The 66,802-nt window shown below is 55.0% G+C and overlaps 2 protein-coding genes across 5 annotated transcripts; one reads left to right on the top strand and one right to left on the bottom strand.

The window, feature by feature from the left end:
* Nucleotides 1-8,868: 8,868 nt before the first annotated feature.
* Nucleotides 8,869-57,518, bottom strand: LOC119111818 (pre-piRNA 3'-exonuclease trimmer). Of its 3 annotated transcripts, none has more exons than XM_037235641.1 (14): nt 57,447-57,518; nt 56,086-56,237; nt 55,594-55,828; nt 54,203-54,325; nt 53,686-53,844; nt 52,721-52,919; nt 52,001-52,102; nt 51,148-51,270; nt 50,295-50,391; nt 49,487-49,586; nt 48,947-49,033; nt 42,618-42,706; nt 9,536-9,634; nt 8,869-9,056 (listed from the first exon to the last, which is right to left on the bottom strand). In XM_037235641.1, exons 2-14 carry the CDS (start codon nt 56,214-56,216, stop codon nt 8,984-8,986), a joined length of 1,617 nt encoding a protein of 538 aa, XP_037091536.1. In that variant the 5' UTR covers nt 56,217-56,237; nt 57,447-57,518; the 3' UTR covers nt 8,869-8,983. The 3 variants fall into 3 exon arrangements, with proteins under 3 accessions (XP_037091536.1, XP_037091537.1, XP_037091538.1); XM_037235642.1 differs by having other exon boundaries at nt 49,487-49,583; XM_037235643.1 differs by lacking the exons at nt 8,869-9,056; nt 9,536-9,634 and adding an exon at nt 32,696-32,985.
* A 352-nt stretch (nt 57,519-57,870) lies between these two features.
* Nucleotides 57,871-62,227, top strand: LOC119112663 (ribosomal protein 63, mitochondrial). 2 transcript variants are annotated; one of them, XM_037236898.1, is made up of 4 exons: nt 57,871-57,958; nt 60,809-60,915; nt 61,190-61,301; nt 61,788-62,227. In XM_037236898.1, exons 2-4 carry the CDS (start codon nt 60,857-60,859, stop codon nt 61,950-61,952), a joined length of 336 nt encoding a protein of 111 aa, XP_037092793.1. In that variant the 5' UTR covers nt 57,871-57,958; nt 60,809-60,856; the 3' UTR covers nt 61,953-62,227. The 2 variants fall into 2 exon arrangements, with proteins under 2 accessions (XP_037092793.1, XP_037092794.1); XM_037236899.1 differs by having other exon boundaries at nt 57,881-57,921.
* The last annotated feature ends 4,575 nt before the right edge of the window (nt 62,228-66,802 follow it).

Below are 66,802 nucleotides of genomic sequence, written 5' to 3'. Positions count from 1 at the left end.
AAGTGATCGTTTATTAGGCATCATACGGGCGTCTCCCCACCGTATTTCACTAGCTAGCTGACTCCTGCCGCGGCCGTCAGATGACGTCGCTGGTGCGCTCAACAGCCACAAGCGAAGGGCGTCGTTAGAGGCGGCGTCAGCGAGCGCCAGTGGTGCGCTCGGGAGCCACAAGCGAAGGGCGTCGTTAGAGGCGGCGTCAGCGAGCGCCAGTGGTGCGCTCGGGAGCCACAAGCGAGGGCATCGTTAGAGGCGGCGTCAGGGTGGGACAGTTAAGGAAAAACGGCAAATACGGCGGTTGGCCTGAGGTGGACATGTTTTCTTTTGTTTGTCTCCGATCCCTGTCATTCCAAGTTTACTCTGCACCACTTGCATTGATTCGGGTTAATTTTCTGACCGCCAAAAAAATTAGCTTCATGTCCCGAAGAGCTAAACTAGTCCTAATATTTCACCCGCCTTGCGTAATTACCGCTGCCCACCACCGTCCTCCATGCCCCTGCCGTCCCCGGTTGCCGCTATCCACCACCGTCCTCCATGCCCCGGCCGTCCCCGGAGGAGAGGATGTGGTGACCTCACGATGACATTTCATCCCAAGCTCAGCAGTGGTGGAGATCTACGTTCAAACTTATCTTGCACATCTGCACATGATCTTTTACGTTTATACTTCCGTGAAGCAGACTTATCCTTGACGAATAATTCCAAGCAAACTTTGCTTACGTTCACCATACATGAACATGCAAGCTTTGCGTACATGCACAAAACATCGACATGTAAACTTTTGCGTATATACTTTTGTCAAAGAAACTCTATGTCTCCGAACTTTATCCTATGCCAACATTTAACGCTATGGACTTTTGATGAAATGCATACCCCACCTATGCTCTACACCGCCTACACTGACCGACATCATTCATGCGAGCTTTATCGTACAGAAAATGATCATACAAAAAATATCATACAAAATTCATCAAAAAATCTCACAAAGCTGTCTGTTTATACATACTTTTGTCCACACCCGTGCGGACAACCACCAGTCTTGACTTCGGACTTCAGTGTCGATGTATAGCTGACGGTAGACCGGAAATTAAGCGCGACATTTTGCTCCGATGAATGTGAAAGATTTTGCATTGTAGGATCTTTTATGTCGTTGTAACCAACATATGGCGAATTGTTCAAATACTTTGGGTTGATACTGGTCACCATGAACTAGGGTTTACATTTGTGTCAATATATCAGCCACATCTTGTTCGGTTTAAGCTCATATTGAACGTGTCGTATTCAAACCATCGCACTACCGTGCTCTTCTGCGATTGTTTTCGACAAACGCGATGCTGGTCACTTGCCGGTGGATTGCAGGCGTCGATATGGGTCTGCCATCGTTGGGCTGGCTGGGTTATCTGCAGATGGTACTGTGTGCGTCGAGATGGATTTGACATCGTTGGGCTGGCTGGGTTATCTGCAGATGGTACTGCGCGCGTCGATATGGGCCTGCCATCGTTGGGCTGGCTGGGCTGTCTGCAGATGGTACTGTGTGCGTCGAGATGGGCCTGCCATCGTTGGGCTGGCTGGGCTGTCTGCAGATGGTACTGTGTGCGTCGATTTGGGTCTGACATCGTTGGGCTGGCTGGGCTGTCTGCAGATGGTACTGTGTGCGTCGATATGGGCCTGCCATCGTTGGGCTGGCTGGGCTGTCTGCAGATGGTACTGTGTGCGTCGATATGGGTCTGACATCGTTGGGCTGGCTCGGTTATCTGCAGATGGTGCGAGCACCGGCGCGCTGCAGTCGACTGCTCGTTTTATACTCGGTTTGCCGAGCTTTTACGTTTTTTTCCGCACTCCTGACTGCCCCTCGCTTGGCCTACCTTGACTACGTCATCTGTCGGCGGATTTATCTGAAGCATGATTTAGTAAAGATACCTTAAATGTCGAGTACGTGTGATCGAACGATTATATGTAAAACCAGTAATGTTATGGTGTTCATCGCAATGTGTGGGAATGTGTATGTTACATCGGGGAGACAGGAGAGCTTTAAACATCCGGTTGGTAAGTCATTCGTCAACTAACGGGACGGAAAGAATAGTGTGGGACTACCCAGTGTTCATCCACTTTACATAGACAAGACAGTAGTATTAGCCTTATCCCTCGGGAAAACCAGGAGAATGGAGATATAGTTGGGTTGATATTTCGGCAACATGCCTTTATCGAAACAACAGCAGAAGTGCAGCACTTCTTCAACGTGCCTTTATCGAAATAATAGCAGAAATGAAGCACTGCTATTGTTTCGATAAAGACGCGTTGCCGAAACATCAAGCTAACTATACCTCCATTCTCCTGTTTTTTTTCCGAGGAATAAGGCTAATACTGCTGTCTTATCTATGTGAATAATGTTCCTCGCTAATGCACTGAACAACTTACGTAATTCATCCACTTTACTTGTGGGACTACCCGGGTTCATCCACTCACTGGACCACTCCATAAAAAACAAACAATTTGTTGGCTTGGAGATGGTGTGCAGCAAAAATGTGATGTATAGGAGTCTTAGGGAGGGAAAGTGGATTGATATGCTGGAACCATCACACCTTGAAGGTAAACACCTCAGCGTAACACACCTCAACGTAAAAACCAAAATCTAAGGCACACAATGCGTAAAAGAAGTGTCCTTAGAGGGGTTATACCACAGCCGCTGCACGTGCGTTGATGATACTCTTACCATAGGATGTGGAAAGAACGGGTTGTTCACACTGAATCAGGTTAGAAAACTGAAACGTATTATGGCAAATGTTGGTATATATATATATATATATATATATATATATATATATATATATATACTCCGCAAAGCTCCAAATTCCATTGAAAAGACGACTGCGATATTTGGCAAATCACCAAACATGTTTCTCTATCGCTACAGAAAGAGCCCAGGTACATATAATTGGTTCCCAAGACTTCTTACCAGGGTCTGGTCCCTGGCTGCCAAATCAGGAAGAATCTAGGAACCAGTTTGGAATTGAGACGGAGATTTAGCACCAATCAAGATACAGCAATAAATTGTGTTGAGGTGGCTAGCAGAAATGAGGATGCAGTGTGACAGTGGGCTGGAAGATCGAAAAGAGCCAATACTTGCTTCTGAAGATTTTGTCCGATTATTTCTCATTCAGCCTAGAATATGCAAAATTGCACAGACAAAATCCTAGATACAATCCGGCATAAGGTCAACGGATCCACAAGACTCAATATTTAGCCTGAGATAAGACCCGAGCTCCGACAAAAACCAAAAGACAGCTTGGCGTTATGATGAGAGCACAGAAGTGACCAAGCCACAGCGCAGAGTCAAAGGAATCAGTAAAAACGAGGATCTTACATGGAACACCTGTCATTGATCGGTACACATTTATATGTTGTACTTACAAGTATGCGTATTACTAAAGTAATGCATATATAATACTGCATTATATAGCATATATATATATATATATATATATATATATATATATATATATATATGTATATATATATATATGTTATAATACTGTATTACTGCAGGGTATCTCTTCCTTGAGACGAATTACCTGTTCTGTCTGGTAACAAGTCACTGCCAAATGATAAATCAAACTGATGCTTACAAATTAATGAAATAGAACCAGTCAGAGTTATTAATCGTATTCTTTTGTGAGAACCCTGGCCATATCAATGTCGAACTGTCGCCCCTTCCTCCGACATTGGTTTACGCTTAGTTAAAAAATTAAAGACAAGGTTAAATATGACACAAAAGCTACGTTGTTTTGGCATTATCTGCCGGTCAAAATCACTACGCTGCTCAAATATGGGACTTTTCAATAAATATTACGCAAGTTGTAAAATAAAAATCGGCGTTTGTCAAAATAAAATAACTACATCTGTTGAAATGTAGGTGTTTGAGGAGCTCACGTTGTCGCACCCTTGTCTACTCGCCAAATCATTAACAAATCGACGTCCTTGGGACCAGGAATCAGGATCTCAGAGTGCCTTGGAAGTGAACCGATGGGATCCAAAACTGGGGTCTAGTATGTGTAAGACACCAGCGAAAGCCAGAAGCCAGGGTCTAGTGTTTGTGAAAAATCACTGGGAACCAGTAACCAGCCTGATATTCACAAAAACAGCATGATGCGGGGAACAGGATCTAGTGTTGGTGAACAAACTAGTCGGAACAAGGTCCGTCATGGCAGCCATGGAGCGTGCCGTCGGCTACAGGGTTTCTTAAAGATTGAGCTGTCGAATGACAGCCATGGAACGTGCATTCGGCTAGAGGGTTTCTTAAAGCTCGAGCTGTCGACGTTGCGAAAATCATGAATAAGTGCGCAAATCGTGTCAACAAGTGGTCGGGGTCTCTACAGTTTCACCGGCCTGTCAAGTTCTTCCTCCATGCCACAGGATTCACGCAAGGGCATCCATGGGCACCATCTTGAGAGGGCCCTATCTCTTCCCATACCTAGTGTTAATTTGGCCTTCCAATGTTGGTTTGGACCTAATGTTTTTGTTCTGGAATATCACAAAAAACTGCTCCTTTTCAAAAAGCGGACTTAGCCTGCTCTGCAACACCCCTTTGGGGCTTATGCTGTCGGGCCCTTGATTCGATCGTGCCCCCACAACAATGACGTAAATTAACGTCGCTGACTTCACGTGTAGCACCGTCAGCTCTTACTCACATTGCGTGCCATTTTAGTGAGTGCGCCAGAGCGCTCCCGTTTTGAGCTGCCATAGAGGACGACACCTACTGACGCCCCAGTAGTGATTCAACATCATCTGAAAATTTGTTGGTTAAGTATGTTGTCGCACATTGCTTGTGGGAAGTCTGCTTTGAAGACGACTAGAAAGCAAAAAACAAGTCAGCAAGTAAAAGACAGTCAGCAGTGAAACGCAACGAACCAAAGCGCTAAAGGTGGTTTACTTGACGAAATTCGTCGGTTTCAGAGTCAGGTACATATTCAGCTTGTTGTGGCAACACCCTTTCATTCGTAAAGTCACATCATGAAACAAATCCAAGGTAAACGGATGCCACTTCGCACATGCTCACATTTATTCTCGCTCCCAACATCGAGGCATATTGACAAGCAGCAAAGTCAATATGATAACTGGTGCACGGCACCCCATTCGGGATGCTGAAGAAATCTCCCGCAATATGGGACGGTTCGTAACATCACATTCATCACAGAGCTTCGACCCTCCCCTCGTTTAAAATAGGAATGTTGATAAACCATCACGAGAACGAGTCACCAAGGCAGGGTCTGGGACATAGCGTCACCTACCTTGCCTTGGCTCCTGCTCGCCCGACCACCACTCGTCAACCAACGCTGCACAGGCGGACTTGGCTGTACTGCGGTACAGCCTACAGCTGAGGGGTACGCCACTCGGCATCTGTCGCACCGCATCACGCAGATTTCGGGGCCTACTGGAAGTCGCTTTCGAGTTCAGTACGCGAAAAATTGCGTTTTACTTACTTGATTTCTCTTGAGTCTATTTTTCGCTAATTGCATTGTCTTTCCCCTTGAACAAATTGGCAAAGTTTCGGCATTCACACAGATCCAATGGGAGGCGCGTGCCACACACGTGTACTTTTTCGACGGTTTTTAACCATGTCATGTTATGGCCGAAGACCAAACAGAGAAGTAACCTACTCCCCCCCCCCCCCCCCTCAAACGCTTGGCCATGGGCGCAGGAGCATGAATACGTACGGGCTTCAGAGGGGAGGGTACCATCGTATGAGAGACGGGGACGCGTCCCCCGCTGTAACTTTCAGAAGCTTGTCGATGTCGATTAATGTAAATAATGGCCCTGAAACCACCCAATGGCGATATACCCTGAAGTTACCGTCAAAAACTAGAAATGAGTCACACGGTGCGTATTTGTGCTGTGGCTGTCGTACCAACAAGCCATTAAAACAAATTATTTGGAGCCAAAGGCCAAAAGTCAAGAGTCTTGGGAACTGGCACGCAAATTCTAGAAACGTTCCGTTCTCATGCACCACTACATCATAAGAGACAACTATTAACCCTAACTCAAAACAACTATAACAGACGTTAATGGCGAATTCCATGTAAATGATGCCTCGCGCGCCGGGCAAGCCATAAATCCCAGCCGTTAGACGGGGCTCCCGATGAAGAGCGCACTTCTACGAACACCGGAGGGCTCCGCTTTGTAGCTGTTCCAGACGATTTAAATTAAGTGGAGTTGTTGGCATCAGGCGGCGACTGGAAGAGAGCACGAGACAGATGACGGCCGGCCATGATAATTGATCCAAAATAAACTTCGCCGTTATTTATAGTCTAGAACAGCATGCGACAGGGTTTCCAAGCAAAACAAGTCGTTGCCATCAAAGTGTTTGTTACTGTCGCAGCGGGACGCCCATCATAGCGCTGGCGCGTCGCATCGCGCGTGTCACCGCGTGGATCAGGTTCGGAGGATCAACATGGACACCGATGCCGGGCTCGCTCGCCGGAACGGGCGCCGCCGGAGGTGACCTGTCGTCATCAGCTGGATGCGACGGGGGCCAGGTGGGCGGCGCAGTACATACCAGAAGGTTCAGCGGGCAGGCTAGCCCGCTACAAATTGGTGTTTAGCTCTGGACACCAATTTGGAGTAAGAGCAGCTGGCACATCTTCGGCAACGGCATTAAAAGGATAAGTTGCAATGACAAGTATTCTACAGCGGTGTGTGTTTTACCTTATGATGCTCCAATCAAACGCGTCTGTCGTCTACGTTAACTTTGCACGAGCGCTTAAACTTAGTCACGAAACCAGACTAGTAATGAACTGCCCGATGAAAAGTGCACATAGACATCCATCTCACCAGTGATAATCTACAGAGCCGCTCAGTCCTGCACGGTAGCTACATACTTTTACTGCTGTTTTTGCTATTACATTTAGCAACGATTTATGTTCCAGGCTATATACGGCCCAATTATCTTCCGTTAATCATAGAGTGACACTTTTCATCAAACTCAAACAGTAAAAGAAACTCAACAGTAGAAGCGCGTAAGTTCATCGTCATGTCGGACAACCAGGCCGCCACACGGTAACGCAAAGGTGGCACCCACGCTCAGGTTCACGGACTCGGACATGCCCACCCGCCCTTCCAGCTTGTGATTATCCGTTCCTTTCCGGCTGCAGAAATGAAGACGAATCCTCAAAAAGACAGCAAACGTTACACAAAAATGGAGGCATCTAACCAGAAAACACGCGTGGCTGCCGACAAAATTGATTAATTTCAGCAAAAATCATTCTCTTTAATCAACACATTGCTAAGATCGACAACACATTGGTAGAAGTATTGTACTACCTTGGCTAGGATTTAAACAAACAACGCGTGAGCTGCACCATGTACTCCTCAATAATGGGTGTTCTAGTTGCACAGCATGACGACAAACACAATGAAAACATTCTCCACCGGGGATTTCTGGCTGTCCCCAAGCCCGCACGGCCATCTTACAATCAACGTATGTCATGGATGAAACACGCACGTACCACATGCACCGCGTAAGACAGCACCAGGCATTTCGATTAAAGCCAGTCGGTCCAGATCGGTCCACCGTGCTATACGGAGCAGCGCGCGGCTCGCCTGGTGGTCGGCGGAGCGTTTTTGCCCGCTCGTGCCACCGAGACGCCGCCACACGACTTGGCACGATCGGGCGCGCGGAGTTTTTGCCGCACGTGCGATTGACGGCGCGCCACCGCACCGCGCTGGAGTGATTACGGGCGCCGGCGCCGGTACCACACGGCCAGCCCGGCGACCCGCGCCCCGCCTCAGGGAGGTGCTCTGTAGAGTCACGGCTGCCACCATGGGCTGAAGGCAAGCTCCGGTGGGCCGTGCTGCGAAACGCGCCCAGCTGCTGCGTTGTTATGACGACCGGCATATTTTGTGTGCGGTCGCACGCGTGCTTACTGACGGGTGATTTGTGTAAGGAATGTTTTTGCGGCATTTCGTTCGCCGTGTTGCTTTTGCGCACACACAATTCCACGCACGGCGTCAATGCAGCCAGAGGAGTTCCAAAGATTTTCCCCCCACCCGAGTGCCGCCTGAAATCGTCTCTGACGCACCGTGCGATGCAGCTGATGCAGATGGCCTAAGGCTGGCCCAAAGGCCGGCGCTGGCTGACGCTGCTGGAGAGACGGCCGGGGTCGCAACTGGCAGGCCACGCGAGTCCTGTCACATATTAATGCCACAAGTCATAGCGAATGAGGACACAATCCCTTGAGCCGACATGTGCTCCTGGCGTCCGTGCTGCCTCCGCGACTCAGATTGGTTAAGGATAAGAACAGGGCAGCACTTTTGTTTCACTCGCTTTTCTTTTGTTTGGGTATGCCCGGATGCCCACAATAATTTCATATTTTAGCATTGGGCCTAAGGGATACACGGAGAAAAGCGAAAAAAACAAAAGATCCGTTACAGCCCGCCCCTTCCTCCACTTACCCGCAATCATTTCAAGAAGCGTCGCACGTACAGGTCAAGATCATTACAATTCCCAAATCCGTCACACAGATACTCGCGGCCGACGTCGGGTACGTTGACACTGGATTGACATCGGGTGGAAACTGACCAGAATTCGGCGCCATTGGGTGTGTGATGTTCGGGGCGTGCGTAATTCAACAAATGTGATGCAACATTTTTCACCTTGCATCCTAATGTTGCACAAAATAAGAAAGTGAGGGAAAACAATTTGCATCTACGCAGACAACTTTCATTCAACGAAACGAAAAAACGCCAACGCCGTTGACTTCCAAAAGAACACGTCTTTTGCGCTTAATTTCGACATGAGCTCAACATTTCCGCCCACTGACTTCGCTTTTCCCACTGAGAGACATCTGTTGCGGTGGTGTATATTGCGAGCATCTATCACAGCCTGAGTACACAGCGCCAGCCCGAGTTCAACTGTGCACGCTTTCAACATGAGCCAGCCCTCACACTGGCGGCGGGGCGCGTCGGCTCCCAAATCAGGTCAGGTCACGCCAGGTCACGAGGACGTCCTCCGCAGCTGGGAGAGCAGGAGCACCGCGCCCAGACCCGTGGAGACGGCGACACCAGACCTGCGGCAGGCAGGACGGGACGAGACTCCGTCACGGACAACAGGACGGGACGAGAATCCGTCACGGACAACAGGACGGGACGAGACTCCATCACGGACAACCGGCGAAATGATGAGCGTTTGCTGATTTTCAGGGGGAGGAACAGAACTATCTCGCTCTCGCACCAGCCGGACCGGGAGTGAGAATGGTACCAGAAACCATCGATGAAACACGGCTCAATTCGGAAAGCCATGCTTCGTACAAAATGCGATAAACAAAAACCGAGTCACTGCAACTTACACCAATGCGTCTGCCCACCTTAGCCACCATTATTCCGAAATAAAAAGAGAGCAATAGCGACACGGGAAATACGTGGTGCATGGGGGCGTGGGCCTTCGTCAATGAAGACCCACGCCTTCATTTTTCAGAGTCGCGGTGTTGAAAAAAAACAGCTGGATTAGCCAGGCTTAAGAGCACCGAGAGCAACGACAGTGACGCACCAGAGCAGGGTCCTGACCAGGGCCGAGTGCTTCAATGCACTGTACTGAGCGATCGTGTAGCGTTTGTCCTTTCTGAAGGCGTCCATCACATCCTTGGCACTGAAAACAGGCATGACACGTTAGTTATAACCAGTGACCTGGGTTGACGTTAATGTTCTGCAAAAACGAGGTCTCAGCACGAATAAAAGGCATAATTCGTGTAATGGCATGAGCAGAAACAGCATGCGTGCGTGCGTGCGTGCGTGCGTGCGTGCGTGCGTGCGTGCGTGCGTGCGTGCGTGCGTGCGTGCGTGCGTGCGTGCGTGCGTGCGTGCGTGCGTGCGTGCGTGCGGACTCAAGTTCAGTTTTCTTTAAAGCAACTGCATATCACAACACAGACGGACTATTAGTGAATGCAAACATACCCGTTTGTTGATTTCCCATGACAGGATGTAATCTTGTCGTCCATCGAGATTTGGTGAGCCGAAACCACCATCGATTCCATTACGTGTCTTTGTTAATCAACACAGCCTTGGAGACATTAATTGTACAGAACTCAATTCAATACCAATTATCCATCCACACACGTTTTGATTGCCGGTGAAGTGGGGCAACGGATGTTATAAAGTGACTGTTGCTATGCGGTTGCCACCATATAGCCATCAGCCCGTAATGCATATTCAGCGACGTGTGCCATCAAAGGCGTAGGTTCCGAGGGGTTGGATGCGCGCAGCTCAACCTTGCAACACCATGTGACAACAAAGGAGATAGCTCGGCGGCCTGGCCCGAACGCCCCGCTTCTCAGCCACGTTCACAAGAGAAGCGGCAACGCGGCGGCGCACGCCACCCTCGTCTGCAGAACACTCCCACAGCCCGTCCGTCACCGTCAGCGCCGGCTCTTGTGACGCGGCAGCGAAGCGCGCCGGCTGACGGGCGGGATCGGCAGCTGTGGCTCAGGTGCCGCAGGCAGAGTCGACCAGCCGTCACTGGGCCGCCGAAAACACGGCCGCCGCCGGCCTAAAAATACGGCCGCCGCCGGCCGACAGACGGATGGCCGCAGGCGAAAAGAGGCCGGTCCGGCGGCGGCTCCGGCTGTCCCGATGTCACGCCAGGAGCGCCAGCTGGCCCGGCCCGGGTAACAGGAGACACAGCGGCGCATTCTCCGCGGACGAGGCGCGACCAGCTGCCCCTGACGGAGTGCCCGATGGCCGGCTACTCCTCCGGTGTTCGGGCACAACGTGAAATGGAAAAAGATCGAACGAAAAGAGTCGGCAACAAAAAGCCGACCAGGATGAAAGCTTGAATCGGAAAAAGTCGGTCAAGCCAAACTTGATAAAAGTCGACAGAGAGAAGAGACGAAACAAACAAAAAAATAAAAGGATAAGTCGACAGGGATAAAAGTGGAATCGGCAAAAAATCGAAGGATAGCGAGCTGACAGGGATAGAAGTCTTATTGAAAAAGTCAACAGAGAATTCGACATGGAGAAGGGCCCAAAGGAGCAACGTTGTAAGACCAGAAGCCCAAACGAAAAAATCCAGCATAGATGAAAACCTAGCTAAAGAAAATGGCAAAGGTCATTAACATATGCTCGGATGGGGGCACTTTACCCCCAGACTTGTTGACAAAGAATCTTCCGAATGGCGCAGTGCACCCGCGCCAAGCTATGCACAGCTGTAGGCAGCTCAATAGCCGATCTATTGACAAAATAGATTAAACGCATCTTGAAAGGCCTAGGGAATCGTTCAATCTGATGCAGAATCGGAGTGTTAGACGGAGCCACACATCCTTGAGACGGTTGCTTAGACAACTAAGCCATTTCGTTTCGGATTAAGACTAATTTCATTGACCTTGGGTCAGGTATGAAGGTCAGACGGAGGTCAAAATAAAATTGCTCTTTACTGGAGACCTTGCTTTACGGGGTAGTTCTTTTATGCTCATGTCGAATTTCTTGATCCCACAGACGGCAAGAGATATGTTATTTGGACTTCATAAAGGCTAGAGGAAATCAATGACCCAGAACGACCCCGATCAGCCTTTTGGTGTTGGGAAAATATTACCTAGCATATTCCTTGACGCTTACTTAAATGCAAAAATAGAACAATCTCAAAGATGTTTGGGTACCGTGGTCTTGGAAAGGTCAAATAAGGTCGTTGACCTAAAATGAACACTAGTGACCTTTTACCCAAGAGGCACGCCTACGTAAATGGTGGTTGAATGAGGAAGTCTTAGGAACTTTCGGGCACCGATCTGAAGTTTGATATTTTTAACCTTAACTGACCCAAATGTCATGATCTAGAGACTTAAACGTTGGGTACAAGTGAGTTTGCCTACAGGCCTATTTATCCTGTAAATTTGATGTCCCTAACCTCCTTCATTTTCCAAATACCAGGCGTCCGTTTGCCCCCCTCTCCCCCCCCCCCCCCCCCCCCACCCACCATATCATACCCAAGCGGCGTCACATTCGACCGGCCAGCCGTGCGCGTGTTTTAAGGCCGGTCTGCTGATGGACAAACATCTCTTCGAAGGCAGCATAGTTGTGCGATTAAAAACCGCAGTGTATTACAAACGATATATTCTGAAATGATTTTCCTAACATACCGGTCAGAACTTCGATCTATTTCAAGCGTAATCTATGGAACGCGTGAAAGACAAGAAAAAACTGAACACAAATGCATCATTTGATATCGAAAAGGGCAATCACGACTGGCTTAGTTGTCCCTTTCTGTCCCGCCAGCAGACATGTGAATTGCTCCTAAGATTTGTTCTCCAGAGCCAGTTCCTGGCCCCGAAACCAAGAAGAACACAGGAACATGCTTGGAGCTAGACCAGCGACCCGCCAAGAACCAGGATCCAGCTCTGATTGCGCTGAGAGAACCAGCAAGCACGAGGTGCCAGCTTGATACTAAGGCAGTGGATCCAGCAAAGGCCAAGATCTAGCCTGGTATATGTGCAAGGGTCCAGCGAACATCAAAGGCCATCCTGGAATTACGCCAAGAGATCCAGGAAGATCTAAAACCCAGCTTGGAATGTACCAAAAAAAACCCAGCAGGAGCCCAGATTCAGACTGAAATTATCTTGAGGATCCAGTGAGAGCCAAGAGTTGCATAACAAAGTCAAAGTGGAATCAGCGCGAGCAGCGAGAACACCAGCTATGGTATCTGTGAGGAACTAGTGGGAGCCATAAACAGAAATCCAGTCTTTGTGAATGAACCAATGGGACCCATGAACCAGGACCACTCAGTGCGTTTATGACGAATTAGTGGAAACCCGAAGCCATGGTCTGGTGTTTGTGGACAGCCAATGGAAGCCATGCACTACGCTCTGGTATTTGCCAAGGAACTAGTGGGCGCCAGGAACCCATATTTGTATTATTTGCGAAAGAACCCGCGAGGCCAAGCAACCAGGGTGCGGTGCTGGCAAAACAGCCGATAGGATCCATGAACCAGGGCGAGATGTATGAAAGAGCCAGCCGGAGCTGGAAGATAAAATCTCGTTTTTAAGAAAGGAAAGTGGGGGACCGGTCACCAACGTTGAGAGCCGCGCACGTGTATCTCCAGGACCGGGACTTGTCAGAGAAAAACGGGGCTGACGACGAGCGCCGCCGCTGTGCACCGCCTCCTGCTGTGGGCGCCTGTGGTGCTCGCGACCGTCCCAGTCAACGGCTAGGGAAGGAATTTTGAGCGGCGCACACGGAGACTGGCAGGTACAGCTGGCAGATCCGCCACCTGATAGCCTTAGGCCGCATTGTGCGTAGTTCGGTGGTGAAGGCTCGGGGGCTGGCTGCCTGCCATGAGCATTTGCTGGGTCAGAACGAGCGGGCCCGGATAAGGGGATACAGGGATGAGGGGTAGCGTGACACACTGGATTCAGGATTCACGGGCGCATCCGAGTACAGTCGGCGGCATAACTTTTCATGCCGGACGTCAAATACTCTGCTCTGCTCTGCTCTGCACCCAACCCTCCTGCCTACCCAGCCAGCCATTTGCCTGCAGCAAGGTAGAGCAGGGATGGGGGAGAAAGCCTGAGAAACTAAACTTTCCAACCGGCTTGGGACATATTTGGAGCTTCCCAAACTTTCCCCGATCGAGCCCCTGCTATCGGGTACCACTTGGGGAGCTTAGGATTTCCCCGAGCCTTCCTGACCGTCAGAGTTGGGACTTGCTTGGGGAAGCCACTTTCAGTGCTTAATCGCCATAGGCAGCTTGCAGAGCACTCCGGACACCCCGCATGGAGAAATATTGGAAAACGGCACAGAACATGCCAGGAATTTCAACTGCAGTGCCCCACTGTCGGAGATGATCCCAAGTATTTCCCAACCGGAAAGCCGTGGAACGGTCGGAATATCCCTGTTGGAATAGGACAGAAATCCCTTTCTGGTACCTGCTCGTTTACTTGTATCCCTGTTGACCTCTTCTTCCTGGCCTTGTTCTCTAATCTGAATTTCACCCCTGTCGACTTTTATGCCTTTGACTTTTCTCTGTTCAAGATTTATCCCCGTCACCTATTTGCCTTCAGACTGTTTTCTAATCTTGCACCTCCGTCGACTTCTATCCTTCCCGATTCTTTCCGATTTGACTGTTGTCCTGTCAACTTTTTGTCCTTCGACAGCCGACCGGCTTCCGACTGCCAACTTTTCGCAGCCAACCCTTTCGACCCTGTCCCAGCTTACCCTTTTAGCTACTTGCGTACGACTTGTTTCTTTCGAGATTTGTCTGCTTTCGCTATTGGGCTTGATTCCACTCGACCCGGTGCCTAGCACCAGGTTACTCCTGACAGAACGCCGGGCGTAAACGGCACGAGCGGCATCGGGACGCCACAGAGCGGAGGACGGGCAGCACCCCTCTACCCCGCACATGTGTTGTTTCAGCTGGTATTTGGTGCTCGATGGAGGGGCCTTCAAACGCAGTTGGGTACATAAATAGTCTGCGTCAATGGGAATACTCGAGGCTAGGCACATTAAGCGTACACATCAAAAGCCGTGGTTTCTTAAGCAAGTTACAGCTTCACTGAAAAACAAATATCGTGGAAACAGATGTACCAGAAGTTACTACACTACAGCTTGAATTGCACTTTAAAATCTAAAGTACTTTTTCACCAATGATAAAGGTGAAGAATTGATGACGTAGGTAGTTTCAACCCTATGTGTTAATATGATTCTATTAAAAAACGGTTGAAGTTGTAACTTCGCATTCTGAAACTCGCTCTCACAGTTGTCACGGGTCGATCAAAAAGGCAGGTATACGCCCCGTACATTATATGGCATAAGCATGTATATATCCAGCTAATTAATGGCTTTTCCACTGAATGTCAGGTCAGCACATCCCGAGCGAGGTTGCGCACGTGTCGAATTGCGCTCATCACAGCCATCAATTTACCCGTTATGAGCGACAGGTGATCTAACCTAGCGATGTTTATCAAATGTAGCAGTGCTACATTGTGTAAGAATGTGTCCTGACGATGATACTCAGTAGTATCGAAACGTTGACGTAAGTCATAGCGACTGGTACCACGCTCATCAATGTTTTGCTTCTTTTAACAATCCAATAATAATGCATCTTTCCATGCGTAGAATCCACGATGAACTTTCTGTAACCAGGATATTACCGACCTAGCTCAACAGACATTGTCCACAAAACACTGAAAGCTTTAATACGTCTCTTCATGAAGCTTGTTCACAAAAGATTATCTCAAGCCTTTCATTGACATGCCTGACAATAGGAACATAATATAAGGGAAGGACACACACCCATGGCTTGAGAGCTACCGGTCAGGCAAACGATTTTTCACAACAGTCCAGCCGGGGGACCTACAAACTTGACGAAACTGAAAACAGCGCGCCATACTCCACGCGTATTTCGCCTCGCTCGCGCCTACGTTCATGAAGTCGTCCCCACCAATGATCTGATACGGTATGATACGTGAGAGATCGCGTGCAATGCCACCGATACACAGCGATCGCTCACTGTAACAACACCAGGATCCATCCGGCTGAACAAAGAACAAGTTAAGTATTTGGAACGGGACCTCACAACAGCAGCACCGACGCAAACCCCTTGAGCACTTCTCCTGTTTCCGGCCCCAGGACGTTTACTCTGAGGCACAAACTGGCCAATGAAGCGGCCGTTGTCCAAGTGTGCCAAAGCAAACTGAGGTAAGTCCTCAACAGAGGCGCCCAACTGACGTAAGTCCCCCAGAGAGGTGCCAAACACGAGTAAAGACCATTAAGACAGAGGTTCTGAAGATAACTTTTGGTGGTCACGCTTTAACACACGCATCTCTTACGATAACCTGAGAGATACGCAATTCACCAAGCTTTATGGTGGCAGCCTGTTCTTTTGCAATGCGAGTTTTCATTTTTAAAGATGTACCCATTTAAGGTCAATCGCAATTTGCAAGTTCAACAAAATCGCAGTGCTATATGCTATGCGCATTAATATGCCACACTTTTCTCGTCCCATAGGAACTTTTCCAACCACCCGTCGCACATATGGCCAAGCGGGGAGCTTCAAGAGGCGCTGCAGGAATGAGATGCGCTTCTGTAATCAGCAGGAATGAGATGCGTTTCTGTAATCAAGCAATCTAGGCACAATGCGCGCATCGCACAATTGAAGGCGGAAATTCGATTTCTGTGAGCAGAGTCTCAGGTCACGCGTAGTGACACAGCAGTGACCCAGATGTGTAGTGACACAGCAGTGACACAGATGTGTAGTGACACAGCAGTGACACAGATGCGTAATGACAGCAGTGACACAGAGGCGTAGTGACGCAGCAGTGAGACAGAGGCGTAATGACAGCAGTGGCACGGAGGCGTAGTGACACAGCAGTGACACAGATGCGTAATGACACAGCAGTGACACAGAGGCGTAGTGACGCAGCAGTGAGACAGAGGCGTAATACACAGCAGTGGCACAGAGGCGTAGTGACACAGCAGTGACACAGATGCGTAATGACACAGCAGTGACACAGAGGCGTAGTGACGCAGCAGTGAGACAGAGGCGTAATACACAGCAGTGGCACAGGGGCGTAGTGACACAGCAGTGGCACAGATCCGTAATGACAAAGCAGTGACACAGAGGCGTGGTGACACAGCAGCGACACAGATGCGTAGTGACACAGAGGCGTAGTGACACAGTGGTGACACAGAGGCGTAGTGATACTTGCGTAGTTAATAGAATGATGGGATCAAATCCAGTGAACAGTACAGTTACGGAGGAGCGCGGGGTTAGTCAAATTATATATATTGGTCCGTCGTGTCATAGCTTTAATAAACATACGTTAATTTACAAATTTGTCTTGGACTAGTTCGAGACCAGAGGGCGGCTGCAGGAGAAACGAATTCATTCACCGGGTCACACAGGCATAAAGTAAAGCTGTAGATGTTCCACAGTTTGCTCCACTGTTCTAAATATATCAGCTGAAACTAAAGACGGCACCTTCAATCATAACAGGTCAGAAAGGTGTCACCCTCGGGTGAAGGTCGCGTGATTAGTTCGCACGGACCTGTGCCAATGGAGAGTGAATGTGGCATCGTACTCAACGGGTATATAGTCGGATAGACCGCGACTGCATTATGGGCGCGTGACGGTGCATGCAGCATAAAGGCGCGACGTTAGGAGCGCGCTCCATACAAGCAGTGTCAGTACGTCAGTGTTTGGCGCGGGGCCGACCGGCCGACCGACCGCAGGTTCGTCTCCTGAAGCCTTTCTGACTTTTTCAAAAAAAATCGTTAGAGCGCACGCTCTAAGGAAGCCTTCCAGCGCAGTGCCACACCTGGTCAAAGAATCTGAACAAAGATAGTGACAGACAGTAATGATACCTTGTATGGCATTCGATCCCAGCAATACCGCCCGAAACACAGCTCAGTCGAGGACAGGCCCACAGAAGTTAGCCCCCTGCATCTGGCCCATTTCGACCGTAACCTCACACGGGCGCGCTCCAGAGGCCACCAGATTTGCTTCACACCATTAACCGGCGCCTCTGGAAACTGGTCCGTCCGCTCCGTCCGTCTGCCCGTCCGTCCGAGCGACGAACTGCGCAGGTTGCGCCAGCTGGCAGTGTCGCCGGCGGCGGCGGCGGCTCAGCCTTCGGCTCCGGCTCCGACGCGACACCAGCCGCCCGCCACCGCCGCCGCCTGTCGCCGCCGACGACGACCGACGGCCGGCGGCGGCGCGGCCAAATTTGGCGCCCTCGGCCGCCGCGCCCGGTCCAGCGGCGTACAAGGTCACGGCCGCTGGCGCCAGCACCAGGCCAGCGCCAGAACGCTTCTGAAGCATGCATTTCCATGCCTACACAGACGCTTAATGCTGGATTATCCGGAGACATCCCACGTCCCAACTTGCCCAAAATCAAAAGTTGCTGGGAGGACGCTGACGCTGTAGCATCAAGCAAGTAAGTGCAATACAGGGAAACGGACTACAATGCGATCCCTGACGAAAGAGCAGGTTTACCTGGCATTAAAACCTGGCAGCTGGCATTCTTCACCGCCCAACCTAGTGAAGAATGGAGATCTTAGTGCAAAATCACGCTGCAACCTGTAAGCGGGCAGCGCCAACTGCGCAGTCTCAATCCAACTGCGGACCGCTATCCAGCGCACTTTTGTGAAACAAAACAAGCGTTGGCACGTTTGCGTACAGCAGCTCCCTTCGTCCAAATCCACACTGCCAAGGCCAAGATAGGAGCGTTATTCTTCACCTCGCCTTCGGAGCTGATTTCAGTGGCCCAAGTCGCCAGGGAACCCCCGTCGCCCTGCTGGTCCAGACGAGAGCCGGGCTGGATCGCCTCGGCTACATGAGGTCCGGCTTCGGTCGGACCGTCGCCGCGTGGCCCGGGTCACCGGGGACCCCTGTCACCCTGCTGGTCCAGACGACAGCCGGGCTTCGCTTCAGCTACATGAGGTCCCGCTTTGGTCGGACCGTCGCCGCGTCGCCCGGGTCGCCGGGAGACCCCTGCCACCCTCCTGGTCCAGACGAGGGCCGGGCCGGATCGCCTCGGCTACATGAGGTCCGGCTTCCGTCGGACCGCCGCCGCGCGGCCCGAGTCGCCGGGGGGCCCCTGTCACCCTCCTGGCCCAGACGAGAGCCAGGCCGGATCGCTTCAGCTACATGAGGTCCGGCTTCGGTCGGACCGTCGCCGCGCGGCTCGGGTCGGGGGTCTCCACCGCCCCCGGGGGCCCGGCGCGGGCCTCCAGTCCCGCCGCCAGAGGGGGCCCAGGTCGGTCCGCCAGAGGGGGCAGGTGAGACGCCCCGGCTGGCGGCGCGCCAGAGACGCCGCCCAGCGGCTGGCAGCGGGCCCCCGGGGTTCGGGGGATTCGCTCGCCGAGTCCGCCGCTCTCCGGGCAGGGAGGTCACCAAAGCTGACGAGGAGGGCAGGGGCGTAAAGACAGGCGCGGTCGACCTGCGTGCTCTGAGAATGCGCACCCGAGAGCCGCCACTGGTCTGACGCTTGGTTCGCAGACGTTCCGTTTATTGGCCCTCGTAATGGGTGCACCGGTAATGGACTGCTTTGCACGGTCAGAGTGTAGCAGGACATTGGTCTGAGCCCGATGCTGCTTTTAAAAATAACGCGGCAGCATGGAAACTTCAACAAAAAGCGATTACAGCAGAGCTTCAGTCTTCCAAGGAGAACGGTTTGAACGCTCGGCATACAGCTGGGCAATTGAGTCGTCTGAGCACTGCAACCGCGCGGCCACCACCATCCATTCACGGTGCCACCAAGCCTCTCACCCTCGCACCCTCGCCGAGCGTATCATCCCGTCGTCGCTATGTTGCACCGGCACTGCAACGACACGCTGCCGACGATGCCCATGGATAGACATTAATGACATCTGGAAGTGCCCGAAACGGATTCTTCCACAGTTCTGTGGTCGTGCTCACTGCTTGTGGCTTGTGCTAATGCTTCGTGCACACTGCACGCATCCTCTAACAATGATTTAAGGAACTTTGTGATAATTCAATTGCCGAAAAATACAAAACCAGACGATTCAATTACGAGGAATCGCCGGATGAGAGCGCACGTGCACTTGCACAAACAAGCAACAGAACCACAAATCTGTAGGTTTTCGGATAACTTCAGAGACTGCCTCCAGTATGTGAACCACTGACCTTTCTTCGCGAGAAACAAGACAAGACCAGGTGGGTCAAGGTCCGACAGCCACCCGACTGAGCCGCGGCCAAAAGCCCACACAGCAGCGCGATGACAAACGCAGCCCCCACCTGCCAAACGCGATCTGGGCGGATCTACGACCCGGGCCGGCGGCCAGCGAGGCATCCCAGGAGGGTCTCCGACGGCAGGCGACACCAGCTAAACACAGCTGCGGCGACACGCATGCCACCAGAACACTGCTGGCGCCGTGTGGTTCGCTGGCCAGGTTGGGCCGCTCAAGAATAGATTCATGGTTTCAGTGCGAATTTTGGAGCCCCCATATCGACTCATAACCAACACTTCACAAACAGCTAAACAAATATATTATGGACGCATGGTTGAAGATCCGTCATTTACCTATCCGCTCATGTACCTCATTGGATTGGAGCGCCTGCTTCCCTACCTACGCGAGGCGGGGATGGTGTTCAAGTCGCTTCGCACGCTTGCTATTTGCCCCTGACTGATGTGGCCTGCGGGCAATGGAGGCGGCCGCTCAAGGCCACATGAGGATGGGGGTTGAAGAGAATCGTATTAAGCATGACGGCATGTCTCACACTTTTACTACGAAATTCTGCCATTGAAACGGAATTTCTAGACCGGATGATGGAGTCTGAACCACATGACACGGGCCACCTAGTGTGAGCCCCGGCCCCCCAAATCTCTCTAATTCAACATATGTATACTAAAATGATGACAACAGATTTGATACCAGGCAACGGAAAAGCCTCGCGCCACGTCAGCGTGCAGGCCCGAAGCACTCCTCACAATATGCTGAACTAAATCGCTCGCGCCGCTAAATCGGGAATGGTGACAGCTGAAAAGTCAGCCCTTTTCCATTTTCAGAACTCCCCACGCCTCCGCGAGTCCTGAACAATCAGACCGCCGGGGTTACGATGGCTGAAACAACGGCTGAAACACAACAGAAAAAGAACACTTCGAGGCCCTGCGCGCCGCATCCATTTCCATCGGAGACCCCGCGGGCTGCGACCTCCCTGCTCTGGCGCAACAGGCCTCATATGGGCCGAGCGCGGTGCCAGCGTACCAGAGCCGTCCCAGGAGAGGGGGGGGGGGGGGGTCGCTGACAGCGCCGGCTCGATCCGCCGCGAATCTGGGCGGCGGCGGGACGACCGCTCCCGCTGCCAGCTATTGTTTTATTGACGACGACAGGGCGGCAGGCGGCGGCCCCACCGCACCTCTGCCAACCCGGCTGCCTCTCCTCCCCCCGTCCCCCTCCCTCCCCGCTTCCATCGCCGCGCCATCAGGAGGCGCGACGGTCCGTGTGCGCGACGGTTTGGCGTGGGTCGCCGGCGGCGGCGGCACGGCCTGTGCCGGGACCACCGACTCTCTGACGTGGGTCACCGGCGGCGGCGGCAGGGCCTGTGCCAGGACCACCGACCATCTGGCGTGGGTCACCGGCGACGGCGGCAGGGCCTGTGTCGGGACCACCGACCCTCTGGCGAGGGTCACCGGCGGCGGCGGCAGGGCCTGCGCCGGGACCACCGACCCTCTGGCGTGGGTCACCGGCGGCGGCGGCACGGCCTGTGCCGGGACCACCGACCCTCTGGCGTGGGTCGCCGGCGGCGGCGGCAGGGCCTGTGCTGGGACCACCGACTCTCGCCGAAACCGCATCCAATCGCTCGTGCTCTGCCTAGCGGAATGTTCCTGCGGCCGGGCCAGCCGCCCCTGCGGCGCTGACAATGACTGGGATGGCCCCGGCCGCGCCGAGGCCACATGGGACGGGGCCAGTGCCAAACCGCAGGCCCCGCCGGGACGGACGCGAATTATTCTCGTGCGTACCAGGTGGGCGTCGCGATTTATGGCGATGGCCTGCTATGCGGAATGGCGCCGGCGACCTCTCGACTTGGATCTTGGACTTGGATCAACGGTAGCTCTAGGTCGGCTCAAAGATCTCTGGACACGACGCTCCATTCTGCTCAGGTCTACTGTTGATTCCAGTGGCACATACGAATGTTGCATATGAGTATGAGCTCATCTAGACAGGCTGAAGAATCGGCTATTTGTGAAGTTACCGTGGCAGCACTAAAAAGAAGACATGTACGCGAAGTGTGGCGAGTCGTGCGATTACCAAACCAACCCTGGCCAATCGTCGCACATCACCGGCCTTACGCACTAGGCTTCGCCCCCAAGCTTCTGCAATCGCCGCACATCATCGGCCTCCCGCACTAGGTCTCGCACCAAGCTTCTGCAATCGCCACCCATCACCGGCGTTCCGCACTAGGCCTCGCACCAAGATTCTGCAATCGCTGCCCATCACCGGAGTTCCGCACTAGGCCCTGCACCAAAGCTCTACAATCCCCCTGCCAGCCCCAGGCCATCAAACTCGCCGGCAGACACCCTCGACCTTGGACAGCCCTGTCCCGCCTGACAGACGTAACCATGCCGCGTCGTCACGCCTAGGTAATCGCCGTTTTACGCCGTTTCGCTGAAGCCAAGCCGTTCCGGTGTCAGCGAGTCGTTAACATTCCCGTCCGATGTGGCGGCCCCCGCCCGGGCCGGGGCCGGCGGCCCCTCGGAGCAGACGAGCCATCCGCGGAGGGCTGGACGGGCGCGGCGCTCAGCCGCGCGGAGAGCAACATTGAAAACGCCCGGCGCCCGACGAGTGCTTAGCGTGCTTGGCAGCTCCAGGACGGGGTCAGCGACATCTGCTGCCATCTTACGGAGGTCATACCGTTCGCATCACGTCGCTGACCCTCAATGGAATGCGGGACGTTAACTGGGCGCCTGGGCGATAACACACGACTTGGCGTCCGTCCCACCGGTGGTGGCATCGCAAGCGTGGAGACCAATCATCCGAGGGTTCAGGTATAATTAGACCGTCGGTGCCGACATACATGGTAGAAGACAAAATGGTCGTGTGTTGTAGCCTTGCACTCAAAACCCCACGCGATAATCGCCATTAGGACCGGAAATTGTTAGGAATGCCTAAGTTAGCAGATACAAGCAAGAGAGGTCAAACATTTACCAGCCATGACAGCTTGGTGCAAACTTGGAACGAAACGAGTGATCCAAAGTGCCCCCAGCGTGTCAAAACTGTTGACTCATTTTCATTTCCGGTCACCCGAAACATAAATGAAACCCAAATCCCGTGCAAATGGCTTTGGGGGCACTTTGATACGCGTGCTATAATGACCATTAACCCAACACCGCATCGCCAGCTGGCGCACTTCGCTGTTCCCACATGTTTATCGCGACCTATCGTCTATGCTCCATTCCTCGCAAATGCATTGGGTTCATGCAGCAAGAGGACAGGGGGCGTGCGCTTCTTATTTATCTGGCTGAACGCCTCTTTCGAGTCCATCCCAAATGGCAAACGTGCTTAAGTATATTCGTGATTCTATAATCAGCTTTAGGCACGTATAACATATATGCTAAAAACATGCACTCTGACAAAATTTTATTCTACTCAAGTCACCGAAATTAAGTATAAAAAACAAAATAAAACGGACCAAGCATCTCCATCCGTCTCAAAACAAGCATGCTAATGAACCCACCAAAGCTTTGCGGTCATAGGCGCATGGAAGAACGTGAACATTCCATTGAAACAACGATCAGCAAGAACAAACGTTATCGCATGGAGAATGGTGAGGTTCCCCATATTGCTTGGCGGAAGCCATGCAAAACAGCTGGCTGAAGAAGGAAGGGTACAGTAAGGTACTTCCACCATAATCTCACACGAAGCCAGCGACAACCGGGACCACCACGTACGGCTCAGTACGGCACGGCACGGCACGGCACGGCACGGGATGGCACCGCAGGCCACCTGCGTGCTGCAGTGACCAGCGACACACGCATCGCTCCCATCACCAGACCGGTGGCAGGACGGCCGCCCGGGAGAGCGGCCCCACCATACAGGTGAGAGCGGCCCGCAATACCGGCGGGAGCGGCCCCGCCATACCGGCGAGAGCGGCCCGCAATACCGGCGAGAGCGACCCACCATACCGGCGAGAGCGGCCCGCCATACCGGTGAGCGGCCCGCCACACCGGTGAGAGCGTCCCGCCATACCGGCGAGAGCGTCCCGCCACGCCGGTGAGAGCGTCCCGCCATACCGGTGAGAGCGGCCCGCCATACCGGTGAGAACGCTCCGCCACACCGGCGAGAGCGGCCCACCATACCGGCGAGAGCGGCCCGCCATACCGGCGAGAGCGGCCCACCATACCGGCGAGAGCGGCCCGCCATACGGTCACGCTCCGTCGACAGTTTGTTTTCCTCGTCACGCCGCACTCGGCGCCCCCCGGCGCCGCCCAACCGGTTGTTGTCTTGTCTTTTACACCGTTCGCCAGCTGCGGCGCTGCCCGTGCCAAGCCTCCGCCGACCCCGTCCGGTCAGCCAGGTCAGCGCTCCGACCCCGTCCGGTCGGCCAGGTCAGCGCTCCCACCCCGTCCGGTCGGTCAGGTCAGCGCTCCGAACCCGTCCGGTCGGCCAGGTCAGCGCTCCCACCCCGTCCGGTCGGCCAGGTCAGCGCTCCGAACCCGTCCGGTCGGCCAGGTCAGCGCTCCCACCCCGTCCGGTCGGTCATGTCAGCGCTCCCACCCCGTCTGGTCGGTCATGTCAGCGCTCCTACCCCGTCTGGTCGGTCATGTCAGCGCTCCTACCCCGTCTGGTCGGTCATGTCAGCGCTCTTGAACTGCGTACCGCAGGTGCCGCCGCTTTCCCGGCACCGCCTGGAGTAATTGGCAAACCGTGCTGGAGTGTAGCGGGAATTACATTCACCCGTCGCTATCTTAGAATCTAGCTGTTTGATCAGAATAATTCATTTGCAATCCGTGGGTGGTCATATGACCCAGGAATCATCACGATAACATCCGTCAAAAGACTGATGACGTCACAGGCAGCGCCAAACACCTCAAAGATCGCCAAACGTTCCGAAACGCTTCACGGATCGCTAATTCCAGTAAAAATCGTCGTCGAGCTTTCATACTTGTACTGCATGAAAAGGTGCATTTCTTTGCGTCGTTCATCCTTCTACACAGCAAAGATTAAAAGCCACAGTCAGATGAAGTCAACAATAGTTTGATTAACGTCAAGGCCTGCCCACTTAACATGCTTTTGTTCTTGCGATTCGCATAATCCACCGACGCCGCCGGTTTGGAAGTGTGATAGCTGTACTGACCTACTCATGAAAACATGAGGGGCATAAATATTTCTGGTTTGACACTATAACATGAGCTTACATAACATCGGTGGTTGACCTGGTGCTACCTTGTTTAGTGCCACTGATCTTCACTCATGGTCAAGCGGTCGGACGATAGATGATCAAACCATGGCGCGAATTACATCAAAACAACCCAACACAAAACAGGCAACTGAAAATATATCTATTCATTTTTTGTCTTCCTTTTAATCCTGGGTGTAGCACAAGCCCGAGGAGCCTTCACTGTTGACGTTCACGACCTGAGTCAACAACTTTTCTTCTTTTACGGAATGTGTCACCTTAATCACCTGACAGGCACTGCAAATTTGGTACAGCTGCCTCCAACGATTCAGCAGTTATTTCAGAGACACGGGGCGAGTTACTTTTCAATCGTCCAATCCATCGCGGGTTCGATTCCCACCCGGGTCCAATGCAGAGCCGTGCTGCGGCTGACCAGTCGTCGCCTCCAGTCCCTGCCTGCGGGAGCCCATTACAGAGCTGGCCCGCAGGCGAAGACCGGGACGGACGGGCCGCGTCTAGAGACATGACTCAAGGAAAGTCTTCAACTCAGATCAATACAGAGCTGGCCCGCAGGCGAAGACCGGGACGGACGGGCCGCGTCTAGAGACATGACTCAAGGAAAGTCTTCAACTCAGATCAACCAGATGCGACAGCCTGTTGCCACAATTATTGAGCGGGTTTCCCATGTTTATTGGACAATTTGCTTCCTACCAAACCAACCAAACCAACCTAACCAAGCTCGTTGCTTAGATGTGATATCGGCCGGCAGCTAATTCGGTTTGCAAGTGGGGCTCAGAAAACACCGTCGAGCGATGGACAGAGGAAGAACCGACGGTACCTGTTTGGCAAGAGTCCAAAACGAACTTGCGCGTCGCCTGTGCGCTGAGACCGTTATAAAATGAGAACTGAGAGGTGAGACAGGTCGCGTGAAGGTGGGATAAGGTTGGTTTAACAAGGGAGCTCCCTTCCCAACAGGATCAGCTCCGCAGAAAGGACAGAATGCACCAACTGATCAGAAGACCGGGGGGGGGGGGGGGGGGGGGGGTCCTCGCCTTTCGAACCCACACGCCCCAGAGACACCCGACCAGGGGCATGCCTTCCAGAAGTGAGTGCGGGCTAACAAATTCGCCGTCAGACATGCATATGGGTGGGGACTGTGAGCGTAGACCGTGCGGCCGCGGCACGTGAGTCGGTCGTTTCTGTAGAAGTACAGGCGGTCAACACACGATCGGCTCTAAACGTAAGAAATGCTGGTGCAACCTTACATAAGTTGTTAAGCGCCTTTGTGAGGGATATAATACATATAGATAAGACAGTAGCAATAGCCTTATTCCTCGACGAAAAATCAGGAGAATGGAGAAACAGACACGCTGATATTTCGGCTACATGCCTTTGTCGAAACGAATATGTGCAATAAATTCAGCATTGCTAATTTTTGCCCATTCTTTTTGACAATTTTGGGCCAATTTGTCAACTTCGGCAATTTTGAAATAACTACTAAAACTCAATTCGATGAGGGCATGTTGCCGACACATCAGCGCATTTATCTCTCAATTCTCCTGGCTTTTTACGAGGAATAAGACAATCACTACTGTCTAGTTCAACCTTTATGACAATTTCACTGCTGCAACGACATCAACGTCGTCTCTTCCGTCTATTGGGGTGCTAAACATCCCGCCCACCTTGCCCTAAGCGGCAAACCCGCCAGCATCCTTCTCCAAAGACTTGACCAGTGTTTCTGTTTCACTCAAACATTTTCCTACGTGCTTGTTTCCGTTTACCCCAGGTGGGTAAACAAAAGGCAAATTGACTGACACTGAGTTATGACCGTTCGTCCGCCATGTGAAACGATGATATATACTTGAGGGCGTGCCGACTGCTGAGGCCATTTTGCACCCACGCTGCATGTCAGCTGGGTGCTAAGATAACTATTTCTGCCTCAAGGGTCTCATGCTATCACGGTCACCGTAATGCACATTCATGCACATCATCACTATCTTGCTTTCCTTTCCGATGACTCTACGGTGTTAACTGATATGACAAGTCCGAACACAAAGCCTTCACTACGCCTTTTGCCCATCCCCACGCGCCACCCAACGAGCCCACATGCCACAGCGGCGCGAAGGGCAGGCCCACCCGTCACGTACAAGGTCGCGGCGGCGCCAATTAGTGCTGCGCGCGACGCGACTGCCGACGGCACGTGTCACCGCGCCGTGTCGGCCGGGCCGCCGCGTGGCCAGCGGGGTCCGGGCGGGTCGGCCGTCGACACCCGGCATAGCGGCGCGGCAGACGCGGCGGGCGCGCCCGGCCGCCGGGCCTCCCACTCCCGGCACGCGCTGTGGAGCGGCCGGCAGTGACGCGGCTCGGACCAGACGGCCGCCGGCGCCGGTTGTAAGCCCGCGCCGGCTGCGGGGTTGGTGTCGGGCGCGAGGGCACGCCGCCAGCTCGGGCGTCACCGGCACGCCGACATCACGCCGCCATCACACCGACATCACGCCGCCATCACACCGCCGTCACGCCGACGCCACGTCGCCGTCGCGCCACTGTCATGCCGCCGTCCCGTTGACAACACGCCAACACCACACCAACATCACGCCGACATCACGCCGCCGCCACGTTGACGTCACGCCGCCACCACGCCATCGTAACGGCAACGTCACGCTGCCACCGCGTGGTCGGGCAGCAGCTTCTCAAAGCATGCATTCGTACATCACAAAAATGGCCAGCCCAACGTAGCGGTCACTACCCGGGCCCCTTTATCCTGCACTAGCGGATCAAACAACCGCCTCACGGCACTCCAATGGGAGGCACCGCATTTCCAGCAACGCCTACCCCACCTCCGTGTCAGAGCACCATGGTCAGTGCCACGATCAGTCGGTAAGTGCTGACTAATCCCCTGGTCCGGCCAGAACCGAAGCTAGAGCCGTGACTCGCTGGCGCGGAGGGGACCAGCACCGCTCTCTCCCAGGCCAACAGCGATCGTGAAGACACAGCGCAGGTACGCTGTCAGTTTGCATTCTTCCACCTTCTACATGTTTTTTTTTTTGCTGATTGCAGTGTTAACCGTTTACCTCTCGTCTGACGCCCGAAACACCGGAGTCACACTTCATGGATATTTCATCTCAGCCAATTTCCATCAGGTTGTGCGAAAGCCGTGCCAGGGTTTTATCAGCACATGTTAATAGCCCCGCCAGGAGCCCTAAACCTGATTAAGCGATCAAGTGGATAACCACAATTATTACCGTCAATCCGCGCAATCGCCCACCGTAATTCAACCCTCAGCTTTGCTAACCAGGTTCCGTCATCAGGAGAGCCCATTCTGGCGCTACAAGAGCCAAGTTGGCCGATCATCTGCAGCGTCCCGCGGCGCACGCCACACCCCGCCGACTCCGCGCAGGAAGATTACACGGTGTAGAGCGGCGGTGCCCGGCGTCGGCCCTCCAGCTCTCCTCAGCGGCCCGCGGCGCGCGCCATACCCCGCCGACACCGCGCCGGAGGATTACACGGAGTAGAGCGGCGGTGCCCGGCGTCGGCCATCCAGCTCTCCTCAGCGGCCCGCGGTGCGCGCCACACCCCGCCGACACCGCGCCGGAGGATTACACGGTGTAGAGCGGCGGTGCCCGGTGTCGGCCCTCCAGCTCTCCTCAGCGGCCCGCGGCGCGCGCCATACCCCGCCGACTCCACACCGGGGGACTCCAAATAGCAGAGCGGCGGTGCCCGGCGTCGACTCTTCAGCTCTCCAGCTCTCCTCGGCGGCCCGCGGCGCGCTGTGTTTACGCGCGTGGGCCCGGCCGCCGCGGCCGCCGCCGGGGCTCACACACAGGGCGTGGCTGTGCGGCGGCTGTGCTAGTCAGGACGAAGTTTGTTGTGACTGGCGGCGGACGCATCGGGCGTCGGCCCAGCGGCGAACCGAGCGAGACTCGCAGAGTCGAACAGCCATTCAACATCGGGCGTTGGCCCAGCGGCGAACCGAGCGGGACCAGCAGAGTCGAACAGCCATTCAACGTCGGACGTCGGCTCAGCGCCGAACCGAGCGAGGCTCACAGAGTCGAACAGCCATTCAACATCGGGCGTCGGCTCAGCGCCGAACCGAGTGAGGCTCACGGATTCAACCAGCCATTTGACATCGGGCGTCGGCTCAGCGACGAACCGAGCGAGACTCGCAGAGTCGACCAGCAATTCAACATCGGGCGTCGGCTCAGCGCCGAACCGAGTGAGGCTCACGGATTCAACCAGCCATTTGACATCGGGCGTCGGCTCAGCGACGAACCGAGCGAGACTCGCAGAGTCGACCAGCAATTCAACATCGGGCGTCGGCCCATCGGCGAACCGAGCGAGACTCGCAGAGTCGACCAGCCACACATAAAAACGCGACGCCCGGCAGACGATATCATTTGCATGAAGGTGAAGACTTCTCATCATGGAAGGGTTGCAAGAGGACCTCAGTAGATACCCCTTTCATTTGCATGTGCATGATGCTTGCCTTGACACTAACAGGCTACTCAGCAGCAAGCTAGAGGTAAATGAAAAGTGGCTTCGCTAAGCCATGTCAGCTGTTGTACTGGTACAAGCCTATGGCGTGTGATGCCTGGTTAGTTTGTCACATCCAAGCGCCTCACAAATGTCGAGACGACGAGGGAGAATGCTGGGCTCAACCGGAGAGGTGGGCACATCCTGTTCTAGGCTGACTGGCGGGAAGCGGGACGCAGGCAACATATCTGGAGGACAGATATCAGCCACATCGCAGCGTTATAAAGCCAAAAGCTCAGTGGAATATGTGACGTGCTGGCTGGTGTGCTATGATTTCTTTATGAAACGGATGCTATCACAGACACCATGAAAGAGCGTTCCGTACTCTTCGCCAGCCATATGATCTTCAAACAGACGTGCTACGGACAATATCAACCGCGGCGAGTTACTCGTCAAATGCTCTCAAATACGCTGATTGGTCACGGTTACCGAACATGTATCATTTCAGCAGCAATTAAAACCATGACGGCCTCGGTTTCTGGCATCGGAGCTGACGGGGATATTTCAGTCGTACTCCAGCGAAGAGTGGGGCGGCTGGACAGCGACTTTGGCCTCTGATGGCTCACCGCCAAAGGCCGCCTCGCTAGCGTTGGCAAGACTCGACATTGCGAGCAGCTTGGACGGAACGTCGCGCGAGCCTAGCATGGCGATTTTTACACCGGCACTTGACACTGTGATATAAGTGCATCACCTTGACTTGAAGTGCATCACCTCTGCCGACGCCAGACTCTCCTGGGCGGTGTAACGCCGACTAATTCTGCACGGTCCAGGACATCCAGTGCCGAGCTCGCAAGCGCCCCTTTTAGTAGCGCAAGCGATATTTGATGTTGCGTGACCGCAATGCACGCAATAGCTCAGTGCCAACTGGTCTCAACAGCGCTAAGTTGGTACAATACAATCGTCTCTCGCCGTTTTTTTCCGGGACAGTCTCGCTATGACCGCGCGCAGATTCTCGTCCCTCCCCCTCCCCCCAACCCTTAGCTATGGACGTAACCTCATACAAATTCCCGCATCAAGCGTATGCACAAAAATGAGGAGCATGCGGAGACGAAGGCTTTGATAGGCTGCATTACCTCCTCAAAACTCCATACATCTGTGGTGATTTTTAAATCATCCTGAGGACTGAGGTCCATATCGATCACAAATCGGGGTGATTTCTACACAGTCCAAAGACTGGATGAGCGCACGGCTCGAACGCTAACGCACTATCAGCCTTACATTGCATCCTTGAAGGGACTATCCCACCTTCTTTGTACTTTTCACTTATTCTGCATTAAACGCGTAGAACTTGATGAGCAATACCAGTTTTCTCGAAATCCTCCTGAATAGTCCAGAATTTCGATTCTGAGGTAGCCTAACCTGCGGGAGAAATATAATTTGACTCCCTGCTCAGCGCCACGAAAACAACGCTTTTCATTTGCCTTGCGCCTCCCAATGCGTGTGCCCTGTAATGGTCGCAACACACTGATGTGTCCAAATGCCTGCGCAATAAATGCTACGAAAGCATGAAACACTGTTTAAATGAAAAGATACACAAACATTAAGCTTTTACCTTGCGAATGCAACGAAACGTCATACCATGGCTTTAATTTCTCGCCTAGGGCATTAACTGCAGTGCCTCTTTTCGAGGCACATTTTGACTTTGGGAATTGAGATAATGCGACCTATGTGACGCATTGGTTCAAACTTCAACCGATGCGGTTCTCGGTAACAGACCCTTGCTCACCAGGCCAAACATATTTTTGTTTTATTTGTACCAACAGGGGTGCGCACGGCCACTGTCATGACAACGGTGGCCGTGACTGCAGGGACGAAGCGTAGCGTTGTCGCGGAGCGTTGGCTGTGTAAGTTGGACTCGAAAACAATTAAAATCGATATCCTTATTGTATCTTGATGGCACTGATGTGGCACAACCCAGTGCTATTTTGAGGCGTCACTAGTCCTGAGGTTTCGCTGGAATATATCTTGAAGATATGCTTCAAAGGTGGGGCATTCCCTTTAAGCACCGTGGAGGGACAAACGCCTGCTATTTTGCGACGCCGGGCGAATGAGGGCGTCAGACCAAGGCCGTTGCCGCATGCTATGCCGGACCATGCAATGACCAGTGAGGCGCTCGATGGTCGGAGCCCAATAGCTATCGTTTTGTCCAATTCGTCAGATGCATACCCCGTGCCTGCATTTCGCGAACTTCCTCGGATGGATCCGGGTATAGGAGTACGACGGAAAGAACTGGACATCCATGCCAACATCCATGCCAACACATGCCGACATCCATGCCAACTGAGCTTGCTGTATCCTTTGAAATGCAGTGACGTTAAATCATGTTTTACTGCTGCCAATCCCAGAAATCCAGGAGCTTGAGCAAACAATGAACGGATCCTCACCAAACTGACCGGTGGGCAAAACAATGCCGGGTACATACACATGGGCGAGTATTCCAGCACATTCCACGCGCGGGGAAGGCCCTGTTACATAAGCAGTACGGTACCATCTCCGTCAGTAGACTGACCGTCCCACAACATGGTGTCGAGTCTTCCCACGTGGCCAGACCAGCGCCTAACGTGGCGCATCTCCCAACCACATCGGACGCACCGCGGAACCACAGATGCGTAGCGCGGAGGAAAGCCGCAACTGTTCGCGAACGCAACGGAAACCTCGAGCGCGCTTAGCGCACCACCAGGAGTGTCGGCGGCGTGCCTGGTGTCCCACTCCCAGCGGCCTCCCTGCTGTCCCACTTCCGGCGGCCTCCCTGGTGCCCCGCTCCCGGAGGCGGCGCTTCCTCGCTGCCGCTCTGTCGCCGGGCGCGCTATGGGGCCGGCCGGCTGCGCGGCCGGCCCGCCGGCGGTGGCGTCAGCAGCCGCCACCTGGATGGATGACGCACATGCCTCGCCGCCCACCGTCGACCTTCGGCGTCTTCTTTCTGGACCGGCCGGCCGCCAACACAAGCGGCCGGCTGCCGCAGAGACCGTCACGTGACCGCCGCCGCCGCGGGTTCAAGGCCGCCGGCGCCGGTCACGTGACACCGCCCCTGGCGCCCAAGGCCGGTCGCCGCTACCGCGAACTGGAGGGCGTCACGTGCGCAGCCCGTGACGTCCAGTTCAAGTGTGCCTCGCGCTGGCAGTCATCCGACACCACCCCTGGCCGTGCCTCGGACATGTCATGTCTCGTCAGCTAACGTCCCGGCACACGTCCTCAGCAGATCCGCCAATCACGGCCACGCTGCAGCAGCTCAAACGCTGCCGGCAGACCAGGGCCGACCGCCAGCCCCTTTCAAGCGAGGAGTCAGAACGCTTCCTGGCTTTATCAAAACGCGTTGAGAATTCAGCGTCGCCACACGGTTCTCTCACTTCGTTCGCTCGCCTTCGGTGCTCGAGTGAGCGCACCCGCAGACGGCCGAGCCAGATCTTTGTCCTCAGCCCGAGACAAGGCAGCGCGAGCGGCTGCGTCTGTCGAGCGTCTCAGTGTTCAAATGCGGGCACGTCCACCCGAGTCAACACGGGGCCGCCGGCAGGAGCAGGTGTCTGCCCAGCTGTCCGTGGCGCCGGGGCTGCCCGCTGACCGGCTGGTGACTGACGGCGGCGGCCGCGGTGGTGGTGCGGGCTGGTGACTGGGCACGATGAGGCCCTCTGGGAAGATGGGATGGTCAGAGACTGGACGTGGTGGTGGTGGTGCGGGCTGGTGACTGGGCACGATGAGGCCCTCTGGGACGATGGGATGGCCAGAGACTGGACGTGGTGGTGGTGGTGCGGGCTGGTGATTGGGCACGATGAGGCCCTCTGGGAGAATGGGATGGTCAGAGACTGCAGGCGACAGCTATAGAGTTACATGTTGCGCATTGGAAGATCCTACCGCCAGCCGGTCATTGAAGAAAGGTGAAGACACTGTACTCAGCAGTATGGGCGCGGCCAGGATTTCCTTCAATTAAGAGGGGGCCCGAACCTCAGTTATAACACATCAGGCTGAATTTTAATAGCCTGACAAGACGAACCATCTGTGGTGAAAAATCAAAACAATGCGGAGCTAATGCCCTCCCCCCCCCCCCTCCCCACTCCTTAGCAGCGCCTGTGCTTTGAACTGTCATTTTCGGACCTTTTCGCCCGATGCAAGCACCTCACGATGCTTCAGACCACTCAGAATAGTACTTAGAAGCATCACACCAGCGGGGCTGGAGCACCAACAGCCGGCGGTCGGCGCACTTCCAGCGTCCAAACACCGCGCTCCCAGTGGTGTCGCCGGCACCGAAACAGAGCGCAGGTATATTGCACGCGCCCCGGGGGTGGGGTGGGGCACTCGCCACCCGCCTGTTTACCCAGCCTGGGCCTGGCACTCTTGGCACAGCGGTGGCAGACCCTCTAATAGCCAAAGAAAAGATGTAAACATTTGGAGGCCGGGTGACGTTGATTTCAGTAACAGCGCCGTAGTGTCCGCATCGCTTCCACGCGGAGGTTTGGCGGCGGGGCGGGGGGGGGGGGGGGCGCCAGGACAACAAAGCCGAACGGTCTGGCGGCGGGCAGCACGCGGGCAAGGGCAGTGATTCTCACAGGCGTATCCAGACTCGCAATGAGAGGCACGTAGCCAAGACCAGCATGAATGCATTCGTTCCATAAGGCCAGGTGAGTGGTGGGCGGCCAATGTCAATGGCATGGTTGTTCTGGGCCTTTGAGCCCTCTGTATCGCTTCTGGGAGTCACAGCTAGGCAACGTTGTACCCATCACACGGCCATGTGCCTAAAACGCGTTCACATGCCGTGACCGAGGAGGAAATGTGCCAAGAGCACAAGCGTAATAGGCATAGTATCATCGTGTAATAATATCGAACGGGTGTAATATCAAATGAGAGTCATATGTGCCAAGATCTGCGCGTCATTGCCGGCATGGCAGTCATCGCGGCCCTTCCTCAAATCTCTGAGCACCCCGTTCGCCTGCAAGATCACAGGGACGCCGTGTCCCAGCGGACGGAAGCCAGACGCCGTCCTGACCGACGATTTACACAGGCTCACTCCGCTTGGGCGCGGGGGTGAGAAGTGAGCGAACTTTTCACGCGCCCTTGCATGTGGCAAAGCCTCCGACAAAGGCAAACTTAGACGCTCATGACCGCGAGGCGGGTAGCTGTGGTCACGTGGTCAAAAACACTGCCCAAAAACTAGCTAGCAGCGGCAGTCCGAACAGAGGTTTGGCCATTAATGCTCTACCAAACACAACCGTCCGAAGCTCCTCCAGAACCGGAACGCGGACGTCCGGTTCACATAGCACTCAGACGCGGCAGTGGAAGTGGCAGTGACGACACCAGTGGTGGAATCAGGGCCCGTAGTAATGAAATTACCACTGGTTTCGGCGGGAGCAATAACAGCACTGCTGAGGCTGATACCAGCACAGGTGAAGCCAGCGGCGTCAGCGCCGACAGCGCAGGCTGCGGCGCCGGTACCAGTCAGCAGCGACGTCAGCGACGTTAACGCTGGGGCAGCAGCAGGACCTATGCTGGTGACCGCAGCAGCGGCCGTGCCACTGGTCATGCAGGTGGCCGTAGTGGCGGTCGTGTTGGTGGCGGTGGCGGCGGCGGCAGCGGTGGCGATGGTGGCGATGGTGGCGGTGGCGGCGGCGGTGCTGGCTGCGGCGACGGTAGCGGCGGCGCCGGAGCCGGTGGCCCGTTGGCAATGGCCTCGGCTCATCCTCGGCTGTCGTCGTCCGCCGAAATACCCGCCGGCAGAAATAGCCGGAGGCGGCCGAAGGCTGTTGCGCCGCCGCCAGGGGACGTCAGCGACGCGACGGGACACCGAGCGGGCCCACCTGTCACCACAGGAGGGACACCGAGCGGGCCCACCTGTCACCACAGGAGGGACACCGAGCGGGCCCACCTGTCACCACAGGAGGGACACCGAGCGGGCCCACCCGTCACCACAGGAGGGACACCGAGCGGGCCCACCTGTCACCACAGGACGGACACCGAGCGGGCCCACCTGTCACCACAGGAGGGACACCGAGCGGGCCCACCTGTCACCACAGGAGGGACACCGAGCGGGCCCACCTGTCACCACAGGAGGGACACCGAGCGGGCCCACCTGTCACCACAGGAGGGACACCGAGCGGGCCCACCTGTCACCACAGGACGGACACCGAGCGGGCCCACCTGTCACCACAGGAGGGACACCGAGCGGGCCCACCTGTCACCACAGGAGGGACACCGAGCGGGCCCACCTGTCACCACAGGAGGGACACCGAGCGGGCCCACCTGTCACCACAGGAGGGACACCGAGCGGGCCCACCTGCCACCACAGGAGGGACACCGAGCGGGCCCACCTGTCACCACAGGAGGGACACCGAGCGGGCCCACCTGTCACCACAGGAGGGACACCAAGCGGGCCCGCCTGCCACCACAGGAGGGACACCGAGCGGGCCCACCTGTCACCACAGGAGGGACACCGAGCGGGCCCACCTGTCACCACAGGACGGACACCGAGCGGGCCCACCTGTCACCACAGGAGGGACACCGAGCGGGCCCACCTGTCACCACAGGACGGACACCGAGCGGGCCCACCTGCCACCAGAGGGGGGACACCGAGCGGGCCCACCTGTCACCACAGGAGGGACACCGAGCGGGCCCACCTGTCACCACAGGAGGGACACCGAGCGGGCCCACCTGTCACCACAGGAGGGACACCGAGCGGGCCCACCTGTCACCACAGGAGGGACACCGAGCGGGCCCACCTGTCACCACAGGAGGGACACCGAGCGGGCCCACCTGTCACCACAGGAGGGACACCGAGCGGGCCCACCCGTCACCACAGGAGGGACACCGAGCGGGCCCACCTGTCACCACAGGAGGGACACCGAGCGGGCCCACCCGTCACCACAGGAGGGACACCGAGCGGGCCCACCTGTCACCACAGGAGGGACACCGAGCGGGCCCACCTGCCACCACAGGAGGGACACCGAGCGGGCCCACCCGTCACCACAGGAGGGACACCGAGCGGGCCCACCTGTCACCACAGGAGGGACACCGAGCGGGCCCACCTGTCACCACAGGAGGGACACCGAGCGGGCCCACCTGTCACCACAGGAGGGACACCGAGCGGGCCCACCTGTCACCACAGGAGGGACACCGAGCGGGCCCACCTGTCACCACAGGAGGGACACCGAGCGGGCCCACCTGTCACCACAGGAGGGACACCGAGCGGGCCCACCTGTCACCACAGGAGGGACACCGAGCGGGCCCACCTGCCACCACAGGAGGGACACCGAGCGGGCCCACCTGTCACCACAGGAGGGACACCGAGCGGGCCCACCTGTCACCACAGGACGGACACCGAGCGGGCCCACCTGTCACCACAGGAGGGACACCGAGCGGGCCCACCTGTCACCACAGGAGGGACACCGAGCGGGCCCACCTGTCACCACAGGAGGGACACCGAGCGGGCCCACCTGTCACCACAAGAGGGACACCGAGCGGGCCCACCTGTCACCACAGGAGGGACACCGAGCGGGCCCACCTGTCACCACAGGAGGGACACCGAGCGGGCCCACCCGTCACCACAGGAGGGACACCGAGCGGGCCCACCTGTCACCACAGGAGGGACACCGAGCGGGCCCACCTGTCACCACAAGAGGGACACCGAGCGGGCCCACCCGTCACCACAGGAGGGACACCGAGCGGGCCCACCTGTCACCACAGGAGGGACACCGAGCGGGCCCACCTGTCACCACAAGAGGGACACCGAGCGGGCCCACCTGTCACCACAGGAGGGACACCGAGCGGGCCCACCTGTCACCACAGGAGGGACACCGAGCGGGCCCACCTGCCACCAGAGGGGGGACACCGAGCGGGCCCACCTGCCACCACAGGAGGGACGCCGAGCGGGCCCACCCGTCACCATAGGGGGGACACCGAGCGGGCCCACCTGTCACTACAGGAGGGACACCGAGCGGGCCCACCTGTCACCACAGGAGGGACACCGAGCGGGCCCACCTGCCACCACAGGAGGGACACCGAGCGGGCCCACCTGCCACCACAGGAGGGACACCGAGCGGGCCCACCCGTCACCATAGGGGGGACACCGAGCGGGCCCACCTGTCACTACAGGAGGGACACCGAGCGGGCCCACCTGTCACCACAGGAGGGACACCGAGTGTCACCTGTCATCAATATCAGCCACAGCAAGGGCACTCTAAGTGCCATACCCGTCACTCCACGAGGGGCACTCAGCGGCCACACCTGTCACCGAAGGATGGGCACAGGCGGTCAGTCCGGGCACCACCGACAGTCACAGGTGGGTCACCGAGCGACCAAGGCCGTCACCTCGGGAGCACCGGCCACCGAGGGGGCCACCTGCCACGCAAAGAAATAGCCGGCACCGTGTCTAGAAACGATGAACTTCCCGCCTTGAGATAATCACCCTACCACAGAGGTACATTAGGTGCGCCCCAGCCCACATGAATGACCCAGTGGAGATGTTCAGCCTGGCACAAGCAGGCTAGGCAGGACACATGGCCTAGTCGCGATCAGGAGTGTGAAGAGTAAAAGTTATTGGACTCGTTGACGGAAACTAAGACGAGGAGAACGAGCGCCAGGCAGCTCACAGGTCAGCTCAATCTCCGGTCCTTGCGGTGACTCAGATCTAGCGTTGTCGTCACGAAGATGTAGTGCTTTTTATAGCCCGCTATATATTCAGTCCTCATCAATCAAATAGAAATACCACAACCACTCAAGCACCGCTCTGACGTGGGGGCCAACAAAAAAGGCAGCACGTGGCAGGCGTGAGCGCCAAAGAGACTGCAGGGACAATAACATAACTTAACATTTTGGCAACTAATCGGAAAATGCGATGAAACCGTTAGCACGGCATAGGTTTTTCCAAAAATCTCCCCAACGGCAAAGGAAATTCCTCCCAGTCCCAGTTTAACTCCAGGTCTGAAACAGCCAGGTCAAACATAACTGTCTCATCTGTCTCTTCTGTCGAGGCCCGGTCAGCGACACCGCACGGCGCCAGCGCCTCTGGTGTCAGCCGACGGAACCAAGGTGACATAATGGCGGCATCTCCGCTAACGACAATGGCCTTGCTGTTGACGCCCCGCAGCCACGGCGGCGTGGAGGTGCGGCGACCACACCGAAATAGCGCCACTGGCAGCGGCCGACGGCGACCGTCCTCGCGCCTATTCCGGGCCGCTGCTAGATCGCCTGTCGCCCAGCTCCGCGGCAAAGAAAGCAGCTGCTCTTCTGAGAGCGGTCGTGACGCCCCTCTCCGGACGGCGGACAGTCATCCGTCACAGCCGTGACGTCATCCCCCGCTTCGGACACGGGGAGGAGCTGGGGTTAGTAATGACGCGTACGAGTGCAGTCGACGTCCAGTGGCAGTCCGTATCAGCGACGGAACATTTTGCTGTTGTTTATGGGTACTTCTGGGCACCCCGACTGCTGCCATTATCCTGCGCCAAGTTGAAAAATGGACGGCCAAGCACACCGATCTTGAGTTAACGCCAGATTTGTCGGAAGTTGAACGAGCTTTAGGAAAAATATTTAACAACTATTTGATGGGTGAGAAACGACAGTGATGTTGACATGCCCGCAATACCAGCAGCTGTTGCACATGAACATCGTAGCCTCCATTTCCTTCGCTCAGACATCGCGCCAACCCTTCTATGGCAACACTTGACAGTGCCGATGACCCCCTCCCTTCCCAAGACGGCGGCGCCCGCCGGTGCCCAGCCACGGCAGTGAGCCTACGCCAGCCAGCGTGACGGTGTCAGATGGAACCCCAGGGGAGCCGAAGCCCTCAGCTGGCCGGCTCTGCGTCCCACAGCGCCGACGACCGGCATGACTGGGTGTCAGATGGAACCTCGGGGGAGTCGAAGCCCTCAGCTGGCCCGCTCTGCGTCCCACAGCGCCGACGGCCGGCATGACTGGGTGTCAGATGGGACCTCGGGGGAGTCGAAGCCCTCAGCTGGCCCGCTCTGCGTCCCACAGCGCCGACGGCCGGCATGACTGGGTGTCAGATGGGACCTCGGGGGAGTCGAAGCCCTCAGCCGGCCCGCTCTGCGTCCCACAGCGCCGACGGCCGGCATGACTGGGTGTCAGATGGAACCCCGGGGGAGCCGAAGCCCTCAGGTGGCCCGCTCTGCGTCCCACAGCGCCGACGGCCGGCATGACTGGGTGTCAGATGGGACCTCGGGGGAGTCGAAGCCCTCAGCCGGCCCGCTCTGCGTCCCACAGCGCCGACGGCCGGCGTGACTGGGTGTCAGATGGGACCTCGGGGAGGCAGAGCCCTCAGATAGCTGGGTCGTCGGCCGGATCTGCGTCCCACAGCGCCGACGGCCGGCATGACTGGGTGTCAGATGGGACCTCGGGGGAGCCGAAGCCCTCAGCCGGCCGGCTCTGCGTCCCACAGCGCCGACGGCCGGCATGACTGGGTGTCAGATGGGACCTCGGGGAGGCAGAGCCCTCAGATGGCTGGGTCGTCGGCCGGATCTGCGTCCCACAGCGCCGACGGCCAGCGTGACTGGGTGTCAGATGGGACCTCGGGGGAGTCGAAGCCCTCAGATAGCTGGGTCGTCGGCCGGATCTGCGCCCCACAGCGCCGACGGCCGGCGTGACCACGTACGTAGAGCCGGCCGGGTCGTCGGCCGGCTCTATGTACCACAGCACCGACGACGGGCGCCGCCGCCACGCTGTGTCAGCGTTGGTTTTCGGCACGCTGTCATTCAGGGCTCCAGGCCCGTGACGGGGTCTGCACGCCGGCCCACCTCTGTGCGGTGGAGCCTCCAGCCAGCCACGGCCCAATGGACGGAGGAGCATACGACGTTCAGTGCAAGTCGTCGATGCCGGAAGGACATCATCCGCACATCCCATACAGCTGTGACGTGGATGATTTGAGCTTAAACACACCTTACTGCTCGGTCGTAAAACGTTCAAACCAGAACAAAAGTGCAGCACATGACGACCTCTAACGACACCACGGTGTTTCGGCAACCTCACGCTCGTTTCGTACTCTGAGAGTACAGCTTCGTTTTCACAGCCTCACGCGGCTCTGAGCGGAGTTGACGGCGGATGGTCAGAGTATCAGAGTCCTGACTGCTGGCTGGCCAGCGCCGACTGGTGGTGAGAGACGCGGCGTGCGCTCCACCGGGCCCGGAGAGCGAGGCCGACACCAGCCGACGTTCAGATCGGGTGTCAGACAGCCAGACAGAGAGACACCCATGCAGCCCTCCCCTTCCCTCCGCAAACCCCAACTCACCGTTAGGGAAGGATGCACCAGCCACAGACAGCAATAATTTTCAGTGAGAGAAAAAAGTTCGGAAAACAGCCTACGACGACTACAAAGGACACCAGAGAGACGCGACAGAGCTGGACAAACACGACGTGTAGTGGAATCACACTATAGACAACACATATCAGTTGCTGTGAATACGCACCGCGCAGAGATATCAACGACAGCTGACTGCCATACACACCGACTGTGCCGATAAGCCGGGAGTAATCAATCGCACATGGTGGATGTCAGACCATCTGGGTCATGCGCGACGGGGTCGCTGGATCGACATTGCGGGGTCACGACCTAGCGGCTGTTCCGCATTTCCAAGGGGCGGTCGTGCTGTTGGAATAAATATGGATGTTGGGTACTTCTTTACTTCCCGTTCATAACGAGTGTCTAAAGAATGACTAACCATTCAACAATTTTTAAAAAATTTGATCCGAACCTTTTTGAATGGATGAATTTCTGGGATCAGCGCTCACGCTAAACAGCGCTTGTTGTGTGAGCCCTGACCCCCACCATCCGATCGCGCAGTTCCAGGCAACGGCAGAATTTAGTGGCGAAAGCTTTACGTGCCGCAATGCTCGGCACGGTCCGTTCTGCCCTCTGACGTCAACTGGCCTTAAGCGCGACCGCTGCCACCGGCCGCAGGCCGTACCTGCCAAGGGCAAATGGCCTCTTTGATGCGCATGCTGAGCATTACGTCTCACCCACTCAACACGCAGCGATCTATCAACAGCGTGGGTGCTCAACAATGGTAAAGGAAAGCCACAGTTCACTCGGTGATCAACGGCGACCTTGCATCCAGCAAACCAATGGTGTTAACAAACTTGCTGTAAAAATGCCAGCATTCCATTCGGTCGGGGGATCCAACGATGTCAAAACAGAACCCAAAATTTATCAAACATGCCACTGTGTTGCAATGTTGCCTATTGTAAATGATAACTGACGCCAGAAGCAGGCGCCAGCAGGCGCAGCGCTGCGCGACAGCACACCGCAGCTTCGTAGTTAGCCCCCCGCCTCCAGGCAGCTTCGGAAGATCGCCTCACGATAAAAAAGAGGGTTGGCATTGGCCCACAATAACGAGAAAAACACAATATGTTTATCTCACGATTGCGCCAGGCTTTCAACGCACAACTTTCGAGATATCAAGGCGCTGATTTCCCGTGCTTGTCTTTCACAACCTTCTCTTTTCCTTCTGAGTGACGAGCTCGTCACATACAGGACTGGTGCCTGAGGAGTGGTGCACTGTGTCGATCGATCACCGCCGAGATACCTGATTTGTTTGTGTCTCAACAAGGATACCAAGCGGGCTCTCACGACAGAGCACGACGGCTGCTGTTCTCGCGCAGCACACAACTGTCGCTTCAAAACGCCCCCCCCCCCCCCCTCTCCCCGCCCAACCCCTTAGTGTACAACCAACAGCCCCAATACCGTCCCCTCAATCCCTAACCCCATCCTCTCAGAAGTCCCTCAAGCAGATGACCTCGCGGGAATCCAGCGCGAAGCTATGAGTGGCCCCGGCGGTCGGCCAGGGTCGATCGCAGCGCCGCCACGCGGACGACTGTGGAACAGCCGGTCACGGGCTGGGCGACCCGGAACGCCGCAGACAGACCGTAGCCGAACCACATCGAGTGCTTGGGGCGGGCCCGTGACGCGGCGACGGCGGATTGCGACACCCAGATGGCAGGCCTTTCAAGCGGCGGAGTCAATGCGCCACGTAGGTGCCGTTGGTGTGTCCGCCGCCCACGGATCCTTGGCCGTCGAAGTCGGACGGGCCAGAACTACCCGGGGTTGAGGAGGTGCGCAGGGGTCAGGAAGAGCGGGCCGGCGAGTTTTCGTTGGTTGCGGAGGTTGGCCTGACCGTGACAGTTAATGATTGTGAAATGCAGGACGGATGCACGGCCTATAAGCGATTTGGTCGCGACAGCAGGACGACAGAGAAGAGTCGGGCGCGTGAGTGTATGCGTGAGTGTTGGGTGCGTGGGTTCACACACATGACGCGTGAGCACTGACCAGCGGTAGTTGCCGACGGCGACGAGCGCCTGCCGGGCCGAGCAGGGCCGCACATCGACGGCGCCGTACTGGGAGAGCAGCTCCACCACCTGGGAACACCGGCCGACACCGTCAGACAGGCGTCACAGCCCGGCCCAGGTCGACACCCCGGCGGCAGGGGCACGGTCCCCTAGACTAGAGAGCAGCTCCACCACCTGGGAACACCGGCCGACACCGTCAGACAGGCGTCACAGCCCGGCCCAGCTCGACACCCCGGCAGGGGCACGGTCCCCTAGACTAGAGAGCAGCTCCACCACCTGGGAACACCGGCCGACACCGTCAGACAGGCGTCACAGCCCAGCCCAGCTCGACGCCCCGGCAGGGACACGGTTCCCTAGACTAGAGAGCAGCTCCACCACCTGGGAACACCGGCCGACACCGTCAGACAGGCGTCACAGCCCGGCCCAGCTCGACGCCCCGGCAGGGACACGGTCCCCTAGACTAGACGGCGCCGTACTGGGAGAGCAGCTCCACCACCTGGGAATACCGGCCGACACCGTCAGACAGGCGTCACAGCCCAGCCCAGCTCGACGCCCCGGCAGGGACACGGTCCCCTAGACTAGAGGCGTCACCGGTCCGGCCCAGCTCGACAACCCGGCAGGGACACGGCCCCCTAGACTAGAGGCGTCACCGGCCCGACCCAGACCAGCACCCCGGCGGCAGGGGCACGCCTCCCCAGACTGGAGGTGTCATCAGCCCGGCCCAGGCCGGCACCCCGGCGGCAGGGGCACGCATTCCCAAACTGGAGGCGTCTCCCCAGACTGGAGGTGTCACCAGCCCGGCCCAGGCCGGCACCCCGGCGGCAGGGGCACGCCTTCCCAGACTGGAGGTGTCACCAGCCCGGCCCAGGCCGGCACCCCGGCGGCAGGGGCACGCCTTCCCAAACTGGAGGCGTCTCCCCAGACTGGAGGCGTCTCCAGCCCGTCCCAGGCCGTTACCCCGGCGGCGGGGGCATGCCTTCCCAGACTGGAGGTGTCACCAGCCCGTCCCAGGCCGTTACCCCGGCGGCGGGGGCATGCCTTCCCAGACTAGAGGCGGCCAAGGCAGCCGTCACGGCACAACACGCGCTCCAACAAACACGAGAGGTCAACATAAAGGATATCAGTAGAATCTCCAGAGCAAAACAGCACACTAATAACTCTTAAACAAACACAGAAAACAAACAGAGGGTGGGGTAAGAGAGGACGGCACAACACGGGGTCAAACAAACACCAGGGTCGAGCAAAGGACAACAGATGGCCACAGGCAGTGATGATAGCACAACACCAACTACAACAAACACAAACAACAGGGTATAATGGCATGGCGGTTTTGAGGGAGAATCGTTCGATCTCAACTAAAAACGCTTCCGATGGTTAGTACGAAATAATGGAAGTGATAATGTAATTCTGTATTTTGTGAGCGCCATAATTTTGCACCGCGGGAGTGTTATGGAACGCTTGATTTACAATCACGCAGATCTAGAGGACATGGTGTAGTCAATCACCGTGCATTGTATCAAATGCAATTTTCTGAACACGATGCATTGCTCCTTGTACATATATTTGTGTGTTCCTGTACGTCACAGCATATTGACGATAATGATCGCAAAACATCCACTACACAAGGGCTTCGAGCCCATAGTTTCCATGCCCTTACTTTCCCCATGTCTGTATGTGCGGCGAGTGGCTTTAGCAGAGGTCGCAGGGTGGCAGGCTCAGCGTCGAACTGATCGGTGTCTGTTGTTCCAAAAAGAGTCGTGGCAAAGGGCCATCAATGCACGGTTTAAAGACAGCCCTGTATGGCAAAAGGGATAGTGATGTGTCAGACATAAGCTGAGGGCCTTCTCGGCGTTCATGCTGCAGGTAACAGCCACATGACAGACGGATGGGCAGTGCTGTGCACTGCTAGACGCCGCTCGCTACCTCGCCCGCATTTCATCCACGAGCCTAAGTTCTCTAATGGCCTCCGGTCCTCAACGACGGCAGTGCGCCAGGTCGGCGCGAGTTCGGCGCTCCACCACTTAGCACGGCTAGTCGAGGCACGCAGGGCAGCCGCCGTGGGAACCGGACCCCGCTGGCCGGGACGGCGGCATGTGGAGCGAGACAGCGGACTCCGGCGAGCGAAGGCGAGCACTGCCGGACGTCTGTGCTCCGAGACGCCACCACCGCAGCGCACCTCACCAGATCTCGGAGGCAGCTTTAGCTCACGTTACAAGCTATGCATGGTGCCGCACTTTGACATCGCCCAGCACACTTTGAATATACACAGTGTAAATGATGCTATGCAGCAGCATCCACAAAACAGCCAAGTAGCTATTTCCACAAGAGATGAGTTTTGGCGAGAAAAAATCGAATAAACTCATGTCTGGATGATTGCTTTAATGCCATTATGTTGAGGGCGAATCGATGCAAGGTCCCTCCTCTCCTCTCCTCTCCTCTCCTCTCCTCTCCTCTCCTCTCCTCTCCTCTCCTCTCCTCTCCTCTCCTCTCCTCTCCTCTCCTCTCCTCTCCTCTCCTCTCCTCTCCTCTCCTCTCCTCTCCTCTCCTCTCCTCTCCTCCTCCCATTCCATACCAGTGAGGCAACCGATGTGACGCCTCTTACGCAAGCTGAAGAGCGACTGCACGCTCAGTGAACAGCCAAACGAGCCAGTTCGCCGTTTTGGGACAAGGGCTTCTTTGAAATGCACCTACGCCCAGAGCCAAATGTCCGCCGTTCTCTCGGCTTCGCTATCACAGGACCAACTGCCGTCGCTTGGCACCCTAAACCACGCACAGAAACAACACATCGCGAGCCAGCGCGGTGCCGTGACAGGAGCAGCCGTCGCCGGTCGGTCCAGCCTGCGGTTTGCCTGGCAGGCGGCGCGCGGCTGAGCGGCGGGGCTATCGGCATGTTTGTCAGGGCAGGTCGGCATTGTTCGGCGCGCCGGCCCCCGGTGACACCGGACATTCCCTGGCAGCGGCGCTGGCGCCCGCGCCGCGGCCCGCTGCCAGATCTCGCAAAACGACGCCCAAAAATAACGGATCAGCCCGGAGGCTCCCAGTCGGCCTGGGCCTGGCGGTGACGCCGTCCGACCCCAGCCCCCGCTGGAGGCACGGCAGGCCGTGTCGCGCCAGGGTCCCTATGGCCTCGTCTGCCGACAGCGGCGGTCCGACTCCGCCGAAGCAGCATACGCCAGCAAAGCACACCTAAGCGCGGCAAAGCGCAGCGTTATCGCGGCTTCCTGCCATTCGTGGCACTTTTAACAGCCCATGCGAAGCCAGGCTCACCACGCCCTTCGGTCACACCCGAAATGCTCTCCACCGGCCGCGCCAGCGATCTCACCTACCCAGGACACAACGCGGAGCTTGTGCGACTGGCAGGTGTCGGCGCTGCAGCGCCGCTGTGGCAACAAACAGCGGGTCGCCCGGCTGGACGGCACGCGCCACGCCGGAGTGTGTACGCGCCGTTGTTTGGCCGTCGCCACCCAGCTGCCCCGGAACGAGCGGCGGCGCTTTGATAACGTGTTGGCGCGCCGGGCACTACGTCTGATCCTGCCGACGACGGGCCCGTAGCCGGCCGGCGGCGACGGGACGGCGCCGGGGCCGACGCCCGTCCCCCCTGACCTCTGAGAGTCGCCAGCTCCGCGCAGGCGGCACAGCGCGGCACCGGCGGCGCTCCCGTGCTCCCGTGCGCCCGGTATCGCCACCGCGGCTCCGCGGGCGACAAACAGCGGCGTCAGGGCAATACCGGCCATTCTTAAGCCCCAGGTCAGCGCACCGGACGTGCGGAGGAGCGTCAGATGCACGTCACAGTGCATACCAAGGACAGCTCACTGGCCATCCTGGCCATTCTGGCTACCCCAGTACAAACGGGGAACTTCTTCGCAAAATATGTACCCGTAAATGACTGGAGGTGCACAGGGGATCGGCTGCGTCGCGGGCACCACTCGAGCCCACCTCCTCGCCGCCGCCGCCCGCCGACCTGTTCGGTCGGACGCTGTAAACGTTCATTACCCGGCGCGTTACCGAACGGCGATGCATCACGGCCGCGGCCCGTCCTGTCACGTCACCACTGATTGGTCCGAGTGGCTCGCATGCCTCGGATAGCCGGCGCGGGAGGAGCGCGGCTGGCCGGCGGTGACCCTGCCCGTGCAGTGGAGGCAGCGGGCGGCGGGCGGTGTGCCTGCCCGTGCAGTGGGGGTGGCGGGCGGCGGGCGGTGACTCTGCCCGTGCAGTGGAGGCAGCGGGCGGCGGGCGGTGTGCCTGTCCGCATGGCGAGGGCGGCGGGCGGTGACCCTGCCCGTGCAGTGGGGGCGGCGGGCGGCCGGCGGTGAGCCCGCCCGTACGGCGGGGGCGGCGGGCGGTGACCCTGCCCGTGCAGTGGAGGCAGCGGGGGCGGGCGGTGTGCCTGCCCGTGCAGTGGGGGTGGCGGGCGGCGGGCGGTGACTCTGCCCGTGCAGTGGAGGCAGCGGGCGGCGGGCGGTGTGCCTATCCCCGCATGGCGAGGGCGGCGGGCGGTGACCCTGCCCGTGCAGTGGGGGCGGCGGGCGGCCGGCGGTGAGCCCGCCCGTACGGCGGGGGCGGCGGGCGGTGACCCTGCCCGTGCAGTGGAGGCAGCGGGGGCGGGCGGTGTGCCTGCTCGTGCAGTGGGGGTGGCGGCTGGCCGGCGGTGACTCTTCCCATGCAGTGGAGGCAGCGGGCGGCGGGCGGTGTGCCTGTCCGCACGGCGGGGGCGGCGGGTGGTGACCCTGCCCGTGCAGGGGAGGCAGCGGGCGGCGGGCGGTGTGCCTGCCCGTGCAGTGGGGGTGGCGGGCGGCGGGCGGTGTGCCTGACCGCATGGCGAGGGCGGCGGGCGGTGACCCTGCCCGTGCAGTGGAGGCGGCGGGCGGCGGGTGGTGTGCCTGCCCGTGCAGTGGGCGTGGCGGGCGGTGACTCTACCCGTGTAGTGGAGGCAGCGGGCGGCGGGTGGTGCCTGCCCGTGCAGTGGGGGTGGCGGGCGGCGGGCGGTGTGCCTGCCGTACAGTGGAGGCAGCGGGCGGCGGGCGGTGTGCCTGCCCGCACGGCGGGGGCGGCGGGCGGTGACCCTGCCCGTGCGGCGGAGGCGGCGGGCGGCCGGCAGTGAGCCCGCCCGTACGGCGGGGGCGGCAGGCAGCAGGCGGCAGACGGCAGGCGGCGGGCGGCCGATGGCTGTCGGTGACCCTGCCCGTACGGCGGGGGCGGCGGTCGCCAGTGACGGAGCGCAGCCGCTCGCCGCGATAATGGGCCGGCTCGGACGCGGCCGCCGCCCGACGGCCGGGTAATGCCGGCTGACGCCGCCCAGCTGGCAGGCGGCGCCGGGGGTCAGCTGCGTGACACACCTCGGCCCGGCTCCGGAATGGGGCCGCCCGCGGCGCGGCCACGCCGCCGGCTGGCGACGGCACGCGGCCAGCGGCGCCAGCGCGTGCCCGGAGCGTTATGAGGTCACGATTAGATGTCATCACTGTGCGTGTAGGCAACGGCCAAATAAGGCATTCACGCTAGCAGTAGGTATCACGTGAAGATATTTCGTAGTGGTGTCGTACCGAAAATTGCAGCACTGTGCTCAGCTCAACTGACAACACTCACACATAATTTCAACACGAGAATCTCACTGCACTACGCAAGTTAGGGCTGGACTATGGACCTGGCCCAAAGGACCTTAAGTCATAAACTGCACAACGCGCACACAAACAGGATTAGGCCGGGTCGGGTCGGGTAGATCAGGATGGCAGGGCAGGGCAGGGCAGGGCAGGGCAGGGCAGGGCAGGGCAGGGCAGGACAGGGCAGGGCAGGGCAGGGCAGGGTAGGGTTGGGTAGGGTAGGGTACGCGACATCACAACGGCTAAACATATCGATGAGCAGAGCTTGATGAAAACAGCGTGCACCAAACGAAATGAATGCACCAAGAGAACCCATCGTCACATGCGGACACCACGAGCTCGCGTCGGCCGGCCCGGAGCAGGCTACACAAGTAGCAGAGTAATCAGGTGAAGGTTGATGGCAACACTGCACCACAGCCAGGAATACCTCACTGTGATCAGACTCGGTCTCTCGTTCTGCCTCAGCCGCCGTGTCCCACTTTTGACGCTTTCGCGTGCCCGTGTCTCCAGCAGCGTGTGTGCTTGTGTGTACGTGTTCACGCGAGCCCAAAAGGTGCAAGCGCACGCGAGAGAATACGTGCGCCCGTGCATACGATGTGGCTGACGTGCGTGTATGCGTATGCGTGTGCGAGCGTTTACACGTACATGCTGAGTATACGTCCAACTCTGTTGACCCTCGCGCGCGCCCCCCGCCCGCGCCACTACGTCTGACCTCTGGGACGTTGAGCGAGCCGCCGCCGCGCGCCGCCAGATGGAACCAGCGGGGCCGCTCGGTGCGCGGATCCGGTCCGTCCAGACACTGCCGCCGGGGGAAGAGCGGGTCACTGCGCGGCCGGCAAAGAGCAGCAGCAGGCGGCAGCAGCGCACGGATCACGAGGCCAGCGGGTACATCGGCACGCGCCACGCGGGGTACGTCATCGTAAGACGTGCGGAGCACAGCACCCCGCCGCAGGCAGGACAGGCACCCGGTACGAGGCGGCAGCGCACGGATCACGAGGCCAGCGGGTACATCGGCACGCGCCACGCAGGGTACGTCATCGTAAGACGTGCGGAGCACAGCACCCCGCCGCAGGCAGGACAGGCACCCGGCACGAGGCCGCAACGACAGGCACCAGACAGCAGGCAGGCCACCTCAGCATGTGACGGACAGCACATGCCAGCAGATGACGAGCAGGCCATGTCACAATATGTTCAATGAACTTCTTTACTGCCAGGTGTCTGGCAGAGCCTGCACTGAGCACGCGGGGCTCACCATGTGATTGACAGTGGCTCGGATGACGTTCACGTGGTTCTTGTTCTGGGACAGGGCGGCCAGATGTTCGCGGACGCTCAACGGCCGATGGCTGAAGCTTCTGGAAAACAACACGACATCGACGGCACGGTCAGGGACGCGACACTGCACAACAGAAAGCTCTCAACGAGTCCATTCCGTTGGAAGTACAATCCTCGAAGTTTGTCTTTTGAAACACGCCTTGCACAGTCTACGTTGCTTCGCAACTCACTATCCCATTACTCGAGCCATACGCGTATACAATGGCCATAACGTAACGGTAAGCGTACGACGCAAAACGTCTATCGTCCATTCCAAAACATAGGAAGAGTAAATTTCAGCCCGAAAACAGGACCAAACTTCAACATCCAGGCGTTGTGCACCACCCTTTGTCACAAAGGAATTTGCCTTACCATCGTAAGACTCACAGTCATTGCAAACCCCCGCAGCACAATACACTCACCAGTCCTTCAAATAGTCATACGCATGCTGACCAAATCATCACACCTTAATCCAAATCCACCGACGTTGATAGATCCAATTTCTGTAGTTGATTGGGATTCTTGGGCGCGTCGCATGCAGCAGTCATTTGTAAGCCACTGTCCGTTTTTCAGCACTTTGTAGCCTAGGTCCATGATCAGCGGCATTCAGGACACAGCGTACCAGACACCTGTCACCTACACGCTTTACACAACATACGCCCCCCCCCCCCCCCCCCCCCCCCCCGCTGACTGCTTCCGAGCCCCACGCGCCCTGAGCCTGCTCGATCAGCTGCTGCCGGCATGCTCACGAGCTGGCGTCCCGGTGGGCGATCAGGTGCGCCATCCGCAGAAGGCAGCAGCCGGCAGCGAACGCGTCGTAGCCAGCCTCGTGGGCCGCCTCCTTCTCTACGGGCGGGGGCGGAGCGGCCGAGGTCAGGTCAGGCGGGCAGCAGACCGGCCAACGCCGCAGGCCGACAAAGCCCGCTGGAGCGGCCGGGGCTGCTCACACAGCCCGGGTACGAGTGGGGACAACAGCAGCTGACGAAACAAGACGTCACACATCGTGCTGGTGTGCGGGCCGCGGCAACGCAGACGTTGTTGAATGCCTGTCTCATGACAGCGAACTAAGGAAACATCAGTCAAGGGCGCGCAGCTAACCCGTTTGAGTGCGTGCTTCCGTTTTTCATCATTGGAGCCATGTCTTGACTTAACCCTGAAGGCATATTGAGTCCCACCATTGTCACGGTGAAACCGAATTGATTACTGAACCGACACACAGCGTTTTTCATTGACGGGAGCCCGTTTGCACGCCACTGCACCACGGAGAGTCTGGTGACAGCTCGGCCATTGCACCACGGAGGGTCTGGTGGCAGCTCGGCCACTGCACCACGGAGGGTCTGGCGACAGCTCGGCCACTGCACCACGGAGGGTCTGGTGACAGCTCGGCCATTGCACCACGGAGAGTCTGGTGACAGCTCAGCCGTTGCACCACGGAGAGTTTGGTGACAGCTCGGCCACTGCGCTACGGAGGGTCTGGTTACAGCTCGGCCATTGCACCACGGAGAGTTTGGTGACAGCTCGGCCACTGCGCCACGGAGGGTCTGGTGACAGCTCAGCCGTTGCACCACGGAGGGTCTGGTGACAGCTCGGCCTGCGACTGACTGTATCGGGAGGCGGCGTCCGTCAGCCAGATGGCGGGCGTGTGCAGAACGGCGGCTAGGAGCGCCCGCGAGCCCAGGCTCCGGTGCAGCGACAGCAGGCTGGAGGTGTCCAGCAGCGCGCTCACTGCCGCCGGAGGACCAGGTCACGTCAGGTCAGGTCGGCGAACTGAGATCGGGCATTCACGACGCCAGGCGGTGGTCGGCCGAGGTGCGGCCACCGCAGCCGAGCAGGTGGGATGTCGAATGACGAATCAGGTCGGACCAGTAGTGTCAGGTGCGAGGACGGGCTCAGGACGAAAGCCGACAAACAGATCAGGCCAGACCGTACTACTGAATCAAACCACATATTCAAAACACAAGTTTTGTCGGCGTAGCCAGGTAACGTCCCGGCCTCGCATCAGGGACGTCGCTGGTGCACAGGTCAAGTCAACAGGTCAAGTCAATCACAGGTCCAGAAAATCACAGGTCAAGTTCCATGCATACACAAGTTACAAGAGGAAACGCTGACAGTCCTCGATCGTTCAGGACAAGCCGGCTCAAGAGCGTTTGCTCGACGGAAACAGAAGGGTCCTGAAAAATGTTAACATTCCTATGATTATTGGCGTGGAATAATATGAGCCCAATACATCTCAGCACCCTCATTTTCTCATTTTAGCTAAGCAACTTATATTAGTGTAACATTGTTCTTGGGCAGAATCCGAAAACAACGACGAGCCAAAAATCTATATTCATGTCACACCGCACAAGCTACCGGATGATCTCGATAGTGAGTTCTTCAAGACTACTAGGCCAGAGCACAAAACGGGAGTTCATAGACGTCCACACATTGGAAGCATACCAATGCCTTGCCTCACCTTCTTCCGAACACATATCTTTGACGGAGTGAACAATGTGCCTTGTGTCGTATACTTCTGGGAACCAGCTGTGAATTTCCGCCTTGAATCGATGATATTCCTCTGAAAACGGTCGCAAATGTGCTATATCGCGGCAGAAAAATGCCGAACTCGACATGCGTCATGCCACAGGAAATAGTCCACACAGAGAACCTTTCCACCAGGGTGGTCAGAACTGCGGATCGATATCCGCACCTGTCGCCAGCACAATATCCGGACTTCGACGGCCAAAACACACTTCAGAGGTAAAGAGACACCTACTCCAAAGGCGCAACGGCTCAGGCCGCTGCGTCGGTTAATAACTGCATTATATAATTACACACAGTGCAGTAGTCATAAGAATGACGCAAACAATTCAAAAGTCCGAAGATAAATTTAACCATTCCTTACGGTCTCTTTATGATAGTGACGTTCTCCAATCGTGCATGGCTCCCTTAGAAATCTTCATATGAGATTGCAGTCTATACAAGCTTCACGCAGGTAGTCCATACCAACTTCATGCGGCTCAACACATAACAGCTCATTGATGGGGGACCTGGTCTGGCCTCTCTCTCTCTGCCATACTAACCAGTGAGGGCCTTCAAGAGGAGCTCGTGAGTCAGGCCTGACCAACCTCGGAGACACTCACAGGGAAGAGACACAGCGGACACTCGGACGGTGCCCCTCTGCCGCGGCACTCACTGGGCAGCGGCCCGATGAAGAGGTGGTGGATCAGCATCAGGTCCAGCATGCAGTTGTGGCCGACCATCGGCTTCTGGCGCACGCGCAGGTGGCGCATCACGCGCGTGAAGCCCACCAGTGACGTCACCAGCCACTGGTCAAGGTCGTCCGTGGCCTCCAGGTCGCAGCGCATGGCCGGGGTCACTCGGGTCACCAGCACCTGGGGGAGGGGACGAGATACGGTCAGTGGCACACTGCCAGCTGGGAAGGGCCGGGGGCTTAGGTGCGTTGGTATGTGGGAGGGACGAACGTGCAGCTGGGCATTACCTGGGCCTGAGTGTTATTCCAGTAATTGTGAATGCCATGAAGCATGAGTTGCATAGGTTTTGCAAAGCGTCGTTAGCGTGAGACCGGGTTATGTGTATAGCAGGGCGCTGGAATCAGAGAACCTACCCGAATTATGCCGGACTTTAAATATTCGCTTCTGAACGACAACATGCTCAGCTGACACGCACAAAGCTTCAAGGCGTTGTTTTGGATTTGTTGTGATTGTATGATTACGTGTGTGATTACCATCCTTGCATGAACCCGTCGTTATTTGTTTCGGAAATTGTTCCATTCAGATGACATCGGAGGCTCCATCCCGATAGGCGCTATAGACAGAGGCGCCATCTTTCTGCGTTGGCTGAATGCACTAGCCGGCGCTTAAATGCATTTTTGGATTTGGGCGTAACTCGGCGATTTGTATAGCTCTTTAGGAGTAGTTCTTTATAAAAAAAGCTATTCTGTAATTTTCTCGTCTCAAAATTACGAGAAACGACGGGCAGCAGGTGATACGCCAAGCAAAAGTTAAGACAAACGATGGCGTAGACAGCATGATGAATATTCGGCCGGATCAGGTTCACGACCGCGTCACGAAGCACCCGCTTCGGAGAAGTGGGGCGCACTTCTCCAACGCCAGCTGCGCCTCGGCGCGACCGGCGCACCTGGCTGCCATGTGAGGAGGTCCAGACGTCGGCGAACCGGCGGCGGAGCTCCTTCTGCAGCAGGTAGCGCAGCGAGAGTTCGCGCACCTCCTCACTCCAGGCGGCCGGCGCGTCCGGCGAGGCGTCCGACAGCCAGTGGGAGACGGCCGAGCAGCGCTCCTGCCCGATAGAAGACGGCGCGGTGTTGTAACGGGTCTTTGCAAAGAGCGCGTACAATAAAATTCGGAGGGCGGGCCGAGGCCGAGACAACTCCACACGTGAGACCGTCATGGCGAGCAGCGCACGACACCACAGCGGCAACGCACAGTCTGAGAGGCTGTCGTCGCATTGACCGGTGAAGGTGACAGGAAAGAAAACGCCATAACAAACAAAAAACAGCCGTAAATCACATGCATACCGCCGGCAGAGGTCAGCATGTTGTGCTATCATGATAGCCGTTCATTTGGTGAGCACAGAGCAATCCAGCGAAGCATATATGAAGCTAAAGGATGTGCTAGTTGTTAAGCTGCGTGCCCACCTGGATGAAGCGTTCGTCCACATTGACTCTGTCTTTAACACTCCACATGCTGCGGTCTTTAATGTCGGCCTTCAGCATGGCCTCATCTTCGGCGTGCAGGAATGGTATACCTCCATAGATGAACTGAAATCAGGCGCATGCTTCTTTCAGTCACTCCTGATCCTTCCACCCCGCTTTTACGCCGCCAATTGTAAGGAAGTTCATAAAGCGGTGCCCTTACAAACTGGCCGGCGGACATCGGTCACACCCGTCGGCATTATTTCACACATCCGTCGGCGAGGGGCTCGGGGATGGATTTAGATGCACAATACCCAAACATTTGGTAAATTCTCAAAGTTCTACCTTTGCGATGAAATAGAGCACGACAAACAAGCAATTAAAACGCCTATGAACTCAAAAATGTTGGATGAACGCCCTTGTCTATGCACTTACCCAATAAAATAATGGCATTGGTCGGGAAACGAACACCGAGCTATATACCGACCTGCGGAGCCATGGCACTACAATTCTGAGGCATACGTTCCGGGCTTCACCCTGCATTAGACGGCAGAAACAGCGGTCATATCGTAAGCAGGTGTGACAGCGCGAGGGTAAGTGTAACATTTCATGAGTCTCCGGTTTGCAGGGAACGGATTATTCCAATATAAGCCGTCCGCAGCGTTGAAAGACACTGTAGAAGTTATCCAATGTCCTGCTGCACCTCACAATTGCCGCTGACATTTCCGTACACAAGCTTCTTGCCAGCAGTCTATCCGCAAAGGAGCGCCCAGCGAGGCCGGTGCGGGAACGGAACCAGCATTGGGCCAGCTGAGCGGACAAGCGGCTCGCAAAATCCCTCGGAAAACATTCCGTTGGTGAGTAATTCCAGGGCATCGAGCAACAATATCATTTTTACACGTTTGATAACTAATTTGTGAAGTACATCGGGAAGACGAAAGTAGCGGGGAGCGCGCTGGCAGCGTCCCTCTGCTGCGAGCTATTACGTTGGCAGCAGCCTGTGGGTGTACGCTCAGCGCTCAGCGCCTCTGCGCACTGCAAACGAGGTAAGTCAGCGCCGGGGGAAGGTGGTTCTTTCTTCCCCTACATGGACTGAGCACGAGACTGGATAAATGTTACTAGGTTCGATAGCGCCGCGCCAGTATTCGGCTGATTACACGACGCATGGCACGCGAAGGCTATCCCAGCGGCTAAAGCCATTCCCGCCACGATCCCTAGCGCCGCTTGTGTCGAGGGAAATCAGCGTAGCGTCAACTGACCGGCATGCTACGCATCACATAACGGCTTCTTTGGGCACCACTATTATGTAGCGACCATGCCGGGACTCTCCTCACCTAGGCTGAAGGACTGGTGAGTGAGACGCTTCTATACATGCATACCTAAGCAGCGCTGACCTTGTTAAAATCGAACCCGTAGCGTCGCAGGAACTGCAGGCTGGACGCCTGGCAGCTGAAGCGAGGGTCGAGCCGGCCGAACGACGGCGGACACAGGTAGAAGTTGTACGGGTGCGCCACGTACGCGTTCGGCTCGGTCGCGCGCACGAACAGCGTCAGGCCGAACTGGGTGATGGTGAATGGCGAGATGTTCTGACGCTGCAGCGTGTACCGCTCTGGCATGGTGTCAAAAAGGCTGAAACCAAGATGATTCAGGTCCTGGCACACATCCTGGTTGTGGGTCATCTGATGTCTTTCCATTCTCAAGAATGATAACTGATCAGTGTTAATGACAAAATAATGAAGATGCCTGCTGAGGTATGACAGGCAACAATCTTTGCACCATACGATTATTACAAACACCAATTATATGTAACACCCTTTCCACATGTAACGGGAATGACTGAAACTCTTTTGCCAATATGATGCTAACTAATGTGTGATGAATGTTACCTGTTCTTCAGCTTTGGTGATGCAACTATTCCAGAGAATTCTGAGTCAATCCCCACAAGGACCGCTTGATCAATGTTCCTCTGGATGTGTGGCCATAGCTCATCAAAGTTGTCTGCAGTGACATCAGTCATGCTTGGAGAGTTGCTACAAAACTGTGGGAAAATAAAAACATCATGGGTTGAGATGAAGCATAAGGTCATATTCTAAGAACACCATAGAAGTTATCACACATAACTTAAACTGAAAACTGCTCTTCCTGCACACTTTCCTGACTTTTCTACTCAGTTGTAACAAAACACTCAGGTTTTCCTTGTAACAAGCAGTACATAAATCAGCTACAGGTAAACACAGCATGCTGTGTTACCCAACCCTGAGTGCAAGACCTACACTGAGGCTGGAGGCCATAGTCTAGAAAAGATCAGAACATTGTGCATTTCAAGCCTAACTTTTAATTGTAACATGCCCATTCTATGGCAAGATCTTAAAAAATATTGTCTACCATCTTTTTCAAAGTTGTTTACATCAATATTACCAGTGCTTCACTAAAATGATAAAATCAGTACCTATTAATACAACTATACTCTTAGCACACATTAGCATGGGTGTTTGCCCACTGGTTAAGGTGATATAATCCGCACCAGTGTAAGAAGGCACAATGTGCCATGGTGGTTACATGTATATACACATATATAATTGTTTAGTTGCATCTATGTGCCAGACTGCAAAAAATACACGTTATACTGAGCATGCCTGGCTTAGCAGAAAATTGCAGCAAATATGTTGGCATACAATGTTGTAAGCATGAGCACTCAGTTTGGTAAACAGCCAGCACAAATGTTAAGATAAAGAGAGCCCATGTACACAGCAATGTGTGATGTTTCAAGGGCAGTTGCAGGCCATATTTCCCAAATTATTTTTCATGAAATAATGTGAAATTCATATCAGCTTTGGTCTGGCTGAGTTTGATGCACAACAATGTGGGCTTCAGCAGACTGCTTTCAGAAAGGCACCTGGTGCAGTGAATGGATTTTTGTAGACTGGCTTGTGTGTCAGAGCTACAATAAATCAGCTTTGCTTTGTACCATTTGAGGTTTTACAATGTCAAAAAAGTTTGGCTGCATAAATGTGGGACTCCAAAAGCTGTGGCCCTTTTTCCAGCTAGGCTATCTAGTAGTGTGTACAATATGTGTGTACTTCTGCACATAAGCATCTCTGTATGAGTGGAATAAGGCTGATGACAGATCAACAGATAGGCGCGATAGTAACCTACACCAAGCTTAGCTCATGGTGCATGGTGAAATCTGAAAACCTCAGGCTAGTCCCGAATTTTTAAGCCAATTTTAAATCAAAAACTCAATCACCTTGTTTTAATACGGGCAAAAAGCAGCCCAACACAACGTAAGGTGCCCTTCACTGTATCATGCTATACCAAATAAAACGCGACACTTTCGTCATACCCGCGGTAAGAAAGGTGAGGGATATGGCACCTCCCAGTATGGATAGTTAGGAAAGAACAAAGAAAAACGTTGAAGTGAAAACATCCTGAAACTTAGTGTACGACAGAACACAGTAGCACTCATAATATTTTCTAATTGGGTTAAATTTATAGTTATGTTTAAAGACACAAAATGACAAATATCTTTGAGATTCTCAGAGATCACTTCAGAACAATGAGAAAAAACTGCCTAGTTCAGAGGGCTTCCTAAATTTGGTGCTCATTTTACGTAGGGTGAATGGCGCAGATGTTGCGATATACCTGCATCCTGATACAATATATGTCGCTTTTTCTGATAGTGTGCAAAGTTTGTTTAATGTGCGTTGAGTGCGTTGGTAAAGGTAGTAGTGGGCTGCTGTTTGCACAGGTATTGCATACGTAAGTTTTAATGCTATGTGAGATTTTACTTATTAGTGTGAAGGGGTTAGATTCTAAGTCATTGGTGTCTAGATACTTCTTGAAATTCACAGCCTTCAGTGGGACACTTTGAAAATAGGTGGTTTTGCTGATGGACTCATATGTAGTGATTTTTTGCAGTACAACATCAGTTAGGTTTTAATTCTTTGCTTTTGTGTTGGGCTCCCTGGTCTGAAAGTCTGAATTTGATAATGGCCATGGTTGCTGATGCACCACTTCCATGTCCAAGTGAACAACTTGCCTCTACAGCTACCTTGTACTGCAGAAAGACCTTTTATCAATTTTTTCTTGTGGATCTTTCATTGAAGTGTCATTGTTTAAATGTTGTCCAATGTTTATTTACTGTCTGTGCATATGAAAGTGTACACTGTGAGCTACAGACAAAATCATTCATGGTAAGACAATTCACAAACTTATTGATGGAATGTGAAGAGTTTGAGGATATCTTGTAGTGGAGGAAGCCTTTTGGTCACAAACTGTGCTGGGCTTTTACTTTTCAGATAATTGGTCTGGGTGTTTTTCTCTATTGGTTGCCCAGAATGTATTTGAAGAACTGTTGCTCACATCATCACACCTTCACCCTTCCTCAAGGTTACAGTTAGTGACAGCCAAGTGAGCTATGGGTTAAATGCATCATAATACAGTGTGCCTTGGCAACCATTTGGGTTGTCTTTGTATTTTATGTAGAAGCAAGCTGATATTTATCTTCTGAGGTAAAACTAACCTTTGCACCACTGTGCTCAATACTGACACTAATGCAGCACATGATGACCCTTGGGTAGCTTTGTTAAAGGAATTTAGCAATTTTGTTGGATATTTAAAAGGATATGTTTACATGGAAAGATTCTACTTTAGTTGAATCTGTGGAAATTATCATAAAATGCAAGTTAGTGTGGTGTTTGGGCAATGCATCCAGTTATATGTGCAGTAGTTTGGTATGAAGGGGTGTTGATCCAAGTGTTGTGATTGATGTCCTATAAGCAGTCTAAATTCTGATCACCAGCTTTTTGCATGCATCTTTTTCATAAAGAGGGTATCTGCATCCTTCCACCCATCTTCAAATATGTCACTGAATGAGAGCAACACGGTGGTATATTCGTGCTGCAGCCCCCATTGCCAGAAGGCGAAAGACAGATGCAGGCCAAGGGCACAGGAAGTCATGTGCTCACCCAGGAAGAGAATTTATTGGGACCCACTGGGCTTATAGGTCCCAGGGGGTCCCTTGGTCCCCTCTGGACCAATGGTCAAGCACCCTGAGGACTGGTCTGAGGTCATATTATAGGGTCTCCATCTTGCAAACCAGTTGAGATACTCCTGCACTATTCAGGGGCCGCTGGGACAATGGGGGCCTCTATGTTGGTCAGAGGTGACTGGACTGATTGTGAAGATTTGACCCAGTGTTGTCCTGGGGCTTTATTCCCAAGCAGAGACAAGGCTGAAACCCACAAATATCAGACAGAAGACATCTTGCATTGGTCAGGCCTTTCATGCAATGAGGGCCTTGTGTCATCAGTGGGTCCAAACTGCCTGATGGGATGACCTATGTAAGCTAAGGGTCTGGGTAGGCCAGTCCATTTTGTGAATAGGGATAGGATTCAAAATGTCAGAACTCAGAAGACATTGTACATGGCCTTCTGGCCTTCTGGTCAGGCCTTCTGGCAGTGAAAAGATGCATGATAAATGTCAATGAAGGGGTTCACAATGAAACAATGGAAGACCCCCCCATCAGACAGGAGGCCCCAAGTAATAAACATTTCCCCCTCCATCAGTGTCAGGGTCTGCATAAGCTGAACACCTGTTATGATAGCTGCAGGGACCCTAAATAGCCTCAGCTCATGTGGCACCAAATGGTAGCAAGATAGTGTGGTAGGCAGCAAGATGGCACATGGTAGCTGATAAGCACCCCTGACCAGAGCATCACAGCCCACAAGCCCCAACCAGGAAAGGCATGTGCCCTCTGTTCTGCACCTGTGGATCCCCTTATTCTGGGAAGGTAAGGGCTCTCCTTAGTATTTAAAGCACCAGAACCCTTAATCAGCCCATTGCCAAAGATAGATCAAAGGTGCCACAAGAATGTGTACCCATTGGAAATAGAGTGGGTCATGGGTCATTTACATTTATTTTGAAGCTTTTCACCAGCTTCATTAAGCACTATGCCCCCCCCCCCCTCCCTCCCCCACACACGCACCAAGATACTGGTTAGGCCCCTGGTGCAAGGATGTGGAGCATATGTTTCCAGCCAATCAAGTTTATTTTGCATTCACTGAGGAACAATTGAGTTGAAAGGTCAAACTTGTAATAAATAATTTCAATTTTGACTGTCTGAATAGCATCTACTATGAAGTCTGTGACAAACCACCAGATGGTGTTGACCTGCTACCATAAATACAATGATGCACGATTTTCCAGATGAACATAGTTTGCTTTTAAGCAGCCATGTATGCAGCTTTGACACCAAAGTTGTTGCTTAGTATTGTGTGCCTCCTTGCTCTCAGATCTCTTGTGCCATACAAACTTTCACAGTCTGGTGGTATAATCCTTAAGCTTAAAATTCATTCCAGCTTACAGTAGTGTAGAAACAACTCATGCCCAGTTACAACGATGGGCTTCTGTTGTTGTTGCTAGTTTACCACTTACACCTGACTTTCTGCGGCTGGGATAGGAGAAGGTGTATTTCTCCTCCCCATTGTTTTACACTTAACACTTTAAGCCTGATGAAGCGTTTTGAAAAGAATATGTGGGTGGCTGCTGCCCCCTCCCCCTCATATGCTGCCCTTGGTTTGCTTATGCATCATCCTTCTGTCATTTCAGTGAAGCAGCACTTCCTGTTCTGCGCTTTTTTGCGCATTGGCTAAGACGATGAGGCTTGCTTTGGCTTTGCTAAGAAAGAAGATGCCCAATGGGAACATCTGGACAGGGTGAGTCATCTAATTGCTGTTCTGTCCTGGACAGAGGTGTTGGCACATTGCAAATTTGGTTTGATTGTGATGCCCATTGGGGTGATGGCAACGCAGAAAGCAAGTCTGGTGCGTGCTGCATCATGATCATTGTTCTTCCTCACAGCAGTCAGAGCTATAAAATATGTGCATTCACGTTGCTTAGAATGTGCTGGATATCGTTCACTTCGTCCCTGGGGATTATTCACCTTCTATTGGTGTGGTAATGTGACAATCTTTGCATTGTCTTCTTCAGGAAAGATCGTCTACCGCACCGTGTTCAGGAGGCTCATTTGGACCGGATGCGCCGTCGTCTGGAAGTTGAAGATAGAAACATGCTGCTGTTGAGAAATCCATACCTCACCCAGGTCAGTAGCTCCTGCTTCGCCGTGTATTGGTGTCCTAGACAGACAGGATAAGTGTCCCCATGTACATTCATCCCTAATCGTATAAGACTTCGCACATGGCATACACTGATCCAGCTTGCGTCAGCTGAACAGAAATAATCCTAGCGGAGTGGGGATAATAACATTCGGTGTTTCCTTAGCTCTTTGCTATATCTGGGCCACGCCAGCACACGGGCACGTTGTCCCAGCCGTTGGATACCTGTTGTATGTCTCACAGTCTTGGGTTTCAGTCAAATAGTTCTCGAGGGTTTGGCTTCCCAGGGACAACGAAGAGCAATCTATGGTGACCACTTGCATAACTCCCTTTTCTTTTCGCGAGCGTGTTTTGTTTTGTGCGTGGTCGTTTGATTGTCGTCATCGGGACAATTTTTACCACGTAATACCATGTGCACGCATTTGTTAACACATCGTGATCTTGACAACGGCCATTTGTGGTGCGATGCACAGGAACAGTCGGCCGGGGTAGGTGCGGCGCTGGGCAAGCACGAGGCCTGGCTGAAGCAGAAGATGCTCGAGTCATCCATGGTGCTCAAGGGAAGAACCAAACCGCTGCACCACGTGCGCGTTGAAGACCGCTTCCGGATACTGTACAATAACGACGGCTGGGAGTAGCCGCTGCTGAGTTAGGTGTGCGCGAGCGGCGAGAGAGTGGATGGAGTGCTAATGAACGGGTGAATCAATGCCAGACGCACCGAGCGTGCCGGTCGATGGAGCGGGCGATCGTGACGGGACGAATTGAAACGCCTTCGCCTCCAGACTCATTGTGTGTATTGCAAGCCAACAGTCATCGCACGACCAGAGACGATGCCCGTGATGTTGTCGAGAAGGCCTGATGGCCTTAGTGGGTAATGCATTTTTCGATTGTAAAATAAAGAGATACCCCGAAATCATCTGTTTGGATCAGTCCTGAGCCGTGGCAGTCGTCCTGAGAGCGGGTGACGGACCGGCCAAGGTAAGGCTCGATGTAACTGATGTATCGCGGTTGAAGAGCACGCCCCCTCTGCCTCGATGACACAAAGTAGCGTGCCAGCCTCGCTCAAAACGGTGCCCGCGCGTGGCGCCCGTCCCGGTCGCTCGCCTAGTGCAAGCAGGGGTTATTATTCGTCGCAGGCGTCTGTTGTTCGCGTCCCGGAGCGGGAGCTATAGTGGTCTGTTACGCGGGGGTCAGCGGGCCAGGAGTCGATGTGGCTGGCGTTGTTGATCGGTTAGAGTCTTTTGTCATCGCTTACTCACGCCCTTCGTAAAGGATTACGGAAGCCTAGTTATCTGAGCTTGATTAGCAGCAAATGCCACGAAATGTGTGCCTACCTTTGTTTGGCAGTTGTGAGGATCTGTTAATGCCTTCACGAGCGCCGTCTTACCCAGCGGTGAACGCGTGGGGTGTCCAGATGCATCTCACCCGTTTGCACCTCGGATCTTGGCGCTGCTCGCCACGGGTTCCGTACTTATCTGCACTTAGTCACATGGTACTTCATCTGCACTATCGCGCGTTAAAAACTTACCGATCATTTCAGTGTCATTTAACTAATTATTCCCCAAACCACATTTTTACCACTGGACTGTAATAAAGTAACGGGCGTCCACTCCAGTGCAGGCTGCTATGGAAATAGAACAATTTTCCAGGGCGTAAACCCTTTTAAGTGAATTTTCATCGACACCCAAGCCCAGCAACAGCGACCATTTTTATGATAATTTGGATTTTATTAGTGCACGACTGAACTGTCGCGTCCAACGACCCATTACTTTGATCGAAATGGGCCATTTAGCGAAATACTAATCATCCTTCGATCGCTTGAATTGTCGCACGCTCCTAGCCCCGGAAAGTTAGCGTTCCCGGTACCCTTATCTTGACGGGTGCACCAATACACCTGAACGCTGGCAAATTGAAATCGACTGGAGCCTACGTTGTTTGTCTGCTGCCCTGACATTCTACTATGTCAGCAATGGTGTTGCCTAGTCCAGATGAATTGTTCACCGCACCACATGGGCCGAGCTATGTTGATTGGGACGGAGCAGTAATCACACCAGTCCCGGCGAGCCACCGAGCGCATGCCGGTCACTTTGCTGGTGGTCCCGCTGCATGCGTGAAGTAATGGCCACCTGTGGGCCAAACAAACAGTGACAACTGGGACGAGAATCGAAACATTTCAGGTATGTACCTTGGCCTGATCCCATGCATAGTGTTCTCCGATGGACGGCGACTGGAGTGGCTGCAGAATGCTCAAATGGTAAGTGAGGCGACCAGCGTCCCCTCGATGCTCTGGAAAAATATAATTACATAGTTACTTCATTATGGATCACGTTGCTGAACGCTGCACAGAACGCAGTACATACCAACGGCGTCGCTTTCTCAAAATGGCCAAAACGGGCCAAAGTCGTGAAAGTCATCCAAAGGGAACCGATGCGAAAATTTTATCGGATTTCATCCACTTTTCTTCTGGTCATTCACTAGATATCCTAACATCTATGCAGCTATATATATATATATATATATATATATATATATATATATATATATATATATATATGCATATAAACTCAAAACTCAAGGCGTTCCGCAACGTCGGTACCCCTGTCCCCTGACGAAATCCTTGATCCACCCCTGTATAGATCCGTATATATACATATACACACACACACACACACATATATATATATATATATATATATATATATATATATAATGTAATGTGCGTGGCCCTAGAAAACTATGCGTACCACGCACTCACATGTATGGAGCTTATTTATTTTCTCCAAATTATGATGAATCCTGCCATTTTTAGGCAAGTTATTTGGGAAAAAGATGGCAAAAGAGAGAGAGAGAGAGAGAGAGAGAGAGAGAGAGAGAGAGAGAGAAGAGAGAGAGAGAGAAGAGGAGAGAGAGAGAGAAGAGGAGAGAGGAGAAGAGAGAGAGAGAGAGAGAGAGAGATATATATATATATATATATATATATATATATATATATATATATGGATCTGTACAGGGGTGGATCAAGGATTTCGTCAGGGACAGGGGCACCAACGTTGCGGAACGCCTTGAGTTTTGAGCCCCCCCCCCAAAAAAAAGAACTCATTCCATTGCAGCCAGTGAATATTAAGATTCTTGGTTTGCTGTTTTGTTTACGGAGCCCATCGTAATGTGCGTGGCCCTAGAAAACTGAACGGGAAAACTGAACGGGAACGGGCAAAATAGAACGGGGTTTTCTGCTAACTGCCATCAAAATCAAGCACGAACTGAGTCCTAGCTTCCTTACGGCTAAGCGGCTGGTGGATGGGATCAGCTGATGGCAGATGACTAATGTAGTCTGCTTTGTCTGTTATGAAGAACTACGAAAAGTCTTAACATTCAAGATATGTTAACGTGATGTACGAGTATATTACCAAATGTCATGGTGTCACAAATTAATTACCAACGGAAATGATGCAATACGACGCCCGCGGCCCGTAAAATTATGTCCCACAATAGTGCGTAAAAATTAATCGGTGCATATCCAACTGCTGCTCTAAGTCTCCAAGGCCAACATGGTTGGCTCCTGGACGATCGAGATTGCCCCGGTAGGCAAACATATGGACCACCGGCCAGAGCGCAGGGCTCTCTGAGCAAGGGGAAAGTACTCAAGACCAGTGTACATGGATATATGCCCTGTGAGATCAGGAGTGCCCGGACAGGTTAACTGAACGAGCCCCGATAGGAGTGAGGGGTCCTCCGCATGTGAGATCAAAGGGAAAGAGCCTTACAGCAATCCAGAGGGCCCCTGAGCATAGAGTGGCTTGGAACCTTACTTCACGTGGCTCCAGTAACAGCACAAAATCCTCCGAGCGAGAAGGAGGAACCCGAGACCAATATGAAGCAGCCCAGAATAAATGAGTGTATTCCGGCACATGGTCCCGGCAAAAGCGTATGGAGCGCTTCGGGCGAATGGGAAGAATCCGTGGAGGGTCCCCGACCGACCAAGAGTGCCCAGGCATCTCAGGAGATGGTGCCACAGCAGCAGCGTAGGATCTTACGACAAAAGGGATCAAGGGATGCGTGCAAGGATGCGTGGATGCGTGCGTGAATGCAAAGGGATCAGTGCAGCGTGGAAGGCTTCTCAGTGGTAGGATTGACCCGGGAAGTGGACATATAGCGCTCCAGCAGCAACGCAACGCGTCTGAACCACATGATGAGCTTCAAAATTTCCCCCAATCATCCACCATCCAGATCAGCGAAGAATCAATTTTGTCTGCTCACTGGCTCTTCACTTTCGCTTGAACTGTTCCTGGCTGTCTGGAGGCTCAAAGACGTCCAATTTTGTTGTGTTTTGTGTTTCAAAAGAACTGCGTTCGTTCGGCCGGTTACGGGCACTTCGGAGCCTATGGGTTCCCTCGGGACACAAGGAGAGCTTAGTCTTGTGCCCCCCACCTGAATCCGCCACTGGCTCGAGAAGCTTAATAGATAGGGCACCGACAAGAGCATAGGGCCATCTATTCAGGCAAGAAGTACCCAACACACAATGTGGAGGGCTCTGGGATGATAGAGTGTGCCCAAGCAGATATTTTATTCATGTGTGGATGGCCTCCGAACGATCGCGCCTGAGCAGGTTGTCAGGAGGGGCCCCGACGGGGGTGTAGGGCTTTCCATAGGAATGAAAAGTATCCAAGACCCAGCGTAGAGAGCCCCCGAACGATCGAGTGTGACCGAATAAGCTAGCAGGTGGTCCCCCCCCCCACAACAGTTCAGGGCCCTCCATTCAAGCAAGAAATACCCACGACACAATTAGGAGGGCCTGCGAACGATCGAGTGTGCCAAAGCAGGTTATTAGATAGCGCTCCCGACAAGAGCGTAGGGGCCTCCATTCAAGTAGGAAGTACCCAAGACCCAATTTGGAGAGCCCCCGAAAGTGTGCCCAAACGGGTCGACAGATGCCCCCCCCCCGACAAGATTGTAAGGCCTTAAGCAAGTGACAAAGAATTGGATGGGCCCTAGATCAACGTAGTAGGCTCATGACCTTTTTGCAAGTGTGTCGGCGGGTAAACCGAGACCAAAGTGAACGGCCCCTGAGCGACCGAGAATACCACGGCAGATTAACATGTGGGGCCTCCAGCGAAAAGAGCCTATCGGGCGAATGGGAAGAATCCGTGGAAGATCCGTGATTGACAGGAGTAACCCGGCTAGCAGGAAGGACCAGCAACAGCGTAGGGCCCTCCGAGCAAACGCAAAAAATCAAGGATCAAGTAAAAGGCTCTTCAACGATCGGGCTGCCTCTACAAGTGGACATATAGGTCCTCGGAAGCAGTATGGTGTCTCTAGATAGCGTTTAAAGACTCCTAATCACCACCCTCTCAGTCTGTGAATCATTATCTTTGTCCACTCGAGGGCCCTTTACATTTGATTGCGACTGTTCTTGGCTGCCTTGAAGCCCAGAAATGTCCAGTTTTGTTGCGTTTTGTGTTAAAAAAAAAAATACTGCGACTGTTCGCCC

Source organism: Pollicipes pollicipes, unplaced genomic scaffold, assembly GCF_011947565.3.
Source record: "Pollicipes pollicipes isolate AB1234 unplaced genomic scaffold, Ppol_2.1 Scaffold_7261;HRSCAF=8764_pilon_pilon_pilon, whole genome shotgun sequence".
Classification (NCBI taxonomy): Eukaryota; Metazoa; Arthropoda; class Thecostraca; order Pollicipedomorpha; family Pollicipedidae; genus Pollicipes; species Pollicipes pollicipes.
This window is presented reverse-complemented; position numbering and strand designations above follow the sequence as displayed.

Coding starts and splice junctions, on each gene's coding strand:
- LOC119111818 (XM_037235641.1), bottom strand. CDS start 56,216: ATGACTGATGTCACTGCAGACAACTTTGATGAGCTATGGCCACACATC. Junction 49,034..49,486: donor GAGCCACTGTCAATCACATG/GTGAGCCCCGCG, acceptor CCCCGGCGGCAG/TGTCTGGACGGACCGGATCC. Junction 42,707..48,946: donor GCTCGCTCAACGTCCCAGAG/GTCAGACGTAGT, acceptor CGGTGTTCCCAG/GTGGTGGAGCTGCTCTCCCA.
- LOC119112663 (XM_037236898.1), top strand. CDS start 60,857: ATGAGGCTTGCTTTGGCTTTGCTAAGAAAGAAGATGCCCAATGGGAAC. Junction 60,916..61,189: donor AATGGGAACATCTGGACAGG/GTGAGTCATCTA, acceptor TGTCTTCTTCAG/GAAAGATCGTCTACCGCACC. Junction 61,302..61,787: donor GAAATCCATACCTCACCCAG/GTCAGTAGCTCC, acceptor TGCGATGCACAG/GAACAGTCGGCCGGGGTAGG.